The 72,089-nt window shown below is 43.3% G+C and overlaps 1 protein-coding gene across 3 annotated transcripts; it reads right to left on the bottom strand.

Moving 5' to 3' along the window:
- Positions 1-17,249: 17,249 nt before the first annotated feature.
- On the bottom strand, positions 17,250-67,939 carry LOC149466202 (uncharacterized). Of its 3 annotated transcripts, XM_089672731.1 has the most exons (6): positions 60,231-60,403; positions 55,713-55,897; positions 52,504-52,562; positions 49,708-49,834; positions 31,801-31,914; positions 17,250-22,125 (listed from the first exon to the last, which is right to left on the bottom strand). In XM_089672731.1, the coding sequence occupies exons 2-6, from the start codon at positions 55,882-55,884 to the stop codon at positions 18,692-18,694; spliced, it is 3,906 nt and encodes a 1,301-aa protein (XP_089528857.1). In that variant the 5' UTR covers positions 55,885-55,897; positions 60,231-60,403; the 3' UTR covers positions 17,250-18,691. The 3 variants fall into 3 exon arrangements, with proteins under 3 accessions (XP_089528857.1, XP_089528858.1, XP_089528859.1); XM_089672732.1 differs by lacking the exons at positions 52,504-52,562; positions 55,713-55,897 and adding an exon at positions 67,787-67,939 and having other exon boundaries at positions 60,231-60,407; XM_089672733.1 differs by lacking the exons at positions 52,504-52,562; positions 55,713-55,897 and adding an exon at positions 67,787-67,863 and having other exon boundaries at positions 60,231-60,404.
- Positions 67,940-72,089: the final 4,150 nt, after the last annotated feature.

The raw sequence follows: 72,089 nt of genomic DNA, 5'->3' as shown, positions 1-72,089 counted from the left end.
CATGGGTGGCTCTTGGGAGAGAATGATAGGCATCACACGAAAAATACTGGACTCTATGCTTATGGACTTGAACTCCACAAGACTTACCCATGAGATTCTAACCACCTTCCTGGCAGAAGCATCTGCCATAATCAATTCAAGACCACTTGTTCCAGTTTCTACAGATCCAGAGACCCCAACTATCCTTACCCCAGCTACTCTACTTACCCAGAAGCTTGGGTCCGTTCCTGTTCCACCTGGAAACTTTAAAACAGGAAATATGTGCTATGACCAGTGGAAGCGAGTACAACACCTCTCCAACTGCTTCTGGAATCGTTGGAGAATGGAGTATATTTCTACTCTGCAAGGACGCAGAAAATGGCAACGCCTGAACCCTAACATTAAAGTTGGAGATCTCATTCTGCTGAAGGACCAGCAAGCTGAAAGAATTGAGTGGCCTATGGGACTCATTGTAAAGAGCATTCCTAGTGATGACGGCAAGGTACGCAAGGTGGAGGTGAAAGTTGCAAGACAAGGGACTGTAAAGACTTTCAGCAGACCTATCACGGAACTTGTTCTGCTCTTGCCCTTTGGAGAATGAACTTGCTTGCGTATGCTGCTGGATCCAACCTGTGACTTCAAGAAGGAAGTGTCTTGAACTTTATTTGATACAACTTGAAGCCTTACATTATAATTGTTGCACTATATGCATGTTCTCTTTTTTATGTCTTTCAGGTCTTCAAGACTTCAAGCAAATTGCACTGTTGTTTATTTGCAATTGTATAACTACCGTTATGGTTTAAATAGTGACATTTACAATGCCAGACGGGGAGTATGCTGTTACACAGTTAATATTTATGTTAATGTACATGAGAATTCATATAGTTTATTTTTTGTACCATTTTCTATGGACATTTCTATAGTTAGTAATGCTGCCATCCAGTGGTCTTATTTGGTATACACTTTGTTTTTCATGTTGCCTCCCTGAGATCTATGACACAGTTCCTTTGTATATGAAGCTCCTCCCTTCTTCTTGAGTTCAGCACTTCCTGTGTCATGGAGGCAGCTAACAGACCACATGTAACAGGGACACATGTATTCTGCATAGTACGCTACAGAAAGTATCATCTTTTGACCGCATAATACTGGAAACCATTCATTCTGCTGTATCCTGTTGTCACATGTACAGAATAAAGCAACTTCTGGATGAACACAGTATTGGTGAGTTCAGCTATCTGATAAGGATTGCCCACAGTGATTATATCTGCTTATACAGGCTAGGCAGAGAGGTCTCACAAGGGATAAATCGCTATCACAACAATCTGAGTCAGAATAGGGTGGTTGGAAAGAGGGAGTGCCGTTCATGAGTGGAGTTTAGCCCCAAGGTTCAATCAAGGGTGGGTATAGACCCACAAATGATTAATAGGCAAATGAGAGGCCTAAAAATGGGAGGGGTGTAACAGGGGAGGGTGGGTAGGAGGGAATGGGGAAGGGGTATTAAAATTAACACTCTGCATAAGGAAGGGAAGTACAAGGGAATTGAAGGTGGAAAAGAGAAAATTGAGGAGAAAAAAAGAGATACAAGAAATATGGAAGAGCTACAGTTTATAACATATAATGTAAATGGGCTGAATTATCCTGGGAAAAGATTTAGGCTATTCAAGGAGTTGCAACATAGAGAAACGTCTGTGGTCTTTTTGCAGGAGACACATCTTGAGATTAAGTCAAACATTAAGTTGAATTCTAGAAACTATCCAACATGGTTTTACGCAGATTCCCCAATTAAGAGAGCAAAGGGAGTAGCAATAAGGCTTGCAAAAAACATAAGATTTGAGCTGGAGGAAAGAGTAATAGATACGGAGGGGAGATTTCTGTTTTTGAGAGGTAGGTTACAAGAAATGGAATGTACAATTGCGAATATTTATTGCCCAAATAAGAGACCGGAGTTATATTTGAAAGGTGTTTTGAGAAAATTGATGGCCTTCAAAAAGGGGTGCTTGATAGTGGCAGGGGACTTGAATTTTTGTATGGATCAAAAATACGACCTCTCCGGTGCAGCAAGAGGGAGGTAGGTCTCTGAGAATGTTAAAGAAGGTGATGCATGAGTGCCAACTGGTGGATATTTGGAGAATAGTACATGGAAAAGAGAGAGACTATACCTTCTTCTCTAATGCACATGAGATGTACTTGAGATTGGACTATATATTGGTGGATCATCAACTTATCGAGATGGTGGCTAAAGTAGAGATAGAGGCAATGTCTCTCTCAGACCATGCCCCTGTTACATTGAAATTAGGGTGGGGGAGGCGGCGGACAGGGGATATTGGATGGAAGTTGAATGAGGCTCTTCTCCTGGATCAGGAGATTGATCAGAAGATTAAGAGAAGAGATTGAAAGATTTTTTTCAGGAGAATGAGACAGGGGAGTGTCAGTGGCCACAGTATGGGAGTCCCACAAGGCCTACATAAGAGGTGTACTGATTGTGTCTGGAGCAAAAAAGAAGAGGGAAAGAAGAGAGAAAGTTGTTGGGCTGTTAAAAGAAATATTTGACCTGAAGCAGATACATAAAAATAGAATAACAAAAGAGATAAGATAGAAGATAACAAAACAGAAAGAAGAACTAGAGATATTGATGGAAGAGGAGAGGAGAAGAGTTTTTAATAAAGTGGCAAGTGAGAGGTATAGATGGGGAGATAGACCAGGAAAATATTTAATGAGAGCCTTGAGGAAAAATAAAAACAGGAATTATATAGAAAAAATAAGAAACCCCAAGGGAGAAACTGTCAGCACCTGTTGTAGTGAGCTCTTAATCCACAGCTTGGGGTTCCCCAGGGAGCAGAGTTTTAGCCCCAGCCTGCTTGTTCACCAGAGCCCCTGATGGTGGGGATGGACTTGCAGCAGGCTGGGACCAGGTCGCGGCCCCAAGGTACACCCAGCTGAGGTAGAAGAAACCGCTAGCAGGAGCAGAGTACGATGGGAGTAGACTCAGGAGATCCAGTAGGCTAGCCGAGGTTGGTACACAGATAGACAATATAGGAGGAATGTCAGGGACAAGCCGGGGTCAGTACATAGATATACTAGAACGGATTCTCAAAGGACAACAGGAGAGCTCAGACAACAAACGTTGCTCAGGCAAAATGAGACAGACTGAGCATGTCTTAAATACACAGGCCAGCTAGGAGGCGGGCCAGGAAGTGATGAAAGGGAAGCAAATAAAACCCAGGGAATAGCAGACGATGCCCATAGGTGAGCACAGAGAAACACACATGTGAAAGAACAGCAAGGAGGTAAGACAAACAAACAAGAGGCTACAGGCTAACTTGTGACAGAAACAGTTCATTCTACTAAAGAGATCGCCAAGATGTTTAAGGAATATTATAGCAAGCTGTATAATATCACTTCCCAGGATTCAATAAATAAAAGTAGAAATGTGAGTAGAGAAGAAAGAAGGATATATTTAAAAAAACTCTGGACTATCAAAGTTGAGTGAAGATCAACTGATTTCCCTTGATTTATAAATTACGCAGGAGGAAATAAAAATAGCATTAAAAAGTACTATGATAGGGAAAAGCCCAGGCCCAGATGGTTATACTGTGAGGTACTATAAAAAATATAGTGATTTGTTGATACCGAAATTGAAGAAATATATGAACGCTCTAGGTGGGAAGATGGAGATGAGGCGAGAATCTTTACAGGCCAATGTGGTGCTTATTCAAAGGGAAGGGAAGGATGCTTCTCAGTGCTCTAGGTATAGACCAATCTCACTTTTGAACATAGACACTAAGTTATATGCAAAGGTTTTAGCAAATAGGTTGAAAGATTTAATGCCAGAATGGATCCAGGGGGACCAGGTGGGATTTGTACCAGGGAGGGAGGGTAGAGACAATGGGTTGAGAACTTTGTTGCTTATCCAAAAAGCCAGGAAGGGGAAAACTCCGGCGGTGGTGCTCTCAATCGATGCTGAAGAAGCATTTGAAAGAGTAGATTGGAGTTTTATGATGGACATTGAGATTCTAGGATTGGGAGTTAGAATGAGAGAGTGGATAGGAAAATTGCATAGAGAGCCCTCCGCGGTTATTTTGGTTAATGGAGAGAGGTCGGAACCTATAGGGATGTCAAATGGAACAAGACAGGGATGCCCACTGTCCCCATTGTTGTATGTATTATCATTGGAACCTTTACTGGCAACAATTAGGAAAAATATGGACATAAAAGGAAAACAGATAGGAGGAATTGAACAGAAAGTAGCTGCTTTTGCGGACGATCTGTTGTTCTATGTGGGAAATCCTAGGATAACACTCCCAAATTTAATGAAGAGTTTAAAGGATTATGGGGAGTTATCAAATTTGAAAATTAACCCAACAAAAACTGAGATCTTAAATGTAAATCTTCCAAATAGTGAAAAAGAAAAGATACAAAAAGAATTCCCTTTTATATGGAAAGATAGAGAGATAAAATATCTAGGGGTTAAACTCACTGCTTCACATACGAACTTGTATAAGTTAAATTACATCTCACTTTTAAATGAGATTAAGGAGGAACTGAAGAAATCAGGAGGAGGTAACCCGTCTTGGATAAATCTGATAAAAATGGTAATTGTACCTAAAAACCTGTATAAATTCCAGATGATCCCAATTGAGCTTCCGGAGGTTTTTTTTTAAGGTAATTAAAAAAGATGTTAACAAAATACATATAGAAAAATAAAAAACCTAGAATATCTCATGATTTGCTGAGTAGAAATAAAGAGAGGGAGGTTTGGGAGTGCCAGATATCAAGAGGTATTATAGAGCAGCAGTTCTTGCAAGAATTTATGACTGGACACACAATCCGGAGGGGAAAAGGTGGGTTAAAATTGAAAATGAATTAAGCAGAGTTTAACTTGAGTAAAATCATATGGGCACCAGCACAATATAGAGGATTAAAAGATACCACGAGTGTTTATACATTAAATGTTTTAAGGGTTTGGGATAAATTGCACAAGCTTATGAAGCGGGATTTTAATTCACAATTAATGTCACTGAGGAACACCAAGTATTTCCCCCCAGGTAGGGAGGAGAGCACAGGAAAATGGTTTAAAAAGGAGGATATTCAACTGAGGAATATTATGGAAGGTCAGGAATTGAGAACACTTAAGGAATTGAAAAGGGACAAAAGGGAACTTTTTATTAAGATAGATAAGTGGAAATATCACCAATTAAATCACTTTGTTGGGAGTCTTCCAAAACCTTTGAGATTGAGAAAGGATTGTAATATGTTTGAGAGGTTGTTGGAATCACGTGGAGATGGGAAACGGGGCACGGCAAAAGTTTACAAGATTCTCACTGAGTTAGACACACGCACAAAGCCAATGTATATAACAAAATGGGAAAGGGACTTGGGAATAGAGATAGACAAAGATAAACAGAGGAAAATATATAGATTAACATACGAGAACGTAAGCATGAGAGAGGTGGAGGTAAATTATAAGTGTTTAACAAGATGGCACATTTTACCGAATGTAGAATATAAGATGGATGGGGAGAATACACCAGAGTGTTGGCGGGTGTGTGGAAAGATAGGTACGTTATATCACATATGGTGGAAGTGCCCAAAGATTCAAGGTTTTTGGGAGACAATGGTTCGCTTAATTGGGATAATCTCTGGGATAAAGATAGGATTGGATCCAGAGTTGTGTTTGTTACATGGTACAGAGTTATCAGTGAACAAATACAAAGATTCAGACATATGGTATTATCTAAGTGCGGCAAAGGGTCTGATACCTAAGTTTTGCAATAGCTCAGAGGTGCCGAGAGAAGAGGATTGGGCGGAAAGAGTAAATCAGATATGTAGAATGGAGAAACTGTATTATATGCAAGAAGACAAGATGGGAGGTATATTATAGGAGGTGGGGAAAATGGGAAGATTTTGAGCCCAAGGTGAAATACATGAAGCAGTAGAGTGGGATATGTGAAAGTAACCCTTATTTAGGAAAAGATGTAATAGAGAGATGAAGAGTGGGTGATTTTTTTTTTTCTTTGGGGGGGGAGGGGTAGGTTTCAGGGTGGGTGGGGATGGGTGGAGGGGGGTAATGGGAATAATGATAGCAGGGGATATAACTGATGGTTTTCTATGCTATATGAGAGTAATGATGAAACATGTATTTTATATGTAAAATGAATAAAAATTTAAATAAAAAAAAAAAACCACAGGTCAGCCTGTCTGCTCATGTACAGGACGGAGTTTCGTTGACTTCTGAGGTGAAATAAAAAAAATGAGAATGCTCTTTTCAGGAAAAGCAATGTCTACATCCAAAAAAATGTATACCACTGCTATCTTTAAGTAGTTGTAATATTTATTACGGTTTGCAGGAGAGCCATTGCATTCGGAATATCTGCATCCCCTTCATCAGGGATAATTATTAACATTTGTTAGTTACTAATCTGTTACAATCCATAAAAATTATAATTAACCACTTAAAATCTGGACACTTTCACCCCCTTCCTGTCCAGGCCAATTTTCAGCTTTCAGCGCTGTCACACTTCGAATGTTAATTGCGTGGTCATGCAACACTGTACCCATATGAATTTTTTTGCATTTTTTTGAGACAGATAAAAATTTATTGTGGTGGTATTTATTCACCACTGGGATTTTTTTTTTTGCTATATAAATGAAAAAGTCCAAATATTTTGAAAAAAAGTTTTTCTTACAAAATTTTGCAAATAAATAATCTTTCTTCATAAATTTTGGCCAAAATTTATTCAGTTAACATTTTAGTAAAAAAAAAAAAATAACCCAAATTAGTTTGTAACTAAAAATTATAAAAATAACCCAAATTAGTTTGTAACTAAAAATTATAAAAATAACCCAAATTAGTTTGTAACTAAAAATTATAAAAATAACCCATATTAGTTTGTAACTAAAAATTATAAAAATAACCCAAATTAGTTTGTAACTAAAAATTATAAAAATAACCCATATTAGTTTGTAACTAAAAATTATAAAAATAACCCAAATTAGTTTGTAACTAAAAATTATAAATTTTCAAAATTTTGTTTTACAGTTTTATATTATTTGTTTGTTTTTTTTTTTTTACATACCATTACCGTAGCAGTACAGTGTCACCATAGTGACTGTAATACTTGTGGGAGGTGATGAAGATTTGTTTTACACTGATTGCTTTTACACCCATAAAGGCTGTAAAAGCAATTATTTCTCCTTCTCTCTGGCTCTGGCCATTGAGAAATACTGTGTGAGCTGTGATTGGTTACAGCTTGTCACTTGGTACAAGGCTGTTGTGAATAGCCCTGTACCATGTGATCTGTGTGATCATTCAGAGATTTTGCACGTAGCGAGCAATGATGTCAGGAAGTAGCATCTTGTTTACTATTCATGTGATCACTGATTGGCCAATGATTTAGGACCTCACACAGAGGTCCTGTACAGCGATTGGTGTTCCTCTGTGTCCGGAAGGAAGGTTAAAGGAGGACTGTACTGAGAGACATACAGGGGCTGCTATTACTGATCTCTTTGGCAAAATGCTGTTGGACTGGCTGTTGCAATACCTTTAGCTGATAACTTGAAATAAGCCAAGCAACTAATATTTTTTGAAAGTGTTCTTCAAAGCTACTAAGTACATGTCCAACATGACTTTCCATTCAATGTCCAACATGACTTTCCATTCAATGTCCAACATTAATGTTTAGAAGAATCCCTCCTCTTTATTATGGATATTTACATAGCATTGACAATTTGAGCTGTGTATTAATACTGTACATCCACATCAGTCTTCCTTTAGGAAGCTCCTATCCTACAAACTAGAGACAATTTAGACAGGAGCAATTTAACCTACCAGCATGTCTGAGAAGTGTGGGAGGAAATCCATGAAAACACGGCATCCTCACAGACCTGAGTAGAAGGTTTGTGTCTCACGCTCTGGGTAACCATGAACAATGTGTCCTCTACTTATACAATGGACATAGCCACATGGCTTTCCTTGTAGATTGATTACTGGGACAATATAGGAGATAGTGGTTAATCTGTTCTCCATCAAGACTCCTATGGTTGCCCCTGAATGGTTGGGTTCAGACATATAGGAACAGGAACCAATAAGCGCCACGCCAAAGTGAACAAGAATGGACATAACAATCTTATAATCAAAAACCAAAGTGTAGATAATACACACTCACAGGCCACTTTATTAGGTCCACCTGTTCAATTGCTTGGTAACATAAATTACTAATCAGCCAATCACATGGCAGCAACTCAGTGTATTTAGGCAGCTAGACGTGGTGAAGACAACTTCAACCTACACTCACCGGCCACTTTATTAGGTCCACCTTGCTAGTGCCAAGAAAATATCCTCCACATCAGTGTTTCTCAACCTTTTTTCAGTCAAGGCACCCTTTAAAATTATGGGCAGCCCCGAGGCACCCTATAAAATTATGGACAGCCCCGAGGCACCCTATAAAATTATGGACAGCCCCGAGGCACCCTTTAAAATTATGGACAGCCCCGAGGCACCCTTTAAAATTATGGACAGTGTTGAGGCACTCCATTCTAAAATTTGAAAAACTATTTTAATAGTTTTATATAACGCAGCAACTTCCACAGGCACCCTGGTTGAGAAAGGCTGCCAACATTAGAGGTAATTTATACTTTCAAAGCAAATACACTTTTGCACACTGGTACTGACAAGTATTCCAGGGTTTCTCCACTCCCTCAGTTTTTCTCCATCACTCAACTAATGTGCCAAGGCACCCCTGAAGAAACCTCAAGGCACCCCAGTTGAGAAAGGCTGCTCCACACCATGACACCACCACCACCAGCCTGAACCATTGGTACAAGGCAGGATGGATCCATGCTTTCATGTTGTTTACACCAAATTCTGACCCTACTAACCGAATGCTGCAGCAACCAGTCTGCCCATTCTCCTCTGACCTCTGACATCAACAAGGCATTTCCATTCACACAACTGCCACTCACTGTATTTTTTCTCTTTTTCAGACCATTCTCAGAACGAAATGCAAAATTTGCTTTAATCCGAAAAGAGGACTTTGGACCACCAAGTCCTTTTGCACCTTTTTCTACCACACTTTTTCCTTCCTCTCAGCTTACCATTAATATGCGTGGATACAGCACTTTGTGAACAGCCAGCTTCTTTAGCAATGACCTTTTGTGACTTACCCTCCCTACCCACCTTTACCGCGGGTGTCAATGACTGTCTTCTGGACAACTGTCAAGCCAGCAGTCTTTCTCATGATTGTGTAACTTACTGAACCAGACTGATAGACCATTTAAAGGCTCAGGAAACCTTTACAGGTGCTTTGAGTTAATTAGCTGATAGAAGTGTGACACCATGGGGGAGATTTATTAAAACTGGTGCACTCAGAATCTGGTGCAGGCGTGCATGGTAGCCAATCAGCTTCTAACTTCAGCTTGCTTAATTAAATGTTGGCAATAAAACATGGAGGCTGATTGGTTTCTATGCAGAGTTGCACCAGATTTCATACTTTCTAGTTTTAGTAAATAACACCCCATGAGTCCAGAATATTGAACTTTGTCACAATATTCAAATTTTCTGAGATACTAAATGTTGGGTTTTCACTAGCTGTAAGCCATAATCAACATTAAAAGAAAGAAATGCTTGAAATATACAGTATCAATCTGCGTGTAATGAATCTATAATATATGAGTTTCACTTTTTGAATTGAATTATTGAAATAAATTAACTTTTTGATGATATTCTAATTTATTGAGATGCACCTGTATACAGTACCTACGGACCGTTCCAGATGCTAGGCTTTAAACCACACACCACTTCTGCAGAATGCATTAACCCCTCGCCTACCAGGCACTTATACCCCCTTCCTACCCAGGCCAATTTTCAACATTGTACCCAATTTTTAGCATTTTTTTCACACACGCAGAGCTTTCTTTTTGTGGTATGTACTCACCACTGGGTGTTTTATTGTTTGCGCTATAAACAAAAAAGAGCAAAAAATTTGAAAAAAGTTTTTCTTTGTTTCTATTATAAAATTTTGCAAACAGGTAACTTATCTCCTTCACTGATGTGCGTTGATGAGGCTGAACTGATAGGCAGCACTAATGGGCACTGATAGGCGGCACTGATGACCTGGCATGGATAGGCGACACTGATGGGCACTGATAGGCGGCACTGATGAGCTGGCATGGATAGGCGACACTGATGGGCACTGATAGGCGGCACTGATGAGCTGGCACTGATTATGGGTACTGACTGGCAGCACTGCTGGGCACTGACTGGTGGCACTGATGGATGACACTGCTGGGCTGCACTGATGGGCACTGATAGGTGGCACTGGTAGGCAAAGGTGGGTGGCACTGATGGGCACAGGTGGGTGGCACTGATGGGCACAGGTGGGTGGCACTGATGGGCACCGATCATCAGGGCACTGATCATCAGTGCCCTGATGATCGGTGCTGATCCCTCCTCTGACAACTGCCGACAGCGTGAGGAAAGTGCAGCCGATAACCGGCAATTGCATTTCCCGGAGATCAGTGTGTCATTGGACACAGCTGATTAAGTGGTAAAAGGCCTCTGTGATTGGCCTTTTACCACATCACGTGATCCGTAGTACACAGTGATCACGGAGATTGCTGTGTGCACACCCCGGGAGGCGCACAGGATCATATGATGTCCTCCCAGAACTGGCCTGCCGCAGTGAAGCTGTCATTCGTCTATCTACAGTCGGCAACTAGTTAAAGAGGTCTAAAGGCTGATCATCGAAGACACACTCCTGGAAGGGGCACACAGCCTTTTTGAAAATGGATATGCTGCCATGCTTCTTAAACATTTTCCAAACTTCTCTTTCTTCACCCCCAAGACTTTCTTTACTTCATTGCGATCTGCCCTGATTTGCTATATAAGGAATTGCTTGTCCCCATGCCTGAGTTTTGATATCCTTGTCTATAGCAGACAATCGGGGGGTTTGGGCCTCCCCTTTTGGAAATATACTACAAAGCCGTGTAGCTAAGTTCGAGCATAGATGAATCGAAATTCGTCAAATTTAGCAGGAACTGTCCGAATTTTGATCCATCTATGGACAGGCTGGTATTACTAAAGTTGATCTAGCGATTGACTTCAGTACAACCAGCCTGTTGTGGTTTTTTTTGTACAATCACCGCCGCCGACTATAGCCAGCAGCAGTGATCCTTGTACAGTTGCAAGAAAAAGTATGTGAACCCCTTGGGATTACGTGGAGTTTTGCATGAATTGGGCATAAAATGTGCTCTGAACGTCATCTAAGTCACAACAATAGAAGAACACAGTCTGCTGAACATAATACTACACAAACATTAGATGTTGCCATGGTTTAATTGCACATAACATGTAAACATTCACAGTGCAGGGAGTAAAAAGTATGTGAACCTTTGGACTTAATAACTGGTTGACCCTCCTTTGGCAGCAATAACCTCAACCAAACATTTCCTGTAGTTGCAGATCAGACCTGCACAACAATCTGGAGTAATTTTGGACCACTCCTCTTCACAAAACTGTTTCAGTGCAGCAATATTCTTGGGATGTCTGGTGTGAATCGCTCTCTTAAGGTCATGCCACAGCATTTCAATCGGGTTGAGGTCAGGACTCTGACTGGGCCACTCCAGAAGGCATATTCTGTGCTGTTGCAGCCATTGTTTTGTTGAATTACTTGTATGCTTTGGGTCATTGTCCTGTTGCATCACCCATCCTCTGCGGAGCTTCAGTTGGCAGACAGATGGTCTTACGTTTTCCTGCAAAACGTCTTGATAAACTCTGGAATTCATTTTCCCATCAATGACAACAATCCGTCCAGGCCCTAAGGCAGCAAAGCAGCCCCAAACCATGATGCTCCCTCCGCCATGTTTTACAGTGGGGATGAGGTTTTGATGTTGGTGTGCTGTGCCTTTTTTTCTCCACACATAGTGTTGTGTGTTCTTCCCAAACAACTCAATCTTGGTTTCATCTGTCCACAGTATATTTTGCCAGTAGTGCTGTGGAACATCCAGGTGCTCTTTTGCAAACTTTAAACATGCTGCAATATTCTTTTTGGACAGCAATGGCTTCCTCCGTGGTGTCCTCCCATGTACTCCATTCTTGTTTAATGTTTTCCTTATTGTAGATGTGTCAACAAAAATGTTAGCATGTGCCAGAGATTTCTGTAGGTCTTTAGCTGACACTCTGGGATTCTTCTTTACCTCATGCAGCATTCTGCGCTGTGCTCTTGCAGTCATTTTTACAGGACGACCACACCTAGGGAGAGTAGCAACAGTGCTAAACTTTCTCCATTTGTAGACAGTCTGTCTTACCGTGGACACATGAACATCAAGGCTTTTGGAGATACTTTTGTAACCCTTTCCAGCTTCATGCAAGTCAACAATTCTTGATCGTAGATATTCTGAGAGCTCTTTTCTGCGAGGCATGGTTCACATCAGACAGTGCTTCTTGAAACCAGTAAACCCAAAACAGGTGTGTGTTTTTTAAGGGCAATACAGCTGTCAGCAACACATCCAATATCATCACACTGATTGGAGTCAAGGTTGGCTCACTCCTGGCTCCAATTAGCTCTGGGAGAAGTCATTAAGCTAGGGCCTCACATACTTTTTCCTCCCTGCACTTTAAATGTTTACATGTTATGTGCAATTAAACCATGGAAACATCTAATGTTTGTGTAGTATTATGTTCAGCAGACTGTGTTCTTCCATTGTTGTGACTTAGATGACGTTCAGAGCACATTTTATGCCCAATTCATGCAAAACTCCACGTAATCCCAAGGGGTTCACATACTTTTTCTTGCAACTGTATTCTGACAGCGGGGAAGCCTCCTGCTGTCAGAATACAATAGTGCAGTGAGAGGGATTCTCCCATCAACACTGAGTGTTTTGATGGGAGAATCAAGCAATTTTTCTTTCCTTCAACCCATGGTTGTATGTATGGCCAGCCTATCACACGTTCTAGTTTGCAAATTTCATGGCAAGGACAAATTGTGGGTCAACTTAGAGATTGCCCTGACCTCTCTCCTTTCTTTACCCTAGTCTTCCCCGCAAGGTTGGCCATCTCAATCTGTATACCCCTTCTGTGAGTGTCGGACTCACAAGGACTCAATTCTGCTCCCATAAAGGCCCAATGACCACTGTTCTTACCGCTTTACCCGCAATTTATCAAGCAACTTCCAGAAGTGGTTGAGCAAGATCCCTTCCCCTCCATCTTCATGACATTGTGAGCTGGCTGGCTGGAACCTCTCACTGCTTTAGTTGTAGATCAACCCTTTAACCAGCCCCTTGGCTCCATTACCTTCAGTTGACTACACCACCTCAACAGAGTCATTCATAGAGACTCCGTGCCCTTTGAACCTCTCTACCCTCGATCCTAGGAACCTACACACCTTATCTCCCAACTCTATGCCATGCTTTTGACTCAAGAATACTTATTATATCTCAGCATGGGAATGGGACTTCACCGCACATAAATGTCTTCAAAGGTCCCCCAAGATACATAGAAGACTCTTGAGGCAGAGGGGTCTGCATGCTGTTTTTTATTTTTTTACACAAAGAAAATGGCAATGACCGCTGTCAATGTCATTTGACATCAATTTTAAAACATTTTTCTTGTAAATGTCAGTGCTAAGAAAATCACTACTCCTGGATGCATAGTATTTAAAAAAAATAATTTAAAAAATGACATTGATACATATTTCCCAGCGCAGTGCTCACTCCTCATACTGTTTTTGACACCTTCTTGTATATTAGTGCAAAAATGGACACTTTTTTAGTTTGACAAACTTGTCTCCTATTGATTTTGATTGGGTTCAGATGGAGTGAGCCCTTGCCAAACCAAACCCAGGGCTGTTCAGCTCATCACTAGTGGTGACATCACTCAAATCTGGTGAGATTGGCAGTCAGAGACAGCAGTGCATTAGATGATATCACATTGCAGATTTATCGCACAGGAGTGCCTAAGCACCCTCACGTACCATGAGGTACACCATGAGGAGAAACTCAAAACAAAGATTTTTCAGGGTGATGCTCAGTCACATTTAACATATCCAGATGTTCCCTATAACATAGAAAATCTTCAAACCCACTTTAAAAATGTATACTCCCCTCATCTCGGTGTCCTTATCGGATTTGTCTGTGCTTTGGCAACGGAGGCTGCAGGGCATCCCAGACTTGGATAATGAGGACTGGGAAGACCTGTGGGATCTGCCTTTTGATGAGACCAAGATAAACTGATTTGGTTTAGATGGTGTCAAGCGTGTGTGGGGGCAACCAGGTGAGGAGTACAAAGACAAGTGTGTCTTGCCTACAGTCAAGCATGGTGGTGGGAGTATCATGGTCTGGGGCTGCATGAGTGCTGCCGGCACTGGGGAGCTACAGTTCATGGAGGGAACCATGAATGCCAACATGTACTGTGACATACTGAAGCAGAGCATGATCCCCTCCCTTTGGAGACTGGACCGCAGGGCAGTATTCCAACATGAAACACACCTCCAAGACAACCACTCCCTCGGTAAAGAAGCTGAGGGTAAAGGGGTTGGACTGGCCAAGCATGTCTCCAGACCAAAACCCTATTGAGCATCTGTGGGGCATCCTCAAATGGAAGGTGGAGGAACGCAAGGTCTCTAACATCCACCAGCTCTGTGATGTCGTCATGGAGGAGTGGAAGAGGACTCCAGTGGCAACCTGTGAAGCTCTGGTGACCTCCATGCCCCAGAGGGTTAAGGCAGTGCTGGAAAATAATGGCGGCCACACAAAATATTGACACTTTGGGCCCAATTTGGACATTTTCACTTAGGGGTGGAGTCACTTTTGTTGCCAGCGGTTTAGACATTAATGGCAGTGTGTTGAGTTATTTTGAGGGGACAGCAAATTTACATGTTATACAAGCTGTACACTCACTACGTCACATTGTAGCAAAGTGTCATTTCTTCAGTGTTGTCACATGAAAAGATAGAATCAAATATTGACAAAAATGTGAGGGGAGGACTCACTTCTGGGAGATACTGTAAATACCTACATTATCAGGAGCTGTCCGGGGAAATATGAAAGAGTTTGATCAAAGTGGTTGGCAGAACCCACCATGGCTTATGTAACAGATGAGTCTTGAGGCCTGCAAGAGTCCCCCACCATTGATACCCATTTAGCCTTTATTAGGGAAGCCTTACCTATTTGGGGTCACCTATATAATTTGGGTAAAGCTCTCCTGTTTCAGTATTATCTCTCTGATAGTGCGAGCCACATCTTTATACTCTAAGAGTTGACATTGTTTTTTCATTTACCCCCCCATGGATAACTTGTTAGTACGAAGCCCTGAGAGAGCTAGTTTGACTGTAGTTTCATTTTGGTCTGTTTTATCTTCTGAATTTTTTTAACATAGAAAATCTCCACTTATTGAGCTCAGGTCCACTTACATGAAAGCAACGCTAGTCACGTGGTTGACGTGTAGACGCCATCTTTAATACCCTCTGAGTCACTGACCCAGAATATTTTCAGATTGGGTTCAGCTACTTTGTTCTTTCTAGTTCCCTCGTGATGGGGAACTAGAAATGAAAGCAATGCTAGTCGCGTGGTTGATGTGTAGACACCATCTTTAATACCTTCTGAGTCACTGACCCAGAATATTTTCAGAGTGGGTTCAACTACTTTGTTCTTTCCAGTTCCCTCGTGATGGGGAACTAGAAATGAAAGAAATGCTAGTTGCGTGGTTGACATGTAGACACCATCTTTAATACCTTCTGAGTCACTGACCCAGAATATTTTCAGATTGGGTTCAGCTACCTTGTTCTTTCTAGTTCCCTTATGATGGGGAACTAGAAATGACAGCAATGCTAGTCACATGGTTGACATGTAGACGCCATCTTTAACACCTTCTGAGTCACTGACCCAGAATATTTTCAGACTGGGTTCAGCTACCTTGTTCTTTCTAGTTCCCTCATGATAGGGAAATAGAAATGAAAGCAATGCTAGTCGCGTGGTTGACATGTAGACGTCATCTTTAATACCTTCTGAGTCACTGTGTCAGGAATGGACTTGCCAATAGTGGTGGGACTCACCTGCCTTGTGGGCTGCAGTACCAGGGCTGGCCAGCGGGTGCTCTCAACAACCAGAGGCTCACTCCTGCAATTAGCCATCACCTGGGCTGATTGCAGGTGGTGTATTTAAAGGATGGCCAGACCTGCAGTCAGTGGCTTGTTGTACTGTTCGCCTGGCCCTGGTTTCCTGATCCTGTTACTTCTGTCCTGACTCTGCTTGAACTCTGCCTGTACTGACCTCGGCTAGTCCTGACCACTCTCCTGCCTGCTCCTGGTACTCCGTTTGCTATCGACCCGGCCTGCCTGACTACTCTTGTATTGTATGTTTGTTATCTGTTGGAGGTTTGGTTTAGTTTGTTTGCACTGTGTTTATGTTTAGTTTTGCACTGCGTTTGTATTGTTAGTCTTAATAAATTATATTATTTACTATACCTGAAGCCTGCATTCCCCTGTGTCAGTCCACACACTTCTGGTCATACCCGGATCCCTGACACACTGACCCAGAATATTTTCAGATTGGGTTCAGCTACCTTGTTCTTTCTAGTTCTGTCATGATGGGGAACTAGAAATGAAAGCAATGCTAGTCGTGTGGTTGACATGAAGACGCCATCTTTAATACCTCCTCAGTCACTGTCCGAGAATATTTTCAGATTGGATTCAGCTACCTTGTTCTTTCTAGTTCCCTTGTGATGGGGAACTAGAAATGAAAGCAATGCTAGACGTGTGGTTGACATGTATACGCCATCTTTAATACCTTCTGAGTCACTGACCCAGAATATTTTCAGATTGGGTTCAGCTACCTTGTTCTTTCTAGTTCCCTTGTGATGGGGAACTAGAAATGAAAGTAATGCTAGTCGCGTGGTTGACATGTAGACGCCATATTTAATACCTCCTCAGTCACTGTCCGAGAATATTTTCAGATTGGATTCAGCTACCTTGTTCTTTCTAGTTCCCTTGTGATGGGGAACTAGAAATGAAAGCAATGCTAGACGCGTGGTTGACATGTAGACGCCATCTTTAATACCTTCTGAGTCACTGACCCAGAATATTTTCAGATTGGGGTCAGCTACCTTGTTCTTTCTAGTTCCCTCATGATGGGGAACTAGAAATTAAAGCAATGCTAGACGCGTGGTTGACATGTAGATGCCATCTTTAATACCTTCTTTCTAGTTCCCTCATGATGGGTGCCCTTCAAGAGGCAGTAACTGTGGCAACATTTGCAATGAAGGCCAATCAACCATGACATAGTGTTGGAAGATTAGGAGTTTATTTGCAAATAACACATTTCCAGAACACTCAAAATTGAATAACCAGGTTACAGGAAAAGAACTGTGATATACTAATATTATTTTTCCTCTCTTCTACTACAAAAGGTTACATATGCCGCATCTGGGCTGGACCAATCCCAGAAGCCAGGTTGCCAGGGTTTCTAAATAAAAAGAAATAATACTTGTTGGAAATACTGATGGCACCTTGGCATGGCTTCCACTATGATTAATGGATACACGTATATCTTGGATATTTAAAGTGTCAGTCCTCCCAAAATTGATATTTTAGCAATGGGTGGACGGTCATGGCGTTACATTACACTGATGTTCCTCAGAATGGTTTTGAGGAACTCGATGTACACCAGAAAATGTCATCTCACCAGAAAAGTGAGATTTGAGCCTATGGAGGAAGGAACATCAAAGACTATGGCCTTTCTTGGGGGTAAACAATGGTAATCAGCTGTGAAAACCGGTCCTGGTTGAGCAATGTAATGCCAACTGCCTCAGCCAGGGAGCACCGGCCAGGGTTGTGGAGGGGCCCAAAAACATACAAACAGTCCCCAATCCAAATATCAATAACTGTAGGTATCCTAATGCAGGCCATAGACGGGTCGAAAATCGGCCGTTTTTTAAAAAAAAAAACAAAAAATTGGTCGTTCAATCAGCCGACGTTACCACCAACGGTAAAAAAATCGGCCAATTTTCGGCCCGTTTACGGCCGGCATCAAACCCCATAATTACTTCTGTCCCTTGCAGAGAGCTCCACTATTATATTTTACATGAAAAAGTCTTGCGGTTGCAACAATGTATCCATTTGTATCCATTTTGGATACAGATGTTTTTATTTGGATACAAATGGATACATTGTTGCAACCGCAAGACTTTTTCATGTAAAATATAATAGCGGACTAGAATTCTTCTTCTTTTTCTTCTTCTTTTCTTTCTTCTTCTTCTTGCAGGTCACTGCTCATGCGCAGATTTTTTATCGGGAAAATGAACGGCCGATTTGCCCATCATTGCCGGCAAAATCGGCTGCGAATTTTCCAACTTGATCGATAAAAAAAATGTGCCAAAACCCCGAAAAACGGCAGACCAATTAACCCACTAACGGTGTGAAAATCAGCAGATTTTTTGACCCGTCTATGGCCTGCATTAGACTCTCTGGCTATAACTGAGCCAAAAAATTCAAGTGCAATGGAATTGCCACAAAGAGGTGAACTGGAAATCAGATTTCTACCATCCAGCCAACACCGAAATATCACCAGTTGGTGGACTGACCACTCCCAACAGTCGTAACATCTCCTGTACTTGGCCTACTGGCTTCTGAACTGACAGCGACACATCCACCCCTGGATGCGACAATTGCTACGGTGACAGTAAACATACAATGAAGGCTAAAGATGCATCTACATGCGGTAATCAGGTACATGCAAGGGGCTTCCCATTTATATGGACCTTCTGGTGAGCCACGTAACTGTCCTTCTGGGTGAAGCACTTCCCACAATCTGGACAAACAAATGGTTTTTCGTCTACATGGAGCTTCTGGTGCGTCATATAGGCAGCTTTCTGAGTGAAGCACCTCCCGCACTCAGCACATTTGAAGGGCTTCTCGTCTGCATGGATCAACTGATGCCGGACGAGGTAGACTTTGGCGCTGAAACATTTACCGCACTCCGAACAGCCAAAAGGTTTCTCTCCTGTGTGGATTCTTTGATGGACCACGCAACTGGCCTTCTGAGTGAAGCACTTGCCACAATGGGTGCAAACAAATGGTTTTTCACCGGTGTGGACCCGTTGGTGAGCCGCAAAAGAAGCCTTCTGAGTGAAGCATTTACCGCACTCTGAACATTTAAAAGGTTTCTCATCTGTGTGAATTCTATAATGTGCATTGTAGCTTGCCTTCTGTGTAAAGCATTTGCCACACTCAGAACATTTGTAGGGCTTGATGTCAGTGTGAATCAACTGATGCCGTACCAGGTAGACCTTGGAGCTAAACCTCTTGCCACACTGGCAACACTCGAAAGGCTTTTCACCAGTGTGAATTCGCTGGTGAACAATGCAGCTGGCCTTCTGGGTAAAGCATTTTCCGCAGTGTGCACACACGAAAGGTTTTTCGCCCGTGTGAATTCTCTGGTGTGCCACATAGCCGGCTTTCTGCGTGAAGCATTTCCCACACTCTGCGCATTCAAAGGGCTTCTGGCCCGTGTGGATAATCTGATGGCGAACCAGGTAAATCTTGGAGGTGAAACATTTTCCACACTCTGGACAAAGAAACGGCTTCTGGTCAGTGTGGATGCGCCGATGGACTATGAGGTTGGAGGCACTGGTGAAACATTTCCCACAATGGGAACACACAAAGGGCTTTTCCCCAGTATGGGTCCTCTGGTGGGACGCAAAGCTTGCTTTCTGAGTGAAACATTTCCCGCACACAGAGCAGGCATAAGGCTTTTCCCCAGTGTGGATCCGTTGGTGTATTATTCGGTTGGCAGCATTGGTGAAACACTTCCCACAATCAGAACAGGGGAAGGGTTTTTCTCCTGTGTGAGTCCGTTGGTGTTCATCAAAACTTTTCTTCAGTCGGAAACATTTCCCGCACACAGCACATTCAAAAGGTCGCTCGCCCGTGTGAATTCTCTGGTGTACAACACAGCTGGCCTTCTGTGTAAACCGCTTGCCGCACTGCGTACACACGTATGGCTTCTCCCCCGTGTGAATGCGCTCGTGAGCCAAGTAGCTTGCCTTCTGCGAAAAGCATTTGCCGCACTGCCTGCACACGAAAGGCTTCTCGCCGGTGTGAACCCGTCGGTGCGTGATAAAGCTAGCCTTCTGGGAAAAGCATTTGCCACACTCATTGCACTCAAAGGGCTTCTCTCCTGTATGGATCCTATGGTGGGCCAGGTAATTTGCTTTCTGGGCAAAGCCCCGCCCACATTCATGACACTTATAGGGTTTTTCATCCGTATGAATCCTCTGATGGGCCATATAGCCTCCTTTTTGGGTGAAGCACTTGCCGCACTGCCCGCACTGAAACGGCTTCTCGCCGCGATGAATGAGTTGGTGCCTCACCAGGTAGATCTTAGAGCTAAAACACTTTCCGCACTCCAGACAGCCGAAGGGTTTTTCTCCGGTGTGAATCCTCTGGTGGACAATGCAACTTGCTTTCTGAGCGAAGCGCTTGCCGCACTGCGAGCAGATAAAGGGCTTTTCCCCTGTGTGAATCCTCTGGTGGACAATACAGCTGGCTTTCTGAGCGAAACACTTCCCGCACTGGGAGCAGACGTAGGGCTTTTCCCCTGTGTGAATCCGCTCGTGAGCCAGGTAGCTGGCTTTTTGCGTGAAACATTTACCGCACAGCGTGCACATGTAGGGTTTTTCCCCCGTGTGGATTCGCTGATGCGTGAGGTAACTGGCCTTCTGGGTAAAGCACTTTCCACACAACGTGCACAAGAAAGGCTTCTCGCCCGTGTGGATCCGTCGGTGAGCCAGAAAGCTGGCCTTCTGCGTGAAACATTTGTGGCACTCTTCGCATTTGAAGGGCTTCTCGTCGTTGTGTATCCTCTGGTGCGCATTGAAGCTAGCCTTCTGCGTGAAGCACTTGCCGCAATCAAAACAAGCGAAGGGTCGTTCGCCGGTGTGGACCATTCGGTGTCTCACCAGGTAAATCTTTGAGCTGAAGCATTTGCCGCAATCCAGACATTCAAAGGGTTTTTCACCCGTGTGAATTCGCTGGTGCACGATGCAGCTGGCCTTTTGGGAAAAAGGTTTGCCGCAATGGGTGCAGACGTAGGGTTTTTCACCCGTGTGAATGCGCTGGTGGGCCAGGTAGCTAGCTTTCTGCGTGAAGCACTTGCCGCAGTGGGAACAGGCAAAGGGCTTTTCACCCGTGTGAACCAGTCGGTGCCGGACCAAGTAGACCTTAGAGCTGAAGCATTTCCCGCATTCGAAGCAAACAAACGGCTTCTCGCCCGTGTGTATCCTCTGGTGGACTATACAGCTAGCTTTTTGGGTGAAGCGTTTGCCGCACTGGAAGCAAACAAAGGGTTTTTCCCCGGTGTGAATCCTCTGGTGGGCCAGGAAGCTAGCTTTTTGGGTAAAGCATTTGCCACACTGAGAACAGATGAAAGGCTTCTCGCCCGTGTGAATCCGCTGGTGGACAACCAAGTTGCCTGCGCTGCTGAAACACTTTCCGCAATCAGAACAGGGAAACGGCTTTTCGTTCTCATGGCTTCTCAAATGTCTGGTGAGATGGAGGCTCGTGAAGAAGCACTTTCCGCATTTGGAACAGACGAAGGGTTTCTGCTCCGTGTGACTTTTACGGTGGACGATGAGGTCCGAGGCACTTGAAAAACATTTGCCGCATTCGGCACAGGAGAACGCATTCTGCCCTTTGTGAAGCTTCTGGTGCTTGAGGAAGCCTAGCTTGGAGATGAAGAGACTGCCGCACACGGAGCAGACAAACTGTTTCTGTTTTTTGCGGGTCTCCTCGTCTTGGAAAAGCTCCGACTCGTAGCTGAACGGATGCTCGCCACCAAAACAGGACAAAAGGCTCTCGTGTTTGATGAAGTTGGTGTTCACGGCAGACAAGTTCAATGGTTTCTCCTCGTGGACGGTTCTTTGGTTATAGTGGGACGATGAATATTCTGTCCAGGTATCGAGTTTTTGGGTTGATACGTGAAACGGGAAGATTCCGTTCGGCTTCTCTAACTTTATTCGAAAGGGGGTGCCTGAGGTCATACTTCTAGTAATCCTCGTGGTGTAATAATCGGGGTGGACAAAACCATCTTCTGAAATCCAGTCTAGTGGGAGGACGGGCAGATCGCTGATCTCCGAAAGGGTCATGTTGAAGGCCGTATCTGTAACAAATGGAAAAAACTATGTTACAAAGGACAAGAGTGGAGAAGACTGCCATTTTCTCCAATTCCTAAAGCAAACCTGTCACTTTCATACAGTTCCAATCCAAACTATTTGAAAATACATAGGTGCTGACAGCGCGCACCCTGCGTGCTCCCAGCACATGTATCTGTGACTCACGGAAAGGTCCCGATCTCCCCTTTCGATCATGTGATGGCGAATCACAGCGGTCACATGATCGAAAGGGGAGATCAGGACCTTTCTGTGAGTTACGGACATATGTGCTGGGAGAACGCAGGGCGCGCGCTCTCAGCACATATGTATTTTCAAATGGTACGCAAATATGAGTCAAGTCCCAGACGTCACATGACCCTAAAACACCGCCCGCCTCCCGGCTTCTGAAACTCTTAAAGGGCGCCGGCGCGAAGACGTTAAATACCACCCAGCCTGTTAACCACTTCACGTCAACGCCTCCCAGCCCTTTAAGGGTTTCAGAAGCCAGGAGGCGGGGTTTAGGGTCATGTGACCGCCGTGACACGCTGTCACAGCGGTCACATGATCAGGAAAGGTCCCGATCAAAAGGGGAGATCAGGACCTTCCCGAGAGTACCAGACATGTGTACTGGGAGTGCGCAGGGCGTGCTCTCAGCACATATGTATTTTCTAATTGCACGTAAATATTCGTCAAGGCCCAGACGTGACTCACAAAAAGGTCCCGATCTCCCCTTTCGATCATGTGATGGCGAATCACGGCGGTCACATGATCGAAAGGGGAGATCGGGACCTTTCCATGAGTTACGGACACATGTGCTGGGAGCGCGCAGGGCGCGTGCTCTCAGCACATGTGTATTTTCTAATTGCACGTAAATATGCCTCAAGGCCCAGACATGACTTACGGAAAGGTCCTGATCTCCCCTTTCGATCATGTGATGGCGAATCACGGCGGTCACATGATCGAAAGGGGAGATCGGGACCTTTCCGTGAGTTATGGACATATGTGCTGGGAGCGCGCAGGGCGCACGTTCTCAGCACATATGTATTTTCTAATTGCACGTAAATATGCGTCAAGGCCCAGACGTGACTCACAGAAAGGTTCTGATCTCCTCTTTCGATCATGTGACGGCGAATCACGGCGGTCACAATCGAAAGGGGAGATTGGGACCTTTCCGTGAGTCACGGATACATGTGCTGGGAGCGCGCAGTGCGTGCGATCTCAGCACATATGTATTGTCCCTTGTTCAATCTTGCCACCCACTTCTTCCTGTCACTTCGATATCTGCTGCTGGTCCCTACAAAGTGCCTGCAATTGTGGACAATCTATTGTTAACAATTGAATTTCACACCTCTGCCTCCATGTGACAACACCGGGGTCTGCAGATTGGCTGATCAGCATTTTGGGGAGCCACATGGCACATGCTTCCCCATACCAAGAAGTACGGAGACTGTCACAGGCCAGCAGTGAGGATCAACATGATTATAGCATGTATCGCCACTTGAGGGTCACTTACACAATCGGTAAGTTTGGGATCTTGGTACAGTTACAGGTTCCCCTTAACCCCTTGATGCCGAGCACACGCAAATATGCGTCCTCTCGGCGTCTAGGCTTTGACATATTCACGTGCAATTAGAAAATACATATGTGCTGAGAGCGTGTGCCCTGAGCGCTCCCAGCACATATGTCCGTAACTCACGGAAAGGTCTCGATCTCCCCTTTAGATCATGTGACCGCCGTGATTCGCCGTCACGGCGGTCACATAATTGAAAGGGGAGATCAGGACCTTTCCATGAGTCACGGATACATGTGCTGGGAGAACGCAGGGCGCTCGCTCTCAGCGCATATGTATTTTCAAATGGTACGCAAATATGCGTCAAGGCCCAGAGGTCACATGACCCTAAAACCCCGCCCGCCTCCAAAACTCTTAAAGGGCCGGGAGGCTCCGGCACGAAGAGGTTAAATACCACCCAGCCTGTTAAGCTTCCCCCAACTGTACTCTTAAATCTGAATTTCTCTTTCAGTACATATTACTTTGGCAGATCTATAAGATTATTACTAAGGATGCACTGAAATTTCGGTGGCCGAAATGTTTCAGCCTAAAACAACCCTTTTGGCTGTTGGCCGAAATGAAGAAAAGCACCGATACAGGTGCCGAAAAAACCCCGCCCCTCGCCGCTGCCACCACCGGCCTCCGCTCGGTAGTTCAGCCTTACCTGAGAAACCATCAAACGATCCCGGCGTTGGGCATAGAAATGAGTGAAGGAAAGATGGCCTCCACTCATCTCTATGCCCTTGGAGGACCGGAGCGATGTCACTTCCTGTTCCGGACATTTTTTTTCCTTTAAAGCACTAGATCAATGCTTTTTGGATCCAATGCTTTACATTGCAGAGGAGAGATGTGGGGTCTCTCCATAATCTCCATAACTCTCACTAATTATTTCTATCACGAGGGATACATGCATTTCTTGTGATAAGAATAAAAGTGATTACAATTTTAATTAAAGGGACAGTGCAAAAAAACACCCCCAAAAAACAAAACAAATAAATAAAAAAAAAAGTTTAAAGTGCCCCCGTCCCCCCGTGGTGAACGCATACGTAGGCCACACCCACATATGTAAATGGTGTCCAAACCACACACGTGAGATATTGCCATGAACGTCACAGCAAGAGCAATAATTCTCGCACTAGACCTCCTCTGTAACTTTATACTGCTGACCTGTAGACATTTTTAGAGCGTTACCCATGGAGATTTTTAAGTACCGCAGTTTCACGCCATTCCACGGGTGTGCGCAATTTTAAAGCGTGACATGTTGGTTATCTATTTACTTGCCGTAACATCCTCTTTCATAGTTTACAAAAAACTGTGGTATACAGTTGTGCTCAAAGGTTTACATTCCCTGGCAGAAATTGTGAAATTTTGGCATTGATATTGAAAATATGACTGATCATGCCAAAAAATGCTCTTTTATTGAAGGATGATGATCATATGAAGCTATTTATTATCAAATAATTGTTTGGCTCCTTTTTAAATCATAATGATAACAGAAATCACCCAAATGGCCCAGATCAAAAGTATCCGCCCCCTAGATCAGAAGTCTCCGCCCCCTGGAATGTTTGGCCTTGGTACAGACATACAAGGTGACACACATGGGTTAAAATGCCAATTAGAAGTTAATGTCCCACATCTGTGGCTTTTTAAATTGCAATTAGTGTCAGTGTATAAATAGTCAATGAGTTTGTTAGCTCTTATGTGGGAGCACTGACTAGGCTAGATACTGAGCCATGGGGATCAGAAAAGTCTTGCGTAACAAGGTAATGGAACTTTATAAAGATGGAAAAGGATATAAAAAGATGTCCAAAGCCTTGAATATGCCAATCAGTACTGTTAAATCACCTATTAAGAAGTGGAAAATTCGGGGATCTCTTGATACCAAGCCAAGGTCAGGTAGACCAAGAAAGACTGCAGCCATAACTGACAGAAGAATTGTCCGGGATTCAAAGAAAAAACCACAGACAACCTCAAAAGAAATACAGGCTGCGCTAGAAAAAGATGATGTGATCGTTTTTAAGGAGTACAATATGGTGATACTTGAACAATAATGAGCTGTTTGGTCGAAGCACCAGAAAGAAGCTTTTACTGTACCAATGCCAGAAAAAAGCCCAGTTACAATATGCCTGACAACACCTTGACATGCCTAACCGGGCCTTCTTGTGTCACTGATGCAATAAAGGCTTCTTTCTGGCATCTCCACCATGCAGCTCATTTTTGTTCAAGGGTCATCATATTGTACTCCTTCAAAACAACCACATTGTCTTTTTCCAGAGCAGCCTGTATTTTTCTTGTGGTTAGCTATGGGTTTCCCTTTGTATCCCAAATAATTCTTCTGTCAGTTATGGCTGCAATCTTTCTTGGTCTACCTGACCTTGGCTTGGTATCAAGAGATCCCCGAACTTTCCACTTAATAGGTGATTTAACAGTACTGATTGGTATATTCAAGGCTTCGGACATCTTTTTATGTCCTTTTCCATCATTATAAAGTTCCATTACCTTGTTACATGGAACAGTTCTTTTCTGCTCCCCATGGCTCAGTATCTAGCCTAGTCAGTGCTTCCATGTAAGAGCTAACAAACCCATTGATTATTTATACACTGACACTAATTGCAATTTAAAAAGCCACAGATGTGGGACATTAACCTCTAATTGGCATTGTAACTCGTGTGTGTTACCTTGTGTTTCTGTACCAAGGCCAAACAATCCAGGGGCGGAGACTTCTGATCCAGGGGGCGGAGACTTCTGATCCGGGCCATTTGGGTGATTTCTGTTACCATTATGATTTAAAAAGGAGCCAAACAACTATTTGATAATAAATGGCTTCATATGATCATCATCCTTCAATAAAAGCATTTTTGGCATGATCAGTCATATTTTCAATATCAATGCCAAAATTTCACAATTTCTGCCAGGGTACGCAAACTTTTGAGCACAACTGTATATTGTTTTTTTTTTTATCAAATTGTAGTTTTTTCCAAAAAATGTATATTCATTTTTAAAAACTGCACATTTTGGTTTCGGTTTTTGACCAAGTGCATTTTGAATTATTGGTTTCGGCACCAGAATCTTAATTTCGGTGCATCACTAGTGTCCACCCAGGGTAAGTTCAGGGACATGCACCCACACCCACATGGATGACACACTGGGACGTGGTGACTGTGTACATGCAATTACGTGTCCCAACTGACATTTATGGGACTGGCGGCACGGGGATGCACGCAACACCTGTGCATCCCAGTGCCGGCAGAACACAGTCCTGCACAGGGCATGCAAGTAATAGCTGCAACCATAGCACTAGTATGAAAACAAGATGGGGCAGAGCAGAAACTTAGCAGTCCTTACATTTCAAAAATGAAATGAAAGTGAAACTAAACCCTTCTATCCTTTACAGCCCAGAAAGCTGCCATCTTGGCTTTTGTTTGACCTGCAGCTGGCATGGTTCTGCACATGATCAATTATGACACCAGACATTTGATGGTTAATGGTCTGGGTGGAAGCACAAGCAAATGGGACAGTTCTCATTTACAGCTTGCCTTTAAAATGGTAGTAAACTCTCTTTTTTTTAACTTTTGCCTATAGGTAGTCTTACAATAAGGCTTTCCTGTAGGGAAAACGCGAATATCTCGAAAGCGTTAGGAGGGACTTCACCGGTACATGCACTTTGAAGGAACGGCATACCTGTGCCATTCCTTCAGAGCTGTGTGCCGCGGCCGAGACTTCTATGTAAGTGCGTAGGAGTGACACCATCACACCATTCAAGCAGCCGTAGTCCATGAACCTGGAAGGACTGGGTGAAAATGGAAGCCTTTGCAGCGGTGATACCATGCCACTGGAGGACTTTGGTTTCAGGTAAGTCTTTCATAATGTGGTATTATATCAGCACCAGGGGCGGAATGACAACTCAAGGGGCCCCTGGGCAATAGGGGATCATGGTGCCCGTTTCCTTGCCCAAACTCAAAAAAGCCTATGAAAAAGGTACCAGGGGCATCTCATGGGGCCCCCTACTGACTCCGGTACCTCGGGCAGCACCCGAGTTTCCAAATGGTCAGTCCGCCCCTGATCAGCACATTATGATATTGTCTTCAAGGAAGAAACTCTATATATATTTTTTTTTTCCAAGAGTTTACTACCATTTTGAAGGAGCGCTAAACCCTCCTATCCTTTTCAACCAAGGAAGCCGCCATCTTAGCCTGTTTGATCTTCAACTGCCATGGTGCTGCACATGTGATCAGTTATGACACCAGCCATTTGATGGCTTGACAGTTTGGTTGAGAGCGCAATCAACAGGACAGTTACATTCCCGGCATCTGCCAGGAATGTACCTGTTATTTGGAACTGTCAAATTGATGGGTTTAGTTCCGCTTTAGGATCCGTTCACATCTGGGCATATTGTAGCGCAGTCAGAATCACCACAATTCTGCCCGCAATCCCAAAACGCTCTGCACAAATGACAAATCGAACCACCAAGGTTCTAGTGTTATTTGCTTTCAATGACACCAAAAACACTGGGCGAGAAATTAGCACTGCCATCAAGGCAAACTGCATCACGTGAAGCTTGTTACCCAAAAAGGAGCAGGAGCTTCCTTTGGGGCGACAAGCTTCACACGATGCAGTTTGCACGATTGCAGCACGATTTATCGCATGACGATCGTGGCAGAATCGCACCGCGATTGACACCTGAACACACATGCTGTGTTTTGGCATTTTTTGCACAGCATTTTGGGATCTCGGGCAGAATCGCAATTTTGCCTGTGATACAATATGCCCAGACATGAACGGAATCCCAATTTAAGGCCGAACTAAACAAATTGAGTGGCTCTCCAAAACTTACATTCAAGGCATGCCATCAATGATACGTGTCACAGTTGCTTGCACTCTTAACTTAAAATGTTGCTAAACCCCGGACCCTGCATTCACTATATCCGCTCTCCCCGGACCCTACATTCAATATATCTGGTCTCCCTGGACCCTGCATTCACTATAGCCGCTCTCCCCGGACCCTACATTCAATATATCTGCTCTCCCCGGACCCTGCATTCACTATATCTGCTCCCCCCGGACCCTGCATTCAATATATCTGGTCTCCCTGGACCCTGCATTCATTCACTATATCTGCTCTCCCTGGACCCTGCATTCACTATATCTGCTCCCCCTGGCCCAGACCCTGCATTCACTATATCCGCTCTCCCCGGACCCTGCATTCACTATATCCGCTCTCCCCGGACCCTGCATTCACTATATCCGCTCTCCCCGGACCCTGCATTCACTATATCCGCTCTCCCCGGACCTCACATTCACTATATCCGGTCTCTCCGCACCCTGCATTCACTATATCTGCTCTCCCTGGACCCTGCATTCACTATATCCACTCCCCCCAGACCCTGCATTCACTATATCCGCCCCCCCCCGGACCCTGCATTCACTATATCCGCTCTCCTCGGACCCTGCATTCACTATATCCGCTCTCCCCGGACCCTGCATTCACTATATTCACTCTCCCCGGACCCTGCATTCACTATATCCGCTCTCCCCGGACCCTGCATTCACTATATCCACTCTCCCCGGACCCTGCATTCACTATATCCGCTCTCCCCGGACCCTGCATTCCCTATATCCGGTCTCCCCGGACCCTGCATTCACTATATCCGGTCTCCCCGGACCCTGCATTCACTATATCCGGTCTCCCCGGACCCTGCATTCACTATATCCGGTCTCCCCGGACCCTGTATTCACTATATCCGGTCTCCCCGGACCCTGCATTCACTATATCCGGTCTCCCCGGACCCTGCATTCACTATATCCGGTCTCCCCGGACCCTGCATTCACTATATCCGGTCTCCCCGGACCCTGCATTCACTATATCTGGTCTCCCAGGATCCTGCATTCACTATATCTGGTCTCCCCGGACCCTGCATTCACTATATCCGCACTCCCTGGACCCTGCATTCACTATATCCGCACTCCCCGGACCCTGCATTCACTATATCTGCTCTCCCCGGACCCTGCATTCACTATATCCGCTCTCCCTGGACCCTGCATTCACTATATCCGCTCTCCCCGGACCCTGCATTCACTATATCCGCTCTCCCCGGACCCTGCATTCATTATATCTGGTCTCCCCGGACCTGGCATTCACTATATCTGGTCTCTCGGGACCCTACATTCACTATATCCGCTCTTCCCGGTCCCCGCATTCACTATATCTGGTCTCCCCGGACCCTGCAATCACTATATCCGGTCTCCCACATTACACAGAACATGGAAGTGCAATTATTTTAGTAAAAATAACCTGCTAAATACCCTTTTTTCATCAGCAGTTTATAGCAGTCTTGTGACTTCTATCAGTGTCCAGCAGAGCACTGGTTAAAGTTTGTAGGAGGAATTTTCATTTTGCTCTAGAACAGGGGGTCTCCAAACTATGGCTCTCCAAGTGTTGAGGAACTGCAAGCCCCATGAGGGCTTGCAAGACTCTGACAGCCACAGGCAAGACTCACAGAGGCATGATGGGACTTGTAGTACTTCAACAGCTGAAGGGCCATAGCTTGGAGACCCCTGCTCTAGGAGGATACAGAGCCCCTGACCTCTGTCTGAACAATGCTGACTGGCCCTGTGCTGATCACATGCACACTCCCAAGAAAAAAAAAGTCCAGGGAATATCCGATTGCCTCTCGGGGGATCAGAAAGAAATTTTTTTCCCTGCAGGAGCAAATTGCTTTGCTGGGTTTTTTCGCCTTCCTCTGGATCAACTCTGGCTGTAGGATCATAACTTTTTTTTCTAATGGTTGAACTGGATGGACTTTTGTCTTTTTTCAGCCAGACCAACTATGTAACCTCTTAAGCAATACACACCAAACTGAGCCTGTGCAGAGAGTCCCCACATGATATGTCTTATCAGGAGATAAGAGGGGGACACTGGAAGAAGGGGAGGATCAGAGAAGACAGGATCAAACAGCCTTTTTATACAATACAGAGGATTAACCCCTTAGGTTCCGCAGTGAGTATAACAAGCATGCTTTACTGCATATACAGACCGATTGTACTGGTGTGGGTTTAGTGACACTTTAACGGTCATGCATGTCTTATCAGGAGATAAGAGGGGGACACTGGAAGAAAGGGAGGATCAGAGAAGACAGGATCAAACAGCCTTTTTACACAATGTAGAGGATTAACCCCTTAGGCTCCACAGTGAGTATAACAAGCATGCTTTACTGCATATACAGACTGATTGTACCAGGGGCGGACTGACAACTCTGGGGCCCCCGGGCAATAGGGAATCATGGGGCCCGTGTCCTTGCCCAAACTCAAAAAAGCCTATGAAAAAGGTACCAGGGGCATCTCATGGGGCCCCCTACTGACCCCGGGCCCTCGGGCAATGGCCGAGTTTCCAAATGGTCAGTCCGCCCTTGGATTGTACTGTTGTGGGTTTAGTGACACTTTAACGGTCATGCATTTTTCTTCTGCTTTTGGTAAGGCAAAAATGGAATAATAACTGATCAATGTGAAGGAGCCTTACATATTACCTATGCTAACTTCCTTTCACGTTTTCATGCTTTATTTTGCTGAGAAATTACTTTGAAAACACCCCCCCTAGCATTTCTGGCTGTGGCCATCTTTAGTAAGGGCAGATGATTTGTGTAGCATTTAAAACCATCAAATGTCCAGTGTCATAACTGATCAGTGTGCGACACTATAGTAGCTGCAGATCAAACAGAGGCCAAGATGGATGGCCACTTCCTTTGCTGTAAAGGAGAGGAGGGTTTAGTTCCACTTTCATTTAATTTTTGAAATGTAAGGACTGCTAAGTTTCTGCTCTGCCCCATCTTGTTTTCATACTAGTGCTATGGTTGCAGCTATTACTTGCATGCCCTGTGCAGGGCTGTGTTCTGCCAGCACCGGGATGCACAGGTGTTGCGTGCATCCCCATGCCGCCAGTCCCATAAATGTCTTTGGTTTGGCTCGGCTTCAATCCTTCACCCCCGGAAATCAAAGACAAGTGTCTGCTTTCCCTATTCTACTCCTTCGCAATGTCAATGATATGACTACTTAGCTGCACTTTCAGTCACAGTCACAAGAGAGCAGTGTTCTTTCACTAGGCAGATAGGAGATGGATTTTCCAAGCCAAGTGACTGACCTGCATTATAACTCTCCAGAATCATCTCCTTCTCAGACTGCCACATCTCAGTAAAGTATGGCTCCTCTCCTCGCTCAATCATTGATACGATAGAAGGCTTTACACTGTCCCATCCTTACAGACACAAACAGAACAGATCAATGTTGGCATGAAGAAAACACTCGGTAGAATTGATGCACATCTAGCTGTACCTGTCATAAAAAATACACAATTGCATTTGCACATTTTTTTTTGTTTTTTTGTCATATGTGTATATTTTACAACAACTTAGTTATTATACACTGAAAATACTAAGGCTGAGGACGCATGGCTGACTCTGCTGCTAGTGAGAATCTGCCAGCAGCAGGGTTGCTAAAAAGGCTGCCTATTGTTCCCTATGGCAGTGTTTCTCAACCTTTTTCCAGTCAAGGAACCCTTTAAAATTATGGACAGTCTTGAGGCACCCTTTAAAATTATGGAAGGTCCCGAGGCACCCTTTAAAAATATGGACAGTCCTGAAGCTCCCTTTAAAATTATGGACAGTCTTGAGGCACCCTTTAAAATTATGGACAGTCCTGAGGCACCCTTTAAAATTATGGACAGTCTTGAGGCACCCTTTAAAATTATGGACAGTCACTTATTGGTGTTCCTCTGTCATGCTTGTAACTGTCAATCTTGCAATGCCTCATGGGACTTGTAGTTTGATGACAGCTGGAGGGCCGCCAGTTTGACACCCCTGTGTTGTAGAGGGAACAATTCTATAGAGCAGTCTCTTAGTGATCCTTCTGAATCAAATTGTCAGCGAAAAGGTCACCTTTGTGTCCTCAAGCTTTACACCAATTTTGTAGGACAGTCCTTGCGAGACTCTAGATCCAGTGGTCTCCAAACTACGGCCTTCCGGGTGTTGAGGAACTGTGACTGTCAGAGGCAAGACTCTGACAGTCACACGCAAGACTCCCAGAGGCAGAGGCATGATGGGACGTGTACTACTTCAACAGCTGGAGGGCCATTGTTTGGAGACCCCTGCTCTATAGATCTACCCTGCTGACTTTCAGGCATACATCTGTAAATGCTTTGAGCACTTAGGTTATCTTCCATCTACAGACATCTACAGACACAATTTCATTCTCAGCAGCCTGTACCCTTGTAGGTTTAAGTGCATGTCTGCAAAACTATTATTTTTTAGTTTTGGATAGGTAGGAGAGAGACTGGAATGTCTGTGAGGTTTTTACCGCTCAACAATATATGCATTATTAGAGTGCAGTACCCAAAACAGGAGAGATGAGACTTTAAATCCAGATTTTAGAGCAAGACCTCGGTTAGCTGGGGTCCCTGGAGTCATCTAAAGAGTGTGATAAGGATGAGAATATCAAAGATATATTCTGGGTCCTGTAAACCTGTATTTGTACGTGACAGAAAGAGTTTCAGCCGCTTCATCATGGCTTAGGCTGGCCATGCACTATACAATTTTCTGCCCAATTTCCTTTAGATTTAGGCTGGCCATACATCACACAATATTCTTACAATTTTCCATCCAATTTCTGCCCAATTTCCTTTAGATTTACCTTCAACTGTGTAGTGCAAGGGCTTGCCTGATTGGATACAATTGAAAGTGTTGTTTAGGTTGGACTTTCTATTATATGGTTTTTGGTAAATCTAAAGCAAAATTCTCAAGAAAATTGTATAGTGTATGGCCAACCTAAGGCTGGCCATACACTATACAATTTTCTTATATGTTTCTGTCCAATTTCTGCCCAATTTCCTTTACATTTACCTTCAACTATGAAGTGCAAGGGCCTGCTTAATTGGATGCAATTGAAAGTGTTTAGGTTTGACCTCATATTGTATGTTTTTTGGTAAATCTAAACCAAAATTCTCAAGAAAATTGTATAATGTATGGCCAGCCTTAGTTCAAAATTTTTCCTTTCCTGGATAGTTTTGAAATTTACTTTAATCTCCCTAGCGGTCTGATTATGTCCATATTTCTGTGCTCAAAGCGGTACATTTTTTTGCATAGAAATATGTAATTTTTTTATTGTAGGCCTGTAATTTTTAGGTATAACTCACTGAAATCTGTCCGAACAAGAGTCTAGTAAACATCCCGGGCATGATAAAATTTGAAACACGAAATCATAAATTATAATATATTATTAATCATAAAAAATGATAATATAATAATAATAAATTTAATTCAATAATATAATCAAACCAAAAGCACTGAAATTTGAAATAGAGCGCCAAGTTCACACATCACTGAGCTCAGTCGCAGAATCGTTTTCAGTGTCTGATGACGAATTTCCCCCACGAATCATCACTCAATTCTGCAAGTGGTTCTAATTTACGATCGCTGTTCTCTAGCCGGTCTAAAACCGCTTTTGACCAAAAGCGACGCTTTTTGGACGCCATGGACGTTTCTCAGTTTCCAGGCAGAAAGAACAGTAAAAATGCAGGCAGGGCACAGGACAAAGCACTCGGGACAAAATGTATGTGGAATGGTTTGATACAGTAATGTTTTACTATGTGATTTTAGTGAATTTAGTGAATGTCACAATTTAAAATGTTTTAATTTCCCTCCAGTTCCATCCCCCCTTACGTCCCGACGTCGCAGGGAATGGAACCTGGAAGAAAGATGCCGGCATCGGCCGGAGGAGATGGCTGGGGACGCAGCAGGATGGACATCGCGGGAGCACAGGACAAGGTAAGTCAAGAAGGGATCCCAGAGCAACGCTGCAAGGTATTCCCGAGTGTAGCCTGGGGGGGACACCGCTTGTGGTACTGAAAGTTTACCCCGAGCTACACTCGGGAACACCGCCAGGGAGGTTAACAACTAAAATATTGAGGTCTTCCATAGTGTGGTCCGGTTGTGCGAAATGGTGTCCCATTTCATGGGACATTCAATTAATTTCCCATTCAAGTCATGCATGGCCAGCCTAAAAGACTAAAACGGTGCTTGTTCAGGTGACCGGTCAGACAAGTTCCTTTAATAATCTCCCTATTTACTGTCAGCACCTAAGCCATTAACCACCTCCTGTCCGGCCCTTGTATATAAATGGGCTCCCCGCCCCCTGCCTGTGCGCGCTCCCTGGGAGCGTGCAGCACCGCGATCCGGTGCCCGCTGTGTCCTCCGGACACAGTGGAACACTGATCGTTGTACGGGACCTCTGTGCAAGGTCCCAATCATGGGATCACTGATTGTCACTTCTGACATCATTGCTTACTACGTGTGAAATCTGTGAATGATCACATAGGTCACATGGTACAAGGCTATTCACAACAGACTTGTACCATGTGACAAGCTGTGACCAATCACAGCTCACACAGTAATTCTCAATGGCTACAAGAATGCAGCCAGAGAAAAGGAGAAATCATTGCTTTTACAGCCTTTATGGGTGTAAAAGCAATCAGTGTAAAAAAAAAAAAAAAAAAAATCTTCATCACCCCCCACAAATAGTACAGTGTCACCATGGTGACACTGTACTGCTAGGGTGACAGTATGTTAAAAAAACATAAGTAATAATATAAAAAAAATTAAAAATGTAAAAAAAAATTTAAAAAATTATCATTTTTGGTTATAAACTAATTTGGGGTTTTTTTTTTACTAAAAAGATAACTGAATACATTTTGGCCAAGATTTATGATGAAATATTATTTATTTGCAAAATTTTATAAGAAAAACACTTTTTTTCAAAATTTGTGGACTTTTTGATTTACATAGCAAAAAAAAATTAAACTCCCAGTGGTGAATAAAAACCACCAAAATAAAGCTTTATCTGTCTCAAAAAAATGCTAAAAAGTTCATATGGGTACAGTGTTGCATGACCGCGCAATTGTCATTCAAAATGTGATAGCACTGAAAGCTGAAAATTGGCCTTGGCAGGAAGGGGGTAAAAGTGTCCAGACTGGAAGTGGTTAAGAAGAAGGAAGTACTGAGCCTCTGAAATGTGGTGGCTTTTTTGTGGCCTTCTGTTATGTGCAATACAGATTTACTAGACTCATATTATACCTTTGGCGCTCTCATCCATTTCACATACTCTGGGCTTTTACAGCTCTGTTAGAACTCCAATCAGATTTTTAATTTTGTCTCTGTCCCTGTTGTAGATTTTCTGGTAAAACATAAAACACTGGGGCAGAAAGTAAAAGTAAATCTTTCTAAAAACCTGACAATAATTGTAATCATTCCCCAATCTATCCAAACTCGGGGGAAAATAGTTTTCAGCTTGACATGCTTATAATTCCATTTTATTGCACCACAAAAAAAAAATACATACGTAAAAAAGGACTTTGTTTTATTAAGAGACTCGCTGATGATCACATGACCAATTCTATCGTTTGATTCTCTGTCTTTTGTAACTGCCAAAGGTTGGCAGTTGATGGTAACCACCATACTACGCTGAATAATTCTGGGTGAGAATAAAAAATTCTAGAGATTCAGATAGCAGAGCTAGTTGCAGATCTTCATACAATGTATGAACAATTCGGTCAGTGTATGAAAATTAACTGATCTAAAATAGGCAGCCAGAATAAATTGTTGTCTTTACTCACCCAACTTTACTATTACCATTACTAGTATATAAAAATCCCAGTACCTATACCGCCATTTGTAGACGCTATAACTTTCATGTAAACCAATTAATTTACACGTATTGGGATTTTTTTTTAGCAAAGACATGGAACAGAATACATTTTGGCCTAAATTTATGACGAAATTTGATTTTTAAATTTTTTTTACTGGACATGTTCAATAGCAAAAAGTCCAAAATATTGTTTTTTTCTCAAAATTTTCGGTCTTTTTTTGTCAGTGAGTGGGCATGCACTATAATAACTATTGCCTATGACATGCTTCAGAGGAGCAGTTCAGATAATAACCCAGTTCAGATATCAACAGTGCTTACCTAAGTTTGACATGAATGTGTTTGATATTACCCACATGGAAGAAAAATATATTTGAAATACATTTTAAAAATATTCTTCCCAAACATATTGCCATATATTTGAAATACTACAATTTTGGCCATATTCAATATATTTTAATAAATATACATCTATATTTATATACACACTGTATGTTGAAATGCGTTTTCATTACAAAATATATGAAAAATATTTTTTAAAATACATTTCAAATATACTGTATGTCTTTAAAAATACAAACCTACATTATTAGAATGTATTTATAAATATATGTAAAAATTACTTTTCATATGTTAAAACAATTCTGAAGAATATTTTTTTTTTAAATATTTATAAAAATATATATTTTTAAAATATATTTTTCAGGTGAAGGTTCTGGGGAACATGTAACTGGTGGGAGATAGTTTTTGCGACACATAATACTGGGGTGGGATAGTTTTTGCGACACATAATACTGGGGTGGGATAAGTTCTAGGACACATAATACTGGGGTGGGATATGTTCTAGGACACATAATACTGGGGTGGGATAGGTTCTGGGACACATAATACTGGGGTGGTATATGTTCTAGGACACATAATACTGGGGTGGGATATGTTCTAGGACACATAATACTGGGGTGGGATATGTTCTAGGGCACATAATACTGGGGTGGGATAGGTTCTGGGACACATAATACTGGGGTGGGATATGTTCTAGGACACATAATACTGGGGTGGGATATGTTCTAGGACACATAATACTGGGGTGGGATAGGTTCTGGGACACATAATACTGGGGTGGTATATGTTCTAGGACACATAATACTGGGGTGGGATATGTTCTAGGACACATAATACTGGGGTGGGATATGTTCTAGGGCACATAATACTGGGGTGGGATAGGTTCTGGGACACATAATACTGGGGTGGTATATGTTCTGGGACACATAATACTGGGGTGGGATAGGTTCTGGGACACATAATACAGGGGTGGGATAGGTTCTGGGACACATAATACTGGGGTGGGATAGGTTCTGGGACACATAATACAGGGGTGGGATAGGTTCTGGGACACATAATACTGGGGTGGGATAGGTTCTGGGACACATAATACTGGGGTGGGATAGGTTCTGGGACACATAATACTGGGGTGGGATAGGTTCTTGGACACATAATACTGGGGTGGGATAGGTTCTGCGACACATAATACTGGGGTGGATAGGTTCTGGGACACATAATACTGAGGTGGGATAGATTCTGGGACACATAATACTGAGGTGGGATAGGTTCTGCGACACATAATACTGGGGTGGGATAGGTTCTGGGACACATAATACTGGGGTGGGATAGGTTTTGGGGAACATAATACTGGGGTGGGATAGGTTCTGAGACACATAATACTGGGGTGGGATAGGTTCTGCGGCACATAATACTGGGGTGGGATAGGTTCTGGGACACATAATACTGGGGTGGGATAGATTTTGAGACACATAATACTGAGGTGGGATAGGTTCTGGGACACATAATACGGGGGTGGGATAGGTTCTGGGACACATAATACAGAGGTGGGATAGGTTCTGGGACACATAATACTGGGGTGGGATAGGTTCTGGGACACATAATACTGGGGTTGGATAGGTTCTGGGACACATAATACTGAGGTGGGATAGGTTCTGGGGCACATAATACTGGGGTGGGATAGGTTCTGGGGCACATAATACTGGGGTGGGATAGGTTCTGGGACACATAATACTGGTGTGGGATAGGTTCTGGGGCACATAATACTGGGGTGGGATAGGTTCTGGGACACATAATACTGGGGTGGGATAGGTTCTGGGACACATAATACTGCGGTGGGATAGCTTCTGCGACACATAATACTGGGGTGGGATAGGTTCTGGGACACCTAATACTGGGGTGGGATAGATTCTGAGATACATAATACAGAGGTGGGATAGGTTCTGGGACACATAATACTGGGGTGGGATAGGTTCTGGGACACATAATACTGGGGTGGGATAGGTTCTGCGACACATAATACTGGGGTGGGATAGGTTCTGGGACACATAATACTGGGGTGGGATAGATTCTGGGACACATAATACTGAGGTGGGATAGGTTCTGGGACACATAATACTGGGGTGGGATAGGTTCTGGGACACATAATATTGAGGTGGGATAGGTTCTGGGGCACATAATACTGAGGTGGGATAGGTTCTGGGACACATAATACTGGGGTGGGATAGGTTCTGGGACACATAATACTGAGGTTGGATAGGTTCTGGGACACATAATACTGGTGTGGGATAGGTTCTGCAGCACATAATAAAGGGGTGGGATAGGTTCTGGGACACATAATACTGGGGTGGGATAGGTTCTGGGACACATAATACTGGGGTGGGATAGGTTCTGGGACACATAATACTGGGGTGGGATAGGTTCTCGGACACATAACACTGAGGTGGGATAGGTTCTGGGACACATAATACTGGGGTGGGATAGGTTCTCGGACACATAACACTGAGGTGGGATAGGTTCTGGGACACAAAACAATGGGGTGGGATAGGGTCTGCAGCACATAATACTAGGGTGGGATAGGTTCTGGGACACATAATAAAGGGGTGGGATAGGTTCTGGGACACTTAATACTGGGGTGGTATAAGTTCTAGGACACATAATACTGGGGTGGGATAGGTTCTGCGACACATAATACTGGGGTGGGATAGGTTCTGCGACACATAATACTGGGGTGGGATAGGTTTTGCTACACATAATACTGGGGTGGTATAGATTCTGGGACACATAATACTGAGGTGGGATAGGTTCTGGGACACATAATACTGGGGTGGGATAGGTTCTGGGACACATAATACTGAGGTGGGATAGGTTCTGGGGCACATAATACTGGGGTGGGATTTGTTCTGCGGCACAAAATAAAGGGGAGAGATAGGTTCTGGGAAACATAATACTGGGGTGGGATAGGTTGTGGGACACATAATACTGGGGTGGGATAGGTTCTGCGACACATAATACTGGGGTGGGATAGGTTCTGCGACACATAATACTGGGGTGGGATAGGTTTTGCTACACATAATACTGGGGTGGTATAGATTCTGGGACACATAATACTGAGGTGGGATAGGTTCTGGGACACATAATACTGGGGTGGGATAGGTTCTGGGACACATAATACTGAGGTGGGATAGGTTCTGGGGCACATAATACTGGGGTGGGATTTGTTCTGCGGCACAAAATAAAGGGGAGAGATAGGTTCTGGGAAACATAATACTGGGGTGGGATAGGTTGTGGGACACATAATACTGGGGTGGGATAGGTTCTGCGACAAATAATACTGGGGTGGGATAGATTCTGGGACACATAATACTGGTGTGGGATAGGTTCTGCGACAGATAATTCTAGGGTTGAACAGGTTCTGCGACACATAATACTGGGGTGAGATAGGTTCTGTGGCATAAATTTCTGTGGTGGGTCAAATCTCTTGTACCCTCTGAATATCAGGTCTATAAGCTTCTCTCTGCCCATGATCTTTTCATCTCCAACTCCTTTAACCTAATCACTGTTTGAGAAACCTGCTTTCTGGAAACCTACTCCGTTGCTCCAGCTGCTCTCTTCCATGGTGGCCTCCACTGGACTCACTTACCCAGACCCAGTACATGGAAAGATGGAATGCCTTCTCCCCACAAAGCACTTTTCATTTTTTTTCCTACACCTCAATCTCTTTCCCTCTGCTGTTTAAAGATCGCTGTATTCATCTTTTTCCTCCAATTTATTTTAGAATGACTGTGATTTATCGGTCTCCTGAACTGGAATCGAGCTTCCTTGAAGATCTATCTACCTGGCTACCCTATTTTCTAAACTTTGTAAAAATACTTACTATTATTTTTGATGACTTGGTTAATGCTAACACCCCAGCTACCTCTTGACTTCTCTACCTAACCTCACCTTTTGACCTAACACAAAGGTGCACACTCCTATTCACTCTGATACCAAAACCCTTGACTTTGCATCATCCTACATCCAACATCTCCAACAAAAGTACCAACCAGTGTTAATTTCGTAGCCAAAAATATTTTCATTGACTAAATTAACACTATTTTAGTCGACTAAAATACGACTAAAACAATTCAGGTGACTAAAATACGACTAAAACAATTCAGATGACTAAAATACGACGAAAACCATTCAGATGACTAAAATACGACTAAAACAATTCAGATGACTAAAATACGACTAAAAGGTATTTTAGTCATCCGAATTATTTTAAAATTGAAATTTGATGTCAAAATGAACATTGGTTATATATCACAATGGCTAAATCTGTGTCTGTAGTGCATGCTCAAACCTTAATACCTTAAATAATAACATGTTATTAGATTTTTACTCCATAAGTATATAATGAGTTTGGAAATTCTAGAGAAATGCTTGAATGATAATAATAAATAATGTATCAGAATTCAGGTAAATCCATTAGATTTTTGTTGACTAAAATTATTTTAATCGACTAAAATGTACTAAAGGTTTTAGTCAACTAAAATATGACTAAAACTAAAACAATTCAGATGACTAAAATATGTCTAAAACTGAAATGGCATTTTAGTCAAAAGACTATGACTAAAACTAAATTGAAATTTGATGTCAAAATTTAACACTGGTACCAACACACGTTATAGCAGAGGTCTCCAAACTGCAGATGTGGCCCTTTGCTTGCCTTTATCTGGCCCTTGGGACACTATTCCTCCTATTGATACAAGACATGATTATGCCAACTGACATCAACAATGGGGTACCATATTTCCCACTGATACCAACAATGGAGCTCTATTCCTCCCACCGACACCAATGATAGGGCACTACTCCTCCCTCTGATACCAATGATGGGGCACTATTCCTCCCACTGATACCAATGTTGGGGCACTATTCCTCCCACTGATACCAATGATGGGGCGTTACTCCTCCCACTGATACCAATGATGGGGTACTATTCCTCCCACTGATACCAATGATGGGGTACTATTCCTCCCACTGATACCAATGATGGGGCACTATTCCTCCCACTGATACCAATGATGGGGTACTATTCCTCCCACTGATACCAATGATGGGACACTATTCCTCCCTCTGATACCAATGATGGGGCACTATTCCTCCCACTGATACCAATGATGAGGCATTACTCCTCCCACCGATACCAATGATGGGGCACTATTCCTCCCACTGATACCAATGATGGGGTACTATTCCTCCCACTGATACCAATGATGGGACACTATTCCTCCCTCTGATACCAATGATGGGGCACTATTCCTCCCACTGATACCAATGATGGGGTACTATTCCTCCCACTGATACCAATGATGGGACACTATTCCTCCCTCTGATACCAATGATGGGGCACTATTCCTCCCACTGATACCAATGATGAGGCATTACTCCTCCCACCGATACCAATGATGGGGCACTATTCCTCCCACTGATGCCAATAATGGGGCATTACTCCTCCCACTGATACCAATGATGGGGCACTATTCCTCCCACTGATACCAATGATGGGGCATTACTCCTCCCACTGATACCAATGATGGGGCACTATTCCTCCCACTGATACCAATGATGGGCATTACTCCCCCCACTGATACCAATGATGCGGCACTATTCCTCCCACTGATACCAATGATGAAGCACTATTCCTCCCACTGATACCAATGATGGGGCACTATCCCTCCCACTGACACCAATGATGGGACACTATTCCTCCCACTGATACCAATGATGAAGCACTATTCCTCCCACTGATACCAATGATGGGGCACTATTCCTCCCACTGATACCAATGATGGGGCACTATTCCTCCCAATGATGCCAATGATGGGGCACTATTCCTCCCACTGACACCAATGATGGGGTATTATTCCTCCCAATGATGCCAATGATGGAGCACGATTCCTCCAAATAATACCAATGATGGGGCTCTATTCCTCCCACCGACACCAATAATGGGGCACTTCTCCTCCCACTGATACCAAAGATGAGGCACTATTCCTCCAACTGATACCAATCATGGGGCATTATTTCTCCCAATGATGGGACATTATTCCCCTCACTGATACCATAGATGGAGCACTATTCCTCCCACTGACACCAATGATGGGGTATTATTCCTCCAAATGATGCCAATGATGGGGCATGATTCCTACAAATGATACCAATGATGGGGCTCTATTCCTCCCACCGACACCAATGATGGGGAGGCACTACTCCTCCCACTGACACAAAAGATGGGTCACTACTCCTCCCACTGGCACTAATGATGTGGCACTTCTCCTCCCACTGATATCAATGATGGGACACTATTCCTCTCACTGATACCAAAGATGAGGCACTATTCCTCCTACTGACACCAATGATGGGGTATTATTCCTCCCAATGATGCCAATGATAGGGCACGGTTCCTTCCACTGACACCAACGATGGGGCACTCTTCCTCCCAACGATACCAATTATGGGGCACAATTCCTCTCCCTTATACCAAATGTGACAATGTCTACTACTACTGATGCCAGGAAAATATCCACTCCCGCTGGCCATAGTCCGGCCCCCCTAAAGTCTGAAGGACAATAAACTGGCCTTTTATTTAGAGAGTTGGAGACCCCTGCGCTATAGCGTTGGACCTAGAAAGCTTCTAAATTGCATATTATTTCTTCTCCTTGTGGTAGCTGTGAGGATGGACTTACAGAAAACACATAACAGCCTGTAATTTATAGACATTTTGCATTGATCTGCTCTTGAGTTCTTCTTTCGTAAAGAAGATTTTCACAAATTAGACCTTCAAAGTCTTACACACACAAAGAACTGAAAAGAAGCAGGTTGGTGGGTATGACTTTATTGAAGTAAAACAATATTCTGGGTGAGCACCATATTCCCATTTAAAGATGTCCTTCGGACAGGTAAATATACAGATAAAAAACATATAAAGGAGCTATTACCTGCCAAAGATTTTGTATTTCTGGCCATCCAGCCCTGAGATTTACACAGGCCGGAGAGGAGACCTGATATTTCGCTGCTACAGTTAAAATAAACTAACAGATCTGGTCCCTGCACCATCCTGTGACTGGACACTGAAAGGAGAAGCAGCAGACTGACAGGCTCTCTGTCACTCTGCCTCTCTCCTCCTATCAGCATGGTCCTTATTAGCACAGCATGAGGACTGCAGAACAGCTGATTGGCTCCTTGTACTGTTTTTCTCTCCCCCAGTCTGAGATCTGAGTTACAACGACTGCAAGATTCTATATCAAGTCATATTTAGAAAATGACATAATTATTAGAGAGCTGCATTAATCTGGGTCTTCTATATCTGCCTGGAGTTTGGTTTTAGATCTTTTATACTGTTTGTCATTTTTAATGCATTTTGGAAGTTGGAGCTTACAGACCTCGGGAAATGAGCTAGGACTGAGAACAAGGATGAAGTACTTCACTGGCTGCCTTCTTGTTCCAGATCACTAGCTAATTTGACAGTAAAGCAAAGATGGGGATGAGCAGCCCAGAGCTTGAACCTGTAAATAGAAAGGTGGTTATGGCGACTGCAATATGTTTTCCTTGACCCCGCGTTGGAGAAGAGTGTAGAAGTGCAATAAATAGGTGTATTTTAAAGAAATCGTTTTATCTAAACCTGCAGGAGCTGAAGAAGGCTGAAAAAGAAAAGGTTAGCCAGTTGTCCTAACGTGATGATCATTAATGAGCATCTGTCTGAAAAGTAAAATTAGTAAAGAAGGAGAAGATGTTTAAGAAGATTACGCCATTTTAATCAGTTTAAATATGTTAAAGTGATTCCCCCTTCCAGCAGGAACACCGCAGCTTAGATACTTCTGCTTCCCTCTCCCGATGGAGACTACGCAGCTCAACTTCTGCTACTTCTGCTTCCTAGCCGGGACTCAGCAGCTCACCTCCCGCTGTTCCTGCCTCCCACGGGGAACTCAGCAGCTCACCTCCTGCTGTTCTTGCCTCATACCCGGGACTCTGCAGCTCAACTCCCGCTGTTCCTGCCTCCCATGGGGAACTCAGCAGCTCACCTCCCACTATTGCTGCCTCCTAGGAGGAACTCAGCAGCTCACCTCCCGCTGTTCCTGCCTCATAGCCAGGACTCAGCAGCTCACCTTCCGCTGCTCCTGCCTCCCATGGGGAACTCAGCAGCTCACCTTCCGCAGTTTCTGCCTCTCACCAGGAACTCAGCAGCACACCTCCCGCAGTTTCTGCCTCCCACCAGGAACTCAGCAGCTCACCTCCCGCTTTTTCTGCCTCCCACCAGGAACTCAGCAGCTCACCTCCTGCTTTTTCTGCCTCCCACCAGGAACTCAGCAGCTCACCTCCCGCTGTTCCTGCCTCCCACAGGGAACTCAGCAGCACACCTCCCGCTGTTCCTGCCTCCCACGGGGAACTCAGCAGCTCACCTCCCGCTGTTCCTGCCTCCCACCAGGAACTCAACAGCACACCTCCTGCTGTTACTGCCTCCCACAAGGAACTTAGCAGCTCACCTCCCGCTGCTCCTGCCTCCCACAAGGAACTCAGCAGCTCAACTCCTGCTGTTTCTGCCTCCCACGGGGAACTCAGCAGCTCACCTCCCGTTGTTCCTGCCTCCCACGGGGAACTCAGCAGCTCACCTCCCGCTGTTCCTGCCTCCCACGGGGAACTCAGCAGCACAACTCTCGCTGTTCCTGCCTCTCACGGGGAACTCAGCAGTACACCTCCCGCTGTTCCTGCCTCCCACGGGGAACTCAGCAGCTCACCTCCCGCTGTTCCTGTCTCATAGCCGTGACTCAGCAGCTCACCTACCGTTCTTCCTGCCTCCCACAAGGAACTGAGCAGCTCAGCTCCTGCTGTTCCTGGCTCCCAGCAGGGACTCAGCAGTTCACCTCCTGCTGTTCCTGCCTCCCAGCAGGGTTTCAGCAGCTCACCTCCTGCTGCTCCTGCCTCCCAGAAAGGACTCAGCAGCTCACCTCCTGCAGCTCCTGCCTCCCAGCAGGGACTCAGCAGCTCACCTCCTGCTGCTCCTGCCTTCCAGCAGGGACTCAGCAGCTCACCTCCTGCTGATCCTGCCTCCCAGGAGGGACTCATGAGCTTAGCTCTTCCTACTCCCTCTTCCCAGAATTGACTCCACAGCCAGTATAAACACAGAGCCTTAGGGTGGGAAAACGGGTGAACTTCAATCATCCTTTTTTACCAAGGTTCCCAGGCACCCTGTGGTGCTTTCAGGGGTCTTTGCAAAATGACTAACATTTGCTCCAAATTGGACACAATTCGTGTACAGGGCAGTGGGTGAATCAAGCCTGGTTTTTTGTTACACAAAGCCACAGGTTTTCAAACAGCCACTGACATCATTGGTTGATAAGGAGGACATTATGCACCTACATAAAATCTGTCAGTATTGGGGTCACATTAGCTGCATGGGGAAGAAAAAATGAGGAAGAAAAATTGCTGGGATGCTAGTCAGTACCAGTGTGCAAAAATGTATTTGCCTTGAAATAATAAGTCACCAGTACACCTGGGACTCATGAGCTTAGCTCTTCCTACTCCCTCTTCCCAGAATGGACTCCACAGCCAGTATAAACACAGAGCTGGTGACTTATGTTGGGTGCTTTATGTGTGTAGATGCTTCTGCAACATGTAAACCTATTGGATACATTTTGTACATTTTAGATGGGGTGCCTCGAGATTGTCCATAATTTTAAAGGGTGCCTTGACTGGAAAAAAGTTGAGAAACACTAACTTAGTGTAGATGCAGAGATTGAAGATGGATATGAATTGCAGCACAGTACTGCATGTACACAGGCCAGTGAGGGCTTATTTTAACCCGTTGCCCTCCAGAGGATTTCTCCCTTCCTGACTAGGCCATTTTTTGCATTACTTTAACTGACAATTGCGCGGTCATGCAATGCTGCACCCAAATTAAATTTATGTCCCTTTTTTCCTCCAAATAAAACTTTCTTTCTGTATTTGATCACCTGTGCGTTTTTTTTTATTTTTCTGCTCTTGTTTTTTATTTTTTGCTCTTGTTTTTGAAAAAAAAACAATATTTTTGACTTTTTTCTATAAAACATATCCAGTAAAAAAAAATTTTAAAAATCACATTTTGTCATAAATTCATGTATTCTGCTATGTCTTTGCTAAAAGAAAAATCCCATTACGTGTAAATTAATTGGTTTGCGTGAAAGTTATAGCGTTTACAAATGGCGGTATATATATATATATATATATATATATATATATATATATATATATATTGGAATTTTTTTTTATGCGATCAGCAACTCATAGCGTGACTGTGGTGGACATTCTGACACTAACTGACACTGACTAACTGACACTGATATCCCCAGTGACACCAATACAGTGATCAGTGGTAATAAAAAGCCCTGACACTGTATTAATGACACTGGGCAGGAAGGGGTTAACATCTGGGGCGATCAAATGGTTAGCTGTGTGCTGTGTGTGTTTTACTAGGGAGACATGCTGCTTTGTATCTCTCTGCTGTGCAAATACAAAGCAGCATGTTCACGTTGAGAGGAGAGAGGTCTGTGTTGTGTACAGGGGTGGACTGACAACTCATGGGGCACCCAGGCAATAGAGGATCATGGGGCCCCTGTGTCCTTGCCCAAACTCAAAAAAGCTTATGAAAAAGGTACCAGGGGCATCTCATAGGGCCCCCTACAGACCCCGGGCCCTTGGGCAGTGCCCGAGTTTCCAAATGGTCAGTCCGCCCCTGGTTGTGTACACACATATCTCTCCCCTGTCAGCCCTGCCGACGATCACTGAGTCCCAGACAGCAATCGCTAGCCGGGACCCAGTGATTGACATCCCCAGCAGCCAATAACAGCATGGGTAGGGCACACACGCGCCCCCTACCGGGAAATACAAATCACGTATATATACGTGATTTTGTGCAGCCGTGCCGCCCTGTAGCAGTACCTCTGCTATAGGTGGGAAGACAACTGGTAAAGGGTGCCTCGACTGAAAAAAGTTTGAGAAACATTGAGCTATGGCATGATCTAGAAAAATGAGAAGCTGCATAAACATGGGATGAATGACTCTTTTATTGAACCTTTTATCGAAAACTGTTTGACACTCAGTAGTAGGAATACATTCTCTGAGACACTCGTTTTTTCCAGATCTAAGTAAAAATCTGACCAGAGACTCCAAGGAAGACAAAGTTTTATTAGGCTTTAACAGCTGAGCGTGCTCCTCATGCAATCACCGTGGTTGTTTAGGGAAATGGCTCAAAGGACAGCAGACAAAGGGGTTGAGGAATCTATATCTCAGTCCCTTCCTCTGTCTCAAAAGTGAGACATCAGGGGTCTGTTTAGACCCCTGATATTTCAACAAAGCCCCACGCAGGGGCTCTGGTAGGCTGATTTCTAACAGCAGCCGTGGCAGCAGAATTAAAATCACCCTCCACTGGAAACACCTGAACTGAATTTTCTGCATTAGACATCAGCTGCCTGGCCCATATGTCAGAGCTGGGCTCCTGCTACTTAACAAGCAGTCCTTTTCTTTCGGTCCTCAGAAGCTGCTCAGCTGTCGCTTAATTACCAGCCACACAGTGACTCACCTGGATACCATTACCTGTCTCATTAGTCCAGCCCACAGCCAACCCTTTTTGCTATTTTGCGGATTAGCTCTTTTCCTTCTTGCCCTTGCGTGGTCTATTATCTCCCGTGTGTTCCTGCCTGTATTCCTGTGTACAACTAGGTGTGGCTGACTTCTATTTTAACCACTTCCAGTCCGGACACTTCCCCCCCCCCCTTCCTGTCCAGGCCAATTTTCACCTTTCAGTGCTAGCACACTTTGAATGACAATTATGCGGTCATGCAACACTGTACCCATACGAATTTTTCTGGGATTTTAATTTTTTTTTGCTATGTAAATTAAAAAGTCCAAAAAGTTTAAAAAAAAAGGTGTTTTTCCTATAAAATTTTGCGAATAAATAGTATTTCATCATGTCTTGGCCAAAATTTATTCCATTATATTTTTAGTAAAAAAAAAAATAACCCGAATTAGTTTATAACCAAAAAATTATAATTTTTAAACATTTTGTTTTACATTTTTTTTAATTTTTTTTATATTATTATTTTTTTTTATTTTTTTTTTACATACTGTCACCCTAGCAGTACAGTGTCACCATGGTGACACTGTACTACTTGTGGGTGGTGATGAAGATTTTTTATTTTTTTTTTTACACTGATTGCTTTTACACCCATAAAGGATGTAAATGCAATCATTTCTCCTTCTCTCTGGCTGCATTCTTGCAGCCATTGAGAACTACTGAATGAGCTGTGATTGGTCACAGCTTGTCACATGGTACAAGGCTGTTGTGAATAGCCCTGTACCATGTGATCTCTGTGATCATTCACAGATTTCACACGTAGTAAGCAATGATGTCACAAGTGACATCTTGCTTAATGCTCTGCATGTGATCACTGATTGGCCAATTAAGGAGCGCGCACAGCAGGGTGTGGGGAGGCCATTTATAAACAGCCACCCAACCCTGCACTGCCACCGTCCGGCCGTTTATATACAATGGCTGGATGGGAGGTGGTTAATTCCTGTTCCTGATTTTGGCTCCTGACTACGCTGACTTCTGCTTTCCTTACCCTAGCTCATCTGATTACCCGCTCTGGCATCCATCTCCTGGCTTCTGTTTTGGTTACATTTCTGTATTACTTTTGCTATTTCATTAAAGGCGTGATTTTAACTGCACTTTCTGTCTCCGCCAGGTTTATGGTTCCTGACACCATAGCATCCTCCCTCTTAACTCCTCCATGGCTGTCTGTATAGGATTGTTGGTACAGGCCAGACAATGACTACAAAGAAAGCTGAAAAGAGAGACCCACTAACACATCTTCCAGTCAAGTCTACACATAACGTCCTAAATACCTACCAGCAATGTGATTTCAAAATGAAGACCTGTAATAAAATCTGACCATAGGAAAAGAAAGGGAAAAAAAAAGGTTTCATTTCGTCTTACCTAGTGACTGGAGGGTCTGATAATTTTCAATCATCACCTCCCTGTATAGATCTTTCTCTTCGTTGTTTAGGTAATCCCACTCATCCTTGGAAAAATAGACAGCGATGTCATTGAATGTAGCCTGTTCCTGCAAGAGAAGATTCTATGATCAATGTATATAACGTTTCCTTAACCCCTTCCATACCGGGCACTTTTACCCCCTTCCTGCCCGGGCCAACTTTCAGGTTTCAGCGCTCTCACGCTTTGAATGACAATTGCGCGGTCATGCAACACTGTACCCAAACTAAAATGTTATCATTTTCTTCACACAACTAGCGCTTTCTTTTGGTGGTATTTAATCACCACTTGGGTTTTTATTTTTTGCTAAATTAACAAAAAAAGAGCAAAATGTTTGAAAAAAATACACGTTGCAAATAAATAATTGTTCTTTATAAATTTAGGCAGAGATGTATTCTGCTACATGTCTTTGGTGAAAATAACCCAAATTAGTATTTATTATTCAGTCTGTAGGAAAGTTATAGAGTTCACAAACTATGGCATATATCTGAAAATTGATCAATCCTGAAGTACTGACGGCCAATCTAATTTCTTGAGGCCCAAAAATGTCAGGACAGTACAGATATCCCCCAAATGTCAGAACAGTACAGATATCCCCCAAATGTCAGAACAGGACAGATATCCCCCAAATTTCAGGACAGTACAGATAACCCCCAAATGTCAGGACAGGACAGATATCCCCCAAATGTCAGGACAGGACAGATATCCCCCCAAATGTCAGGACGGTACAGATATCCCCCAAATGTCAGAACAGTACAGATATCCCTCCAAATGTCAGGACAGTACAGATATCCCCCTAATGTCAGGACAGTACAGATATCCCCCAAATGTCAGGACAGTACAGATATCCCCCCAAATGTCAGGACGGTACAGATATCCCCCAAATGTCAGGACAGTACAGATGTCACCCAAATATCAGGACAGTACAGATATCCCCCAAATGTCAGAACAGGACAGATATCCCCCAAATGTCAGAACAGTACAGATATCCCCCCAAATGTCAGGACGGTACAGATATCCCCCAAATGTCAGGACAGTACAGATGTCACCCAAATATCAGAACAGTACAGATATCCCCCAAATGTCAGAACAGGACAGATATCCCCCAAATGTCAGAACGGTACAGATATCCCCCAAATGTCAGGACAGTACAGATATCCCCCAAATGTCAGAACAGTACAGATAACCCCCAAATGTCAGAACAGTACAGATATCCCCCAAATGTCAGGACAGTACAGATATCCCCCCAAATGTCAGAACGGTACAGATATCCCCCAAATGTCAGGACGGTACAGATATCCCCCAAATGTCAGGATGGTACAGATATCCCCCAAATGTCAGGATGGTACAGATATCCCCCAAATGTCAGAACAGTACAGACATCCCCCAAATGTCAGGATGGTACAGATATCCCCCAAATGTCAGGACAGGACAGATATCCCCCAAATGTCAGGACAGGACAGATATCTCCCAAATGTCAGGACGGTACAGATATCCCCCAAATGTCAGGATAGTACAGATATCCCCCAAATGTCAGAACAGTACAGATATCCCCCAAATGACTCCTTATTACAAAGTAGACAGTCCGAGGTACTTCATAACAGGCATGGCGCGTTTTTTGAAGTTGTACTTTTTTTGTCATAATTTTTCGGAAATTGAAGAGATTAAAAAAATGATTTTCACTATTTTTTTTTTTTACATACTGTCACCAGTGCAGTACAGCGTCATCATTTAACTGGCACAACGGTGATCAGGGACACTGACTGGTGACAGTACGAAAACAAAAATTATCATTTTTTTATTATTATTTTTAATTTTTTATTACATTTTTTTTCTCTTTTTTTAAGATTTTCTTTTCATATTTCACTATAACTCAAGTAGTGTCATGTAACATTGTACTACTTTGGGGAAGTGATCAGTATTTTTTTTACACAATTTGCTTATAGCAAAGAATTACTTTGCTATAAGCAAGCATTTACCTGAATGACATCGATTCATTCAGGGGTTTTTTTTGTGCTTAGCTGTGATTTGGCCATGGCTAATCACATGACACAGCTGTGACCATTCACAGCTAGACACACTTGTATACAATGGATGCCATGAAAGGAAGCCATCCATTGTATTCAACTGTCATGTGACCTGCTGTGGTTGGTCACAGCAGATCACATGGTACTGGCAATGGGGCCGGTACACAGATCTGTCATCGGCCATGTCAGAGGTACATGGCCGTTGACAGATCGCACCGCAGCACAGCCCTGCTGGCATGTGCAATGCGCGTTCCTGAAAGGACGCCATATGGCGTCCACCCGGAGGGACGAGGCGGGCGGCAACTGGTTAAAGGAAGTGATCTTCTCCCTGGTGTGACTGTAAGCCCATAACGTGAATTCATATACTCTTTATCAATGTTTTCACCCATGATTCACCCAAATTTCACCCAAGATTCACCCATTATGTGAAAATGAGTGAATCTTGGGTAAAAGGTAAACAGTGAACTGTAAAGTCTGTATGAATACATCTCTGAAATGCCACAAGAAGTGGGTGTGTTTGTGCAGCACACACACTACTTCCGATAGATTTTTATTTAATTATGTTGACATTTTTCTTTAAAAAAAAACATAAACAGGAAGGGATTTTATTTTTCACAGCACGGAACGGTTCTAATTCTACAAGAGGAGATTTATTTCTATTCAACACAGGGGGGAGGGGAGGTTGGAGAAGCATTGTCAAATCATATCTTACCAAGATCCCACAGACCGGGCTGTCTCCTCTGGAATTGCGGCAAGTAATTTTGTCCCCTTCTGCACTGGAGCGGACAGAGCCACAGCGGAAAAATTGTTAAAAATAAATTAGGGGAAGGGGTATAATATATATAGATTTATCCCCATGCCTGTAGTGTTTGTAATACCCTTCCCTCTAAAAAAAAATCCATTCAGAGAGCGAGAAAAACATTTTTTCTTTTCTTTTTTTATTACTATTATTTTTTTTTTTTTTTAACACACAGTTTTGTTTTTTTTCTCTTTGCAAGGAGAGAGATTGATACAATGCATTTTTTCCTCCATTCAGAGAGAGAGAAAACCATGATCTAAGTATTTTTTTTCTTTTTTTATTATTATAATTTTTTTTTTTAACAGTTTTATTTTTTTTTTCTCCTTGGAAGGAGAGAAAGAGTGATACAATGTATCTTTTTCCTCCATTCAAAGAGAGAAAAAAACATGATCTAAGTATTTTTTCTTTTATTATTATTATTTTTTTTTTTTTTTTTAACAGACAGTTAAGTTTTTTTTTCATTTTGCAAGGAGAGAGATTGATACAATGTATCTTTTTCCTCCATTCAGAGAGAGAGAGAAAATCATGATCTAAGTATTTTTTCTATTCTTTTTTTATTATTATTTATTTATTTATTTATTTATTTTTAAAACACAGCAATGTTTTTTTTCTCTTTGCAAGGAGACAGATTGATACAATGTATCACCTGTCCAGTTTTTAACCCCTTCCTGCTGACAGTACGCATATATGCGGCCCCACTGGGCTGGAAATTTTTTTTTGCGGGGCCACATATATGCGTATCTGTCTTTGTGCTGAGAGTGCACCACACGTCGCGCTCCAGCACAGGGACCGGGGTCACACCGGGTCCTGTAGTAACGATCGGGACCCAGAACATCTGGTTCCGGGTAACCTGATTGCTGTGATAGCCTCTGATCTCTGTGAAGCCCACCCCTGTGTTTTTTCTCTCTCTGAATGGAGGTAAAAGATACATTGTATCAATCTCTCTCTTTGCAAAGAGAAAAAAAAACATAATTGTGTGTTAAAATAAAATAAAATAATAATAAAAAAAGAAAATAAAAAATACTTAGATCATGGTTTTCTCTCTCTCTGAATGGAGGAAAAAGATACATTGTATCACTCTTTCTCTCCTTGCAAAGAGAAAAAAATAAATAAAACTGTGTGTTAAAAAAATAAAATAATAATAAAAATAATAGAAAGAAAAAATACTTAGATCAAGGTTTGATCTAGGTCAGTGCCAGGGTTAGTGTTAGGGTCAAAGGTCAAGGTCTGGTTCAAAGGTCAGGGTCAGTATATTTTGGGCATGATTTAAAAAAAATTACCTTTTTAAAAAAAATTTGTATCAGTGCCAGTCAGTGTCAGTATCAGTGTGTTTTAGGTAGGATTGACCACTTTAGCTCCAGGCCATTTCTGGCACTTTTTGATTACATTTTAAAAACAGTAATTTTGCTAGAAAATGTCTTAGAACCTCCAAACATTTTATATTTTTTTTTTTAAAGCAGAGGCCCTAGAAAATAAATTGGTGCTTTTTTTGAATTTTTTAATGTCGCATGGTATTTGCGCGGCGGTTTTACAAGCGCAATTTTTGGGAAAAAATACACTTTTTTCAATTTTATTGCACAAAACACAATACACAACCAAATTCTTTTGTAAAATATATAAGATGATGTTACGCCGAGCAAACAGATGCCAAACATGTCATGCTTTAAAATTGCAACGACGACAAACAGTGTAAATTTTACTAACGCTTTACAGGTCACCACTTTAGATTTCCAGAGGAGGTCTAGTGCTAGAATTACTGGCCGTGATTGCGGCGATACCTCACGTGTATGCGACGATCGCTGTTTGCATGTGTGCAGGCCTTTGTGCGAGCACGGGGGGGTGGGTGGGTTGGGACCACTTAAATTTTTTTTTTAATTATTACATTTTTTTCATTATTAAATTATTAATTATTAAATTTATTTTTTTTTTTTCATTTTTACAGTCACTTTTAATGTTTTTTTAATCCCTTTTATTGCTTTTTTTTTTTCATTTTTACAGTCACTTTTAATGGTTTTTTAATCGCTTTAATCGCTTTTTATTGCTGTCACAAGGAATGTAAACATCCCCTGTGACAGCAGCAGACATGTGACAGGAATTTTTTTGGAGGGTTCTGAGATCTATGAGAACCCCAAATCCCTCCTCTTTAAAGCATACAAAACATCAAGATTGGTGTTTTTTGGAATTCCTTCAGATTTTAAAAAAAATGGCGCCAAAAGTTTCCATCCTTCATTCAGGTTTACAATAAAGGAGAGTCGATCAAAGCCAATTCCGAAAAGGATTCAAATCAATATCACCCAAACCGTACTCTCTGCACCTCGCAAGACCTCCTGCTCTCTAGCTCCCTTGTCTCCACCTCCCATGCTCGTCTCCAAGACTTCTCCAGAGCTTCCCCCATCCTCTGGAACTCTCTACCCCAATTTATCAGACTATCGCCTACTCTGCTCACTTTTAGGCGATCTCTGAAAACCTATCTCTTCAGGGAAGCGTATCCTGCCGTCAGCTAATAATGGAATCTTCTATTCCTCCTACCAGTCCATCCCCCACAATTACTACCTTTTGTACCACTAGCCCCTCCCTCCTTGATTGTTAGCTCCAAGGAGCAGGGCCCTCCTATCCCTCTTGTATTGAACTATATTGTTGCTTTATTGTCTCCCGTTATATTGTACAGTGCTGAGCAAACTGTTGGTGCTATATAAATCCTGTATAATAATAATATAAATCCTGTATAATGATAATAATAATATAAATCTTGAATAATAATAATAATAAAAATAATAAATCCTGTATAACGATAATATAAATCCTGTATAATATTAATAATAATAATATAAATCCTGTATAATGATAATAATAATATAAATCCTGTATAATAATAATATAAATCCTGTATATTAATAATATTAATAATATAAATCCTGTATAATAATAATAATAATAATAATAAATCCTTTCTTCCTCTACTCAAAACTAGAAAATACAATTTTTTGGCTGTCATTTTGTCCATTAAAGATGAATTTCGGATACATTCAAAAACCTACCCTTTGAGGGGGAATCCCCCTACAGGGCAAGGGTTAAATGTTCATTTTCTGCCTAGGGTACCGTTATGAAACAGCTTTACTTACCTGACCCCTTGCTCCCCTGGCAATCAGTGCGCTCCTCTTTCCTCCCAATGTTCTGAAATGTGGGCGGAGCCTCGGTATCCTCTCGTACAAGGCAGGCCTGCTGGTCCTGCTTTGTATCTGATGACGTCATCAGAGTGGGACTGACAGACAGAGCGCTGTCTGTCGGTTGCATGCAGAGGAGACGCCTGCAGAAGTGAGAGATAAGGTCAATAAAAATTCTTTGCAATGGTACCCGAGGCAAAAAAGCAGCATTTAACCCCTGCACTGCCGTGGGAGTGCTGCTGCAAGGGCAGATTATTTATTTTGCCAGAGCCAGGCTTTAAAGGGCAAAGTGACAGTCTCTTAATTGGCAGTTCTGCCATGCCCCCATTGCCATTCCTTCCTCTGTTGGAGCTGGGGGCAACATGACCCCTCCATGTCAAGAGGCACTGGAACTTGCACAGGATGTGACAACATAAGGACCTGGCAATTGGCCCTTGCCTCTGAGCATTGCATCCTGGGAGGAGATCACATACCACCTTCCCCTATACCTGGCATATTCTGAGAGCTCCCACAGAGTAGATTGGGTCAGGGTTGGGCTTTTAACAGACGGTCACTTTTCCCTGAATCAGATTACCCCTCGGCACTGTTACCCCCTAACTGCCCAGGCCAATTTTCAGCTTTCAGCGCTGCCGCACTTTGAATGACAATTGCGCGGTCGTGCGACACTGTACCCAAACTAAATTGTTATCATTGTTTTGAGACAAATAAGGCTTTCCTTTGTTGCTATTTAGTCACCACTGGGGTTTTTATTTTTTGTTAAGCAAACAATAAAAAAAACAAAAATTTTGAAAAAAAAGAAAAGCTTTTATTGGTTTCTGTAATAACGTTTTGTAAATAAGTGATTTTTTTCCTCTTCACTGATGTGTGCTGATGAGGCTGTACTGATGGGCACTGATAGGCTGCACTGATGGCCTCTGATGAGGAGGCACTGATGGGCACTGATAGGCTGCACTGATGGGCACTGATGAGGAGGCACTGATAGGCTGCACTGATGGGCACTGATGAAACTGCACTGATAGGTGGCACTGATGGGCACTGATGAGGCTGCACTGATGGGCACTGATAGGCAGCACTGATGGGCACTGATGAGGCTGCACTGATGGGTACTGATAGGCTGCACTGATGGGCACTGATGAGCAGGCACTGATGGGTACTGATAGGCTGCACTGATGGCAACTGATGAGGCTGCACTGAAGGGTACTGATAGGCTGCACTGTAGGACACTGATGAGGAGGCCCTGATGGGCACTGATAGGCAACACTGATGGGCACTGATGAGGCTCCACTGATGGGTACTGATAGGCTGCACTGATGGGCACTGAAGGGGGCAGACTGACAACTCATGGGGCCCCCGGGCAATAGGGGATCATGGGGCCCCTGTGTCCTTGCCCAAACTCAAAAAAGCCTATGAAAAAGGTACCAGGGGCATCTCATGGGGCCCCCTACTGACCCTGGGCCCTCAGGCAGTGCCCGAGTTTCCAAATGGTCAGTCCGCCCCTGGGCACTGATGAGGAGGCACTGATGGATACTGATAGGCTGCACTGATGAGGCTGCACTGAAGGGTACTGATAAGCTGCACAGATGGGCACTGATGAGGAGGTACTGATAGGCACTTATGAGGCTGCACTGATGGGTATTGATGAGGCTGCACTAATGGGCACTGATAGGATGCACTGATGGGCACTGATGGGGCTGCACTGCTGGATATTGATGAGGCTGCACTGATAGGCACTGATAGGCTGCACTGATGGGCACTGATGGGTACTGATAGGCTGCACTGATGGGCACTGATCAGGAGGCACTGATGGGCACTGATAGGCTGCACCGATGGGCACTGATGAGGCTGCACTGATAGGTGGCACTGATGGGCACTGATAGGCTGCACTGATGGGAACTGATGAGACTGCACTGATATGTGAAACTGATGGGCACTAATAGGTGGCACTGATGGGCATGGATAGGCAGCACTGATCGGCACTGATGGGCATTGATAGGCGGCACTGATGGACATTGATAGGAGACACTGATGGGCACTGACAGGTGACACTAATGGGCACTGACATGCATCAGTGATGGGCACTGACAGGTATCACTGAGGAGGCACTGATAGCCAGCACTAATGGGCACTGAAAGCCAACACAGATGAGCACTAATGGGCACTATTGGCCGCACGGATGGGGCTACACTGATCAGGGCACTGATGATCAGTGTAGATGTCCCCCTGAGAAGTGCTGCTTTTGTCTGGACACAAATCACACTGCAAAGTATCGGTACTTGGTATCGGCGAGTACTTGACTGAAAGTATTGGTACTCGCCAATTGATAATGGGTATCGGTGCATCCCTAATACAAACCCTAGCAATGAGTTTCTCTTTTTGGTCTGTTAAAAATACTGCTGAAAGCATTCCGCTATACCTGGATGAAAAGGGCCGAAGATACCAGTTGATCCTACCAAAAATCTTGTGAGGTGATAACTTCTCTCTGCCTGTGCTGACATCTATCAGTTAGGAGAGTTAACCCGTCTGTGAACTACATACACTATATTGCACAAAGTATTGGCCCCGCCCTCCCAATCATGTGATTCAGGTGTTCCAGTCCCCTCCATGGCCACAGGTGTATACAATCAAGCCCCTAGGCATGCAGACTGCTTCTACAAACATTGGTGAAAGAATGGGTCGCTCTCAGGAGCTCAGTGACTCCAAGCGTGGTCCCGTGATAGGTTGCCACCTGTGCAATAAGTCCATCCATGACATTTCTTGGCTACTAAATATTCCACGCTCAACTGTTAGTGGGATTATAACAAAGTGGAAGCAACTGGGAACAACAGCAACTCAGCCACCAAGTGGTAGGCCACGTCACATGACAGAGCGGGGTCAGCGCATGCTGAAGAGTACAGTGCGCAGAAGTCACCAACTGTCTGCGGAGTCAATAGCTAAAGACCTCCAAACTTGGTGTGGCCTTCAGATTAGCACAACAACAGTGTGTAGAGAGCTTCATGGAATGGGTTTCCATGGCCGAGCAGCTGCATCCAAGCCTTACATCACCAAGTGCAATGCAAAGCATCAGATGCAGGGGTGTGAAGTAAACCCCTAAGGGGTTCATTCTCCACATTGTGTAAAACTGCTGTTTGATCCTGTCTTCTCTGATCCTCCCCTTTTTCCAGTGTCCCCCTTTTATCTCGTGATAAGATATATCGTATGGAGAAACTCTGCACATGCTCGGTTTGGTGTGTATTGCTAGAGAGGTTTTTTTTTTTTTTTTTTCATTGGGAGAGTGTGAGTGATCAGCACAGGGCCAATCAGCACTGTTCAGACAGAGATCAGATGTTCTGCATCTTCCTAGAGAAAATTCCTACAAGCTTTAACCAGTGCTCTGCTGGACACTGATAGAAGACAGCTACAAACTGCTGATGAGAAAAGGGATTTACCAGTTTATAGATACTAAAATAATTGCATTTCCATGTTGTTTGTACTGTGGGAGACCAGATAATGAATGCAGGGTCTGGAGAGAGCGGATATAATGAATGCAGGGTACGGAGAGAGCAGATATAGTGAATGCAGGGTCTGGGGAGAGCGGATATAGTGAATGCAGGGTCCGGGGAGAGCAGATATAGTGAATGCAGGGTCCGGGGAGAGAGGATATAATGAATTCAGGGTCCGGGGAGAGCGGATATAGTGAATAGGGTCTGGGTAGACCAGATATAGTGAATGCAGGGTCTGGGGAGACTGGATATAGTGAATGCAGGGACCGGGGAGAGCGGATATAGTGAATGCAGGGTCCGGGGAAAACGGATATAGTGAATGCAGGGTCCGGAGAGTGCGGATATAGTGAATGCAGGGTCCGGGGAGAGCGAATATAGTGAATGCAGGGTCTGGGGAGACCAGATATAGTGAACGCAGGGTCTGGGGAGACCGGATATAGTGAATGCAGGGTCCGGGGAGAGCGGATATAGTAAATGCTGGGTCCAGGGAGACCGGATATAGTGAATGCAGGGTCCGGGGAGACCAGATATAGTGAATGCGGGGTCCGGGGAGACCAGATATAGTGAATGCAGGGTCCTGGGTTTAGTAACACTTTAAGGGACAACCAGAAAGCTATATTCTCACCCGATCCTCCACTCCACCTGCAAACAGCGCTCCCCCATGATCTGTTCCTGAAGTCTTCACATCCAGAGCAGGTCTATGAGTGTGATGACACCAGGAACAGTCCACTGCACAAGACCACTAGACACTGGGGGGGAGGGGGGTGGGGGTGCAGGATCCGTGGGGGCGGACTTGTGCTGGAAGGATCGGTGGGTTGGGAAAGCATATCTCCGCTCTCCAATCCCCTAGAATTTGCTCAGCATTAATATGGAACACGGGTTCACTTTGTGATCACAGCTATCCTCGTACCAAGAGACTGTTGTGCAATCATGTGACAGTGGTCATGTGACCGCACTAATAAAGCAGAGGGCAGGAAGCTGGTCATTCACAACCTACCTCTCCGGTCGGGTGGTCCACGTCAGAGGTGGAGCTAAGGAAATCCACGACTGTCGGCAGACTGTCCATGTTCGCGAGAAGTGACAACAAATTCCTAATTAGCAGTTAGGGCGTTACATTCTGCTTGTCGGTGGAAGGTGGGAGGGGCTTCTGTACTTCTGCATCCATCTTCTTCTACTGTGGGAGAGAAACAAACTATCAGCGCCGTGTGTGGGGGGGGGGGCAATATTGGGGGGGGGGGCAAATATTGGGGAACCTGTACCTGGATCATTTGGTAGTGTATCTATGAACACATACAGGCCAACTCGGGAGCGCACCTGCACAAGTGCCCCCACTGCAGCCGGCTCACTGAGGGGGCACTCAGAGAAGAGGAGCGGCGGAGAGTGCCAGCGGGGGCCTACTAAAGAAGAGGTAAGGGACCACTCTGTGCATTGAACAGAGCATGTAAGTAGAAACCCCTTTTTTAAATGATGCCCAGCCATCCTCCAGGCAGCAAGCCTGTGGCTCGATCTGTGACAGATTGGTGTACCGGGCTGACCCTGGTATCATGTAATCCTTGTGACCAATCATCACAATAACATGACAGTTGTACGCAATTAATGGCTTTCATTTATAGCCATTCATTGTGTATTATCCTGATCTATGTGATAGAAAGGGCTGATCGCTGTGCACTGTACCATGTGATAGCTGTGGCCAATCACTACTATCCCAAATAGTACACAATGGCTATGAATCGATGCCATTAATAAAAATGATTGCTTATACCAGCAATCATCACTGTTATAAGCAATCATAGTGTGCAAAAAAAAATCTTAATCCCCCCCCAGAGTAGTACATTGTCACTATGGGACCCGGAGCCTGGTCAGGGTTGAAGGAAAGCTGAATGGAGCAAACTGATATCCTCGATGAAAACCTGTACCACAGCGCTCAAGACCTCAGACTGGGTTGAAGGTTCACCTTCCATGACACAGCCGAGACAACACAGAGGTGGCTTACCCACATGGAAGAAAAATATATTTGAAATATATTTAAAAAATATTCTTCCCAAAATATATTGACATATATTTGAAATCCTACCAGGGGCGAACTGACAACTCATGGGGCCCCCGGGCAACAGGGGATCATGGGGCCCGTGTCCTTGCCCAAACTCAAAAAAGCCTATGAAAAAGGTACCAGGGGCATCTCATGGGGCCCACTACTGATCCTCGGGCAGTGTCCGAGTTTCCAAATGGTCAGTCCGCCCCTGAATGCTACAATTTTGGCCATATTCAATATATTTCAAAATATATTTCAATAAATATACATTTTGTAATAAAAATGCATTTCAACATACAGTATTTATATATATATATATATATATATATATATATATATATATATATACTGTATGTTGAAATGTGTATTTATTACAAAATATATGAAAAATATTTTTACAAATACATTTCAAATATACTGTATGTCTTTAAAAATACAAATCTACATTTTCGGAATGCATTCACAAATATATGGAAAAATATATGTTAAAATGACTTTTTTATATGTTAAAAAAAAAAATCTGAAGAGTATATTTTTTAAATATACATTTTTAAAAATATAATTTTTTTAAAATATATTCTTCAGATTTTTTTAACATATAAAAAAGTCATTTTAGCATATATTTTTTACATTTATTTTTTTTTTTATATGCATTCCAAAAATGTAGGTTTGTATTTTTAAAGACAAACACTGTATTTGAAATTTATTTTTCAAAAAAATTTTTCATATATTTTGTAATGAAAACGCATTTCAACATACACCAGTATATGTATATATTTATTGAAATATATTTTGAAATATATTGAATACGGCCAAAATTATAGCATTTAAAATATATGTCAATATATTTAGGAAGAATATTTTTAAAATATAGTTTAAATATATTTTTCTTCCATGTGGGAAGTGACAACTCTGTGAATGTGAGAGGATTTGCCAAGAAGAATGGCAGAAAATCCCCCAATCCCGGGGTGCAAAGCTTGCCGTGTCATACCCAGAAAGACTCGAAGCTGGAATTTCTGCCAAAGGTGCGTCAACAAAGTACTGAGTAAAGGGTCTGAATACTTAAGTACATCGTCTGAACCATAAGCGCGGTCCACATGGTCACCTGACCGAAAGAGACAAAAAGGACATTGCGCAGAATTGTTGTGACCCGGAATAAGAAAACAACTGCTGTAAAAGTGACTGCAGGACTCAATCTCAGTCCCGTGAAGACCGAGTCCCGTGAAGACCGAGTCCCTTGAAGACCAAGTCCCGTGAAGATCAAGTCCCGTGAAGACCAAGTCCCGGGAAGACCAAGTCCCGTGAAGACTAAGTCCCATAAAGACCAAGTCGCATGAAGATCAAGTCCTGTGAATACCAAATCCCATGAAGACCAAGTCCTGTGAAGACCAAGTCCCATGAAGACTGAGTCCCATGAAGATCGAGTCCCATGAAGATCAAGTCCCATGAAGACCGAGTCCCGTGAAGACCGAGTCCCATGAAGACCAAGTCCTATGAGAACCAAGTCCCATGAAGACCAAGTCCCGTGAAGACCAAGTCCCATGAAGACCAAACCCCATGAAGACCAAGTCCCACGAAGACCAAGTCCTATGAAGATAGAGTCCCCTGAAGATCAAGTCCCATTAAGACCAAGTCCCATTTAGACCAAGTCCCTTGAAGACCATTTCTCATGAAGACCAAGTCCCGCGATGACTGAGATTGAGCTCTGCAGTCACTTCTGCAGCAGTTGTTTTCTTATTCCGGGTCACAGTCCTGCGCAATGTCTGTCTGTATCTTTCGGACAGTTGGCCAAGGACGGATAACTGTCACATTTGCTCTCAACCAAACCGTCAAGCCATCAAATGTTCGGTGTCATAACTGATCAAATGTGCAGCACCATGGCATCGGCAGATCAAACAGAGGCCAAGATGGTGGCTTACTTGACTGTGAACAATTGAAGGGTTTAGTTCCGCTTTAAATATATATATATATTGCAATTAAATTGAAAATAACTGTCTCTGTTGGAGAAAAGTAAATAGGAACAGGAGCAGGGAGGCCCCTAAAGGAACAATTATTATTATGATGATTATTAGTAGTAGTATTACTATTGTCATTGTTATCATTATTATTACTATTATTACTATAGTCGTTGTTGGTATTATTAATTTTATTATAAGTATTATTAGTTTTACTATTCTTACTATTATTATTACAGGTGGTAGTGGTGGTATTCTTCTTATTATTAGTACTAGTATTGTTGTTGGTGGTGGTTTTACAATTGTTTTTATTAATATTGTTATTATGATTAATATCAATATTATTGGTGGTGGTGATTTTATTTTTGTTATTAGTATTATTATTATTATTATTATTATTATAATTATTGATGATAGTGGTGTTGTATTATTATTGTTATAATTATTAGTGTTGGTAATATTATTCTTATTATAACTATTATTACTATTAGTATTTTTGTTAGTGGTGGTTTTATTATTGTTTTTGTTACTATTGTTATTATGACTATTATTATTATCAGTATTTCGGGTGGTAGTGGTAGTATTATTATTCCTATTATAATTATTAGTAGTAGGAGTAGTTGTCTTGTTGGTGGTGAAGGTATTATTATTATTGTTGTTGTTGGTAATATTTGTATTATTATTATTAGACTATATTATTAATATTAGTAGTATTATTATTATTATATTATATCTTATCATTATTATCATCATTATAATTTATACTAGTAGTAGTATTGTTGGTGGTGTTGGTATTATTATTCATATTATTGCTGTTGGTAATATTTGTAATATTATTATTTCTTATAATTATTATTGATATAATTTATACTAGTAGTAGTACAATACTATTACTAGTATTGGGGGTGATGGTATTATTATCATCTGTATAATTTATACTAGTAGTAGCATTGTTAGGGGTGATGATATTATTATCATCGGTATAATTTATACTAGTAGTAGCATTGTTGGGGGTGATGGTATTATTATCATAAGTACAATTTATACTAGTAGTGGCATTGTTGGGAGTGATGGTATTATTATTATTATTATTATTATATTATGTCTTATCATTATTATCATCATTATAATTTATACCAGCAGTAGCATTGTTGGTATTATTATACATATTATTGTTGTTGGTAATATTTGTAATATTATTATTATATTATTTCTTATAATTATTATTATCAGTGTAATTTATACTAGTAGTAGTACAATACTACTACTAGTATTGGAGGTGATGGTATTATTGGTATAATTTATACTAGTAGTAGTATTGTTGGGGGTGATGGCATTATTATTATTGGTATAATTTATACTGGTAGTAGTATTGTTGGGGGTGATGGCATTATTATTATTGCTATAATTTATACTAGTAGTAGCATTGTTGGGGGTGATGGTATTATTATCATCATTATAATTTATACTAGTAGTAGCATTGTTGGCATTGATGGTATTATTATCATCGGTATAATTTATACTAGTAGTAGCATTGTTGGCATTGATGGTATTATTATCATCGGTATAATTTATACTAGTAGTAGCATTGTTGGGGGTGATGGTATTATTACCATCGGAATAATTTATACTAGTAGTAGCATTGTTGGGGGTGATGGTATTATTACCATCGGAATAATTTATACTAGTAGTAGCATTGTTTGGGGTGATGGTATTATTATCATCGGTATAATTTATACTAGTAGTAGCATTAAAATTTATATAATAAACAGCGCAAAATAATACCCAACAAATTTCACATAATAAAGGAAGTGTGTCACTTCCGGTCCGTTGTTTGAACGTCAAACGTCACTTCCGGTGAGTGGAACGCACGCCGAGCAGTGCGTTCCAGTGGCCATTTTGGGATCTGTCTGTCACACATACTGTGATCCTCTGCACAGCAAGTTGGGGGATTTCTGCAATTGATCCTGGATGGTATTTGACTGTGTTTGGCCGATGGAGGCTATATAATAAAAAGCCTTTAATGATTTGTGAACCATGAGTGACCTGGCATTATTACTATAGACTTAAGAGGAGGTCATTAGCAATATCACACTATATGCAATATTTTATTCTTTGGCACAATGGTGGAGCAGTTTTGGAGAAAGGAGGTGGAAGAATCATCCTAGTCTGGTGTGGTGGAATGGAGGTCTGGAGGCTATAAGAGGGGGTGTAGGATCCCTAAAAGTCCTAAAAGGCTTACTATTCACCATAATCTGGTGAATGCGATTAATGTTGGTTTTTTCACTGGTGGATGGTGGAAGCACTTATCACAGAAGGATAACCACAATATATATTATTTGTTTTTGGTGAAGAACTCTGAAGTTGGAGAAAAGCTTTTTATATATTTTTTATATATATATTTATTATATATATATTTTTTGGATACATTAATTTTGGACACCTTAAATCAAAATATGCGTTTTTCACTTTATTCCTTTATTATGTGAAATTTGTTCGGTATTGTTTTGTGCTGTTTATTATATAATTTTTATGATTTGGTGTTTATACTAGTGCACAGAAGCATTTAAAATTTAAGGGGTGGGGATTGTTCTGTGGAGCAGGAGTATATATTTATATAGTAGTAGCATTGTTGGGGTGATGATATTATTATCATCGGTATAATTTATACTAGTTGTAGCATTGTTGGGGGTGATGGTATTATTATCGGTATAATTTATACTAGTAGTAGCATTGTTGGGGGTGATGGTATTATTATCATCGGTATAATTTATACTAGTTGTAGCATTGTTGGGGGTGATGGTATTATTATCATCGGTATAATTTATACTAGTAGTAGCATTGTTGGGGGTGATGGTATTATTATCATCGGTATAATTTATACTAGTTGTAGCATTGTTGGGGTGATGATATTATTATCATCTGTATAATTTATACTAGTAGTAGCATTGTTGGGGGTGATGGTATTAATATCATCATTATAATTTATAGTAGTAGTAGCATTGTTGGGGGTGATGCTATTATTATCATCATTATAATTTATAGTAGTAGTAGCATTGTTGGGGGTGATGGTACTATTATCATCATTATAATTTATAATAGTAGTAGCATTGTTGGGGGTGATGGTATTATCGTCAGTATAATTGATACTAGTAGTAGCATTGTTGGGGGTGATGGTATCATCATCGGTATAATTTATACTAGTAGTAGCATTGTTGGGGTTAATGGTATTATCATCGGTATAATTTATACTAGTTGTAGCATTGTTGGGGGTGATGGTATTATTATCGTCATTATAATTTATACTAGTAGTAGCATTGTTGGGGGTGATGGTATTATCATCAGTATAATTGATACTATTAGTAGAATTTTTGGGGGTGATGGTATTATCGTCAGTATAATTGATACTAGTAGTAGCATTGTTGGGAGTAATGGTATTATTATCATTGGTATAATTGGTACTAGTAGTAGCATTGTTGGGGGTGATGGTATCATCATTGGTATAATTTATACTAGTAGTAGCATTTTTGGGGTTAATGGTATTATCATCGGTATAATTTATACTAGTTGTAGCATTGTTGGGGGTGATGGTATTATTATCATCGGTATAATTTATACTAGTTGTAGCATTGTTGGGGGTGATGGTATTATTATCGTCATTATAATTTATACTAGTAGTAGCATTGTTGGGGGTGATGGTATTATCATCAGTATAATTGATACTATTAGTAGAATTTTTGGGGGTGATGGTATTATCGTCAGTATAATTGATACTAGTAGTAGCATTGTTGGGAGTAATGGTATTATTATCATTGGTATAATTGGTACTAGTAGTAGCATTGTTGGGGGTGATGGTATCATCATTGGTATAATTTATACTAGTAGTAGCATTGTTGGGGTTAATGGTATTATCATCGGTATAATTTATACTAGTTGTAGCATTGTTGGGGGTGATGGTATTATTATCGTCATTATAATTTATACTATTAGTAGCATTGTTGGGGGTGATGGTATTATCGTCTGTATAATTGATACTATTAGTAGCATTGTTGGGGGTGATGGTATTATCGTCAGTATAATTGATACTAGTAGTATCATTGTTGGGGGTGATGATAGTATAATTCTCATTCTAGTTGTTGGTAATATTGGAATTTGTATCATTCAGGTACAATAAAGGCCGTGCTGTGATGCGGTGGACGCGTGGGAGGTCTCTCCTTGGGGGTACGCGGTGTAATGTAGTATTGGGGGGCAGTATGAGCCCCGGGACCCCCAGAAGTGGGAGAAGTTTGCAGTGGTCTCCTGGCTGAGCCCCCTCAGGGAAGCAGTGTGGTCAGGCTGTGGATGGGGCCCTGTCATGGTTCTATCTGGCCAGGTGGGGGGGGTCTCCTAGCACAGGGATGCTCTGGGGATAGAGATGAGGATGGGGCTGCAGGCCAGAGGCAGGCTACCTGCAGGCTGACTAATGGAGCACCTATACAGGCCTCTACCATCCCCCTCCTCCCAGCATCCCCCGCCCCTGGGCCCCTCAGCTGGGACAGAAGGCCTCCCCGCCCACCTCTCACTTACCTGTCTGTGTACAGGCCGCACCTTCACACCTCCCGCACTGTTCTTCTCCCTGCCCTGCTCCGGACAGGAGAGCGCCTCCACTGCGCATGTGCTGGGGACCACACAGGCAGCCCGGGCTAGGAACGAAGTGCGCAAGCGCAGGGTCTCCGAGCAGGAGAGCGGTTGGTTGCCGGGGCGACGAGGATGCTTGGCGTGACGTCACGAATGGACAGTTATTTCGGCTGTGCCCTGCTTTGGGTGTCCCCTCCTCCCGGCCCTCCGTCCTGTCGGTGCCTGCCGGTGTCTGTGCGACTGTGAGCAGAATGTGAGGACCGAGCAACATTGTATGGGGGACCAGAGACCCGTATACAGGGAGGACGGGAGATCCGTATACGGGGAGGTCGGGAGATCCGTATACGGGGAGGAGGGGAGATCCGTATATGGGGTGGACGGGAGATCCGTATACGGGGAGGTCGGGAGATCCGTATACGGGGATGAGGGGAGATCCGTATATGGGGTGGACGGCCGATCCGTATTCGGGGAGGGGGTGCGATCCGTATAAGGGGAGGACGGGAGATCCGTATACGGGGAGGAGGGGAGATCCGTATACGGGGAGGGGGTGCGATCCGTATACGGGGAGGACGGGAGATCCGTATACGGGGAGGGGGTGTGATCCGTATAAGGGTTGGATGGGTGATCCGTGTACGCGTAGGAGGGGAGATCTGTATACGGGGTGGACGGTTGATCCGTATACGGGGGAGGAGGGGAGATCCGTATACAGGGTGGACGGGAGATCCGTATAAGGGAAGGAGAGGAGATCTATATACGGGGTGGACGGTTGATCCGTATACGGGGGAGGAGGGGAGATCCGTATACGGGGTGGACGGGAGATCCGTATAAGGGAAGGAGAGGAGATCTATATACGGGGTGGACGGTTGATCCGTATACGGGGTGGACGGCCAATCCGTATACGGGGAGGACGGGCGGTCCGTATACGGGGAGGACGGGCGGTCTGTATACGGGGAGGACGGGAGATCCGTATATGGGTCGGATGGGTGATCCGTATACTGGGTGGACGGGAGATCCGTATACGGGGAGAAGGGGAGATCCGTATACGGGGAGGAGGGGAGATCCGTATACAGGGAGGAGGGGTGATCCGTATACGGGGAGAGGGGAGATCTATATACGGTGTGGACGGTTGATCCGTATACGGGGGAGGAGGGGAGATCCGTATACAGGGTGGATGGCCAATCCGTATACGGGGAGGACGGGCGGTCTGTATACTGGGAGGAGGGGAGATCCGTATACTGGGAGGAGGAGAGATCCGTATACAGGGTGGATGGGAGATCCGTATACTGGGAGGAGGAGAGATCCGTATACAGGGTGGACGGGAGATCCGTATACTGGGAGGAGGGGGGATCCATATACGGGGTGGACGGGAGATCCGTATACGGGGTGGACGTACGATCCGTATACAGGGAGGAGGGGAGATCCGTATACGGGGAGGAGGGGAGATCTGTATACGGGGAGAACGGGAGATCCATATACGGGGAGGAGGAGAGATCCGTATACGGGGTGGACGGGAGATCCATATATAGGGAAGACGGGAGATCCGTATACGGGGAGGAGGGGAGATCCGTATACAGGGTGGACGGGAGATCCATATACGGGGAGGAGGGGAGATCCGTATACGGGGTGGACGTGCGATCCGTATACGGGGAGGAAGGGAAATCCGTATACAGGGTGGACAGGAGATCCGTATACGGGGAGGAGGGGTGATCCGTATACAGGGTGGACGGGAGATCCGTATATGGGGAGATCTGTATACGGGGGGGACGGGAGATCCATATACGGGAAGGACAGGAGATCCGTACACGGGGAGGAGGGGAGATTCGTATACGGGGTGGACGTTCAATCCGTATACGAGGAGGAGGGGAGGTCCGTATACGGGGAGGACAGGAGATCCGTATACAGGGAGAACAGGAGATCCGTATAGAGGACGGGTGATCCATATACAGGGAGTATCTCACGGAAAAATAAACATTTTTGTGAGATACTCCCAAATGGATCACAGATCACCCAGAAGGGAATTTTTTTTCCCCTCAACAAAAGTGGAGTTCCCGGAGGGAACTGCTACAGACAGCTTTGTCAGGAACTTGGGGCTGCAGGAGAACCATTGCTCAGAGGACTCTGTTTTAAAATGCAATTGTCTATTATCTGTTTCTTTCATATAGCAGTTCTTCCTGTTTATTCCAGAGACTGGTGTTGTCTAGTTCTTTGGGGTAGCTATAGTCACTTCTTGGGAAGCAGCTGCTTGGCGGAGATACCCAGTCGCGGTGATAGGAGTTCATCACATTTGGTGGCAATGATGGGATGCTTCCTTGTGCCTGGAACATCAAAACCACTACCGGGACTGAGCTTCCCTACTCCATCCTTAAGTGAAACACACTCAAGGATCTGCTGGAATCAAGAGGACAGAGCACCAGCAACAAGTCAAAGGCCACCCTAATTGCTAAGTTGATGGAAAGTGAACGGACCAGCCTCAGAGTCAGCAAGCCAGCTATGGAAAGGGCCCAGGCTGAGGTCCAGCAAAACAGCCAGTGGCGTCTGGCGCTCTAAAGCACCACAAGAGGTGATCACCCAGATAATTGCAGACACGACCCACCTGAAAATGCTTGAGCTACAGAAGGCGATTGGGGGCACCTCAGCCAGAGACCAGGGTATAAACGTCCGTATGCTGCATTCTGACCCTACCAGGATGGGGTAGAGGAAATCAACTGGTACTTACAAGTCTTCCAGACCCAGTGCAATCTCCAGGGAATCAACGAAGCTGACTGGGTCACCATCCTGAACAGCAAGCTGTCCGTTTGGGCCCTGGATGCTTTTGAAGCCATAGCTATGGAAGACAAGAAAGACTAAAAGCCAGTCAAGGAGTGTCTGCCCCCGACCAGACCGTACCACCCCTTACCTGGGCAACCCTGATTGACTTCACCCAGGAACTACTATCTGACCCGACTTTAGCTACAGTTGTGTTCAACATAATAGCAGTGTGTTGAAAAAAGTGAATAAAGCTCAAAATCCTTCTATTAGCTTTTATTTCCATACACACAAATGCATTGGGAACACTACACATTCTATTCCAAATCAAAACATGAAGAAAAATATACCAAATTTGTGTTGTTCCTCTAAAAAAAATTGAAGAAAAGTGAATATTAGACTGTTCAAAAAAATAGCAGTGTTTGTATTCTTCTTTACAAACTCAAACATTCACTATATAAACTGAAAAATGTTTGAAGATTTTTTTCTTTCCTTTAAATCACTTAATTAATATTTAGTTGTATAAGCACTGTTTCTGAGAACTGCTGTACATCTGTGTTGCATGGAGTCAACCAACTTCTGGCACCTGTGAACAGGTATTCCAGCCCAGGATGATTGGACTACATTCCACAGTTCTTCTCTATTTCTTGGTTTTGCCTCAGAAACTGCATTTTTGATGTCACCCCACAAGTTTTCTATTGGATTAAGATCCGGGGATTGGGCTGGCCACTCCATAACGTCAATCTTGTTGGTCTGGAACCAAGATGTTGCACGTTTACTGGTGTGTTTGGGGTCGTTGTCTTGTTGGAACACCCATTTCAAGGGCATTTCCTCTTTAGCATAAGGCAGCATGACCTCTTCAAGTATTCCGATGTATTCAAACTGATCCATGATCCCTGGTATGCGATAAATAGGCCCAACACCGTAGTATGAGAAACATCTTCATATCAAGATGCTTGCGCAACCATGCTTCACTATCTTCACAGTGTACTGTGGCTTGAATTCAGTGTTTGGGGGTCGTCTGACAAACTGTCTCCGGCCACTAGACCCAAAAAGATCAATCTTTCTTTCATCAGTCCACAAAATGTTGCGCCATTTCTCTTTAGGCCAGTCAATGTGCTCTTTGGCAAATTGTAACCTCTTCAGCACGTCTTTTTTTCAACAGTGGGACTTTGCGGGGGCTTCTTGCAGATAGCTTGGCTTCACATAGGCGTCTTCTAATTGTAACAGTACTCACAGGTAACTTTACACCTTCTTTGATCTTCCTGGAGCTGATTGTTGGCTGAGTCCTTGCCATTTTGGCTATTCTTCTATCCATTCAAATGGTAGTTTTTCGCTTTCTTCCACATCTTTCAGGTTTTGGTTGCCATTTTAAAGCATTTGCAATCATTTTTGCTGTGCAGCCTATCATTTTCTGCACTTCTTTATATGTTTTCCCCTCTCCAATCAACTTTTTAATCAAGCTACGGTGTTCTTCTGAACAATGTCTGGAACAACCCATTTTCCT

Source organism: Staurois parvus, unplaced genomic scaffold (genome assembly GCF_062004578.1).
Source record: "Staurois parvus isolate SC_StPar_1 unplaced genomic scaffold, SC_StPar_1.0 ptg000132l, whole genome shotgun sequence".
NCBI lineage: Eukaryota > Metazoa > Chordata > Amphibia > Anura > Ranidae > Staurois > Staurois parvus.
This window is presented reverse-complemented; position numbering and strand designations above follow the sequence as displayed.

Bases quoted from the DNA above. Each gene is read 5' to 3' on its own strand.
- LOC149466202 (XM_089672731.1), bottom strand. From the start codon at position 55,884: ATGCAACCGACAGACAGCGCTCTGTCTGTCAGTCCCACTCTGATGACG. The intron at 31,915-49,707 runs GTAAGACGAAAT...TGTGTCTGTAAG, and splicing joins TCAGACCCTCCAGTCACTAG to GATGGGACAGTGTAAAGCCT. The intron at 22,126-31,800 runs GTCAGTCACTTG...CATTTGTTACAG, and splicing joins TCTGGAGAGTTATAATGCAG to ATACGGCCTTCAACATGACC.